Source organism: Hetaerina americana, unplaced genomic scaffold (genome assembly GCF_022747635.1).
Source record: "Hetaerina americana unplaced genomic scaffold, ioHetAmer1.1.p SCAF_111, whole genome shotgun sequence".
NCBI lineage: Eukaryota > Metazoa > Arthropoda > Insecta > Odonata > Calopterygidae > Hetaerina > Hetaerina americana.
In genome coordinates, this window is record NW_027286193.1 from 962,173 (window position 1) to 1,021,764 (window position 59,592).

The following is a 59,592-nucleotide window of genomic DNA, read 5'->3' on the forward strand; positions in this document are numbered from 1 at the left end:
TGTAATTTATGGCCTGCCAAGTACATCAGTCAATGAAACACCACCCTTTCCCTCTTCATCATAACCAATACTATTCTACCAAAACCATCATGATCCTTGATTATCCCATCCTTAACCATCCTGCTTCCCACAACCAATTTTTGATGACCACCTCTCTGTTAAGTTGATTGAAAACCTTTCAATACCTGCAAGTATAAGAACAGTAAGAACTGAGAGATGATGCATATCCGAGTGCAATTCTCATTTAAGGCATCATAGCCTAACCAAGCTTACTGAATGCATCAAATACCTGGCTACAAATAATAAATTTATTCTGTCAGGGAGAGAACAATTAGATTTGTACTTAGAGGTGCTAAAAAGAATAAAGAGAAGGAACAACTAAGTCATCCCGGGAAAACACCAAGAATATAAAATTGTATCAGAACATTGCATCCAGCCCTATCAGCTACAGAGTAACAGAATACCTAAACAGCATCTTCACAATTCTGATTCACCGTTACAGTCTTTACCTGGCACAAACTATTTCCTGTTCATAAAATCAAATCCTGCCTTAAAGGACACATTCACAGGACCCTAAGTTTCATCAAAGTAATTTTCCTTCACTCTCTTAAAGACCTCTCCAAATCCACTTATCAGGGCAACTTTATAGTATAGAACATCTGCTTAGAAGTTTTCATCACCCAAAATGGATGTCCATTTATTTTAAGGCATTTCATCATACACCACAAAAATTTAACTTTACAAAATTTTTCCCAACAATTTTATCACAAACCTTGTACATGGCATTCTACACAATAGCCAATTCCTATCCTAGCAGTTCACTTTGCTTTTTAATCCTGGGCACAACTTATGTCACCCTAAGAAAAGCAAATGACAACATTCACTTTTTTGAATACATGACTTATATCAAGAGCAATGGTGCAAAGTTTGGCCTTCATCATAGGAAAGGTATTACATAAAACCCTGTATAGCAAAAAATCTAAGTCTTGCTCATAAAGACCTATACCATTAACTTGGGCAAATAGCATTACATTTAAGGCATGTTCTTCTCATGGTAATCATGATTTCAAAAATTAAGCATCAGTCATTATGGCACAAAAGCTCTTCTTTTTCCCTTACCTCAACAGAAGTCCCTTCCTGAATTTGAATATTGTGGTCCACTTCCTCCTTGCTAGCTGGAATTTCAATAACCTCTGACTCTTCAACATCCATCTTCTCCCTTTTCACTGTGATCTGCACATGTTTGTTAAAAATGATGAACAATAATAAAAAAATTATGACTAGACTGTTGCCAGTTTCAACATTTATGTACGAGAATTTTGGAAAAATATTGGGTAGTAAAAATGATGTATATTAGGTTATCATTGGACATATTTGAAGTAAAATGCAAATCTTAGACATTCCACAGAGACTAAATGCACGTTCTTCTGCTATCAGGAATCATTCAAAATATTATGTTTTGAACAAATGACCCTATAACTTTAACTATATAAGGATTAGATGCTAGACAGTTTCTTGGCAAATTGTATGTATCCAAGATTAAATGAAAAACTACCATTGAATCAATGTTTCCATGAATGAAATATTTCCATATATAAGTATATCTTTTAAAAACTAATACATTAATGACTCTGGCAGAGGGGTAATCATGTCAAAACACAGAGGAATTACTTTGGCAAAGCTTAAGAAATTATTGTAATTTTTTCCTAAGTACATATCTAATGTATACAATATAAACGCAATTTTTAAGTCAATGCCAGTATTTGTCATTTGGTCATTAGACATTTAGGCAATTGTATACTAGGGAGGAAATCACTGCATACACCTATTAGAATACACCACCTATACTTTGTGCTGTAATTCAATGCTTTGCTTTTCCATTGCCAAGAAATTACATGTTAAGACCATCGCTATTAGGCTATATAGCCAAAAATATATCTTTTTCATTAATACTCATACCACTAAATTGGGTAAATAGCATTACATTTGTGGCAGTAGTAGTAGTTTTAAGGCAAAGTGACTGACAGCTGAGGTCATTTGCGCCCTAGGGGATGGACATGAAAGGATGAAGGGTGGAGAGAAACTCGGTGTCAGGCATTAGCCTGCTCTTTATGAAAGGCGCCAAGGGCTCTGCAGCTGAACTTCCCGTCTGACGGACGGCGTACTCAATCAAAGTGCCCTCCACAAAGCACCTCAAGTAGGGATCAAGATACCTTCACTGAAAAATATTCAACAACACTTGGATTTGAACCCGCTCTCTCAGGGTGAGAAGCCAGTACCTTAGCCCCGGCACCATCTTGGTCCCTCATTTGTGGCATGACAAATTTGGAATTTCAATATCCTCTGGCTCTCTAACATCCATCATCTCTATTTCATTGCGATATGCACATAATTGTTCAAAATGTTGAAAATAATAAAAAATATGACTAGAAACATCAAAATTAAAGTAGAGTGAAAAATCAACAATTTATATTGAATGAAAATGATTGTCATAATTGCAATTTGAAATTAAACAGCAGGGCTTTTGTCCTAATATCTTATGCTTATGGCATAAAATATTTTCATTTTAATCCGAGGGATTATCATTTGTATTTACGTATAGTGGGGCTAGGTATCACAGCAAAACCAATTAATAATCTAAAAAATCTAAAATACAGAAAGACATTATGTTTGCTAATTTCAACATTTAAGGATAAGAAATTTTGAACAGATACTATCTTAAAAAATGAATTGTATTAGGTTATCATTTGATATATGCGTGGTGAAAATATAAATCTCAGACGTTCTCCAATGACTGAATGAGAATTATTCAAAATTGTTGAATCATACAAAATTATAAGTGTTGAATTGAAACCAAATATTTATATAAATAAGAAAAGATGCTAGTCATTCTCTGGAAAAATTTGTTTCCAAAATGAACTGAAAAACTACAGGATGGAAAATTTAAGGAAGGAATTAAAGAACACCAAACATGTGTAAAAAATAAGAGCTTAACATTTCCCTTTGCAAAGAAACTCATCAAAAGTGCCCACTGAAATTACTTTGACCTTAATTATTTATTTTTACTATAAATGTCAATGGCTTCATTATTTGAGAAGTTGGAGATTTTGAAATTAATCTGTTGCAAAGATGTAATTGCCAATGAAATTTTGTATCCCTCCAACTCCTTACTCCTAGGCCTACGACTCCTGCAAGTCAATGGTCGACAGAAGTATGTGGAATTGTAAACTCAATTATTTAATTTAATAATAAAACAAGATGGATTGGTAAGATATAAGCTCACCTTAATGCACAAATACCACATGTGATGAATAAATTATAAGCAGCATCCTCATAAATTGCTTGTTTTGTTATATGAAATGTCTAGCCTATATATTGGCATGGGTAGATAACATTCAAATCTGTGGAAAATTATTATAAAATGTAAGAAGAAGCTTTAGTTGTAATGTAACAAAAATATTAATAAGCGTTTAAAAAATAACCTTTATATCCGAACCCATCCAGAACCCGAAGTTTTAAATCTCTAGATAAGTAAATCTTCTAGGTAGTCCCCCCTATTTTCCCTTTGTCTATCAAGAGATTGTACTCATGACAGAAATATTACCATGCCACTTTACCCTGAAGGCGATTTCCACAGAAGGTAAGTGTTCCAATACCTATTTTTGTGCAGAGCCAGATCCTTCAAACTCCTAACATCCCAACCCACTTTCTTTAAGATGAAGTCAGTAATACAACCCCCAGAGTTGTACAGAGAACTGGGAAATGCAATAGCAGTATTCTATTCTTAAACATACAATATAACTTATGTAGATACCCCTTAAGTTCTTTGAAACTAAATGCGGTGTGTTTAAAGATGAATGCCATCTAAGTGCAAAACATTTTTGTAGCAATATTTCAACTGATTCCAGAGGAAGCAAATCTATTTTATGGTACAATTTAACACCATTAATAAGATATTGGTCCACCACAAAATGCATCAAAAAAGCAGATAAAACAGGTTAACCACTGAAATTACTTTGACCTTAATTATTTATTTTGACTATAAATGTCAAAGGCTTGATGATTTTAGAAGTTGGAGATTATGAAATTCATCTGTTGCAAAAATGTAATTGCCAATGAAATTTTGTATCCCTCCAACTGCCCACTCCTAGGCCTACCACTCTTGCAATTCAATGGTCGACAGAAGTATGTGGAATTGCAAACTCAATTATTTCATTTCATAATAAAACAAGATGGATTGGTAAGATATAAGCTCTCCTTGATGCACCAATGCCACATTTGATGAATAAATTATAAGCATAAACCTCATAAATTGCCTGTTTTGTAATATAATATGTCTAGCTATTATATTAGCATGGCTACATGACATTCATATATTTGGAAAATTATTATAAAATGTAAGAAGAAGCTTCAGTTGTGTTGTAACAAAAATATTAAAAACCTTTTAAAAATTAAAAACAAGTGCTTTCCGACTTTGCCATTAATTATTAGAGAAGATCACAATGGAAAAGTACTAATCAATATGAATAAATAAAACATAAAAAAAGGATTTATCAATTTTCCAAAGTCCACTTTACACCTTTTTGGCACCTGCATTAATTTTTAATCCTTGCGCAACTATGATGCCTAGGTACAATTAAGCTGCACAATTGCTAAAAAGTAATTATAGATGTAACTCCAATTCAAATTACGAATTCTGTTGATAGCACTGATTAAAAACTACACACTTGCACATTTTACTTAATAATTCTTGGAGTTTCTTCATAAGGAGGAAATTTCTTCAAGAAAATACGGTTCTACTGGCTTTTGCACAGGAAGTAATTACTACAATGTATTATTTATACACGAGATAATATTTCAGACAGTTCCATACGTAAATTCATAATTTTTTCCGCTTTTTTACAATTGATGAAGAGTAATTGCATTTTTTATGAACTATTTTCACTAATTTTTTAAAAAAAGGCAGTATAAGTACTCTCACACATGCTTTTCTAATTAACATACAAGTATTCAATTTTTTCTCGCGAACATCGTTAATGCAAACAATATTCACAACTTTTAAGTCGATGCCCGTATTTGCCATTCGGTTATTAGCCATTTACGCATTTGCACACTTTGGAGGACATTTATTTAATATAAACACGTTTATTGAAAAATATGACTAAATTCAAAACGAATATTGTTACCACGGACATTATAAAATAAAAACACAACTTGAAGACAACTCACCTTTTCGGGGTTAATATTTCCCTCTTCCAGTTTGTATTCCGTTTGCCTCTCCAACGTAAGATTGTTTTCGTAGCATTGCTGCTTGAACATATAGAAATCGGTCAGTATTTTAAAGCACTGATAGCAAATAAACCACGGGTTGATTCTATCCATCACTACCTATGAAAACAAGATTATTACGGTATTATACCACGAAGATCATCTCTCAACGGAACTCTACTTATTGACATAGTAATGCAAAGCCTTTTTATTGACCCAAAACAGGGAAATACCGAAAACTTTGCGTTAAAATTACGATATGGTGAAAACGTAAACATGTAATTGATTGGCCTACTTTCAATTCCAATAACTCTTCTATTGCTTCCCGTACCAACTGCTCAGCATCATCGTTTTCACTAAAAATATTTGTCAACCGACCACCACTGCCAAGACATAATCTACACTTTAAACTCTCTTGCCGAGACATCTTCGTAGCAATTACAACCGTCAACATTAAAAACACGTAAGCAATAGATTCCAGAATGGCCGACTACGTATCAATGAGTCGTTCGTTCTGAATCGATTCCGAAGTGTGAGAATCGATCTTTTTTTGTTTTGTACTAAGTGATCAGAATATTCAAATAAATATCCACTTGTTAAAATTATTTCATCTCTCACTTAATTGAGTGTAATGATTCTTATCAACAAATAAAACTGTCGAAATAGCAAGAGTGTAGAATAGTATTTGGTTACCTAAAAATGACACATTAAAAATAATATTACATTGTCCGAAGTATTAGAGTATACTTTATTTATTATTTATACGTTGACCAAGAAGTTTAATCCTTTTAAAGTGATGTTGTGATTACACAGCTGAGTTTTCGGATAAAACATTACCTAAAAGCGTCACTATTCAGAGTGAAAAAAATATTCATGAAGTCATTAATGGCAAATATTACCTTTTAATGTGTAGATGAACTAAGCGAAAATTACTTAATACGGCATATTTAATTGCAGTCAATGAATTTTAATAAATAAAGTTGAAACAAAACCATGCCATGGATTCTTAAAAATATAACTACTGTTAGCCAAAAGTCAAAGGATTTGAAATAATTATAAAAAGCGAAGTTTCAATTGCTCTGTTTTTTATGATTTTAATCAGACCATTTAAATTTCCAGTTCTTTTCCTGAAAACAAAGTATTTGGTATTATCCTTGTGCCCAGTAGTATGCAAAATATATGACTTTAGTAATGTGAACTAATTAAATCCGGGTTTTCGTTAACTTAAAGAGGCAAATCCAAAGTCATGCGTGAATTACTAGTCATACCTTTTTAGTAAAAGCTAAGAAATAAATATTAAGATTTTTCTTAACTTGTTTACTTCAGCAAAAACTTGCTATAAATCCATGTTTTAATGGCAGCTCTGTATTAGTTAAATAATGAATAATAAATTCATATATATGTATTTTCATGGAATAAAAAGTGAATTAACGATTTCATCCCTTGGATTTCTTTCAAACAATCCTTAAACTCCTCCCTTATTTGCCCATTTCTACCCGTTTTCATTCCTGTGTGCTTATTCTCTTGCATTTTTCTTCAAACTCATATTACAAAAGGCTCCAATGAACACCTTGCCGGCAATTTTACGTTTCCCAGGACAGGTGACAATAGAATAGACGGAAAGCCATAGTCATTCTTCTAAAACTGCTCATACTGACTCTTCCTTCTCTATGCGCACCTGATAGCAGTCTCAGACATGGAAAGTATGTGGATTAGCTTCCTTTCCCATCTGTGATATAATCCTTAATTACTATTCCTACCCACATTCGTATAATCAAAGCTATTTGTTAGTTATTATGGCAGTTCAAATGATCAGATTTTTCCATCGGCTCAAGCTAATAATAGTATGATGGCTCTAAGTTATAATCCTAAGATACTCCACCTCCAAGATTTTTTTATGCCCATTACTAGTTTATAACTATTAAGGCAGTTCCTCAAGTGAGACTGATTTCATGAATATGAAAAAGTGATTGCCACCTAAAAACGTACACAATTAACATAAGTATGATTAATCATTACCGAATGAATTTAGAAAAGTTCACTTATGGTTATCGAAAGGACTACGATTAACAGGACTTAATTAATTAAGTCATTCATATATATTGGAATATAATTCTATCATGTTTGAAACAGAGATGTCAACTATCGAGTAATTATTTTGACGTGTATTCTGAAAAGAACCGAATGAAAAATACGGGACAGTAGAACTTATAATATATTTGCATTACTCTAGGAATCCGACGGCTGATAGATGCCTATATTATTGGTTAATCCATGAATGTTAGCAGGGTAAACAATGCTTATTGTAACTCTGTTGACACGGATCTTTGAAATGAAAGAACGGAACAGCAATGTTTTCATTCAATTATTTTAATGCCTATTCAAATGATTTCATTGATACTACAAAAGGCCATAAATATCTTAAGAAAGGCGGATTCCGATTTTCCATGACTCAGCCTTGAATTAAATATGAGTAATCGCGGGAAAGGTTTTCATATGTGTGATCTGGAATAAGATCCTCTCTTTTTACACCAACTCATTCCTTTCCAATTCGAAATAACTTTGAAACAAATGAAGAGATAAATGCAAGTGGCATGGCAGGCGAGATACGTATTTTATGTGTTATTGCTATATTTAAATCTTTAAATGCTGCGTGAAGTAATGTGTGACAAAAGGCTGTGTACTTCTATAGTTGGATTTTAGTTCAATTCTTCTGTAGACTTGAAAACGATCAGAATTTCCGATAAAGCCGTATTTTAACTCTGCAGATGGTGTTTAAACAGTCGTGAAGTTTTTATCGATGTTTCGGCGAGAAGACTAATTAACACTTCATGCTGGAAAAGAAAATAGAGAATTTAATAGAGGTTAAAGTAAGTTCAGAAGACTATTTTGCTAGCTCTTTAAATTATGTGTTTAGGATATTTCCCAGATCTGTCGAAAGAATGAACAGAACATTTATCAAGTAATTAGTTTTTTTTGTTTTCCACTTTATATCAAAGAATGCCTGTCATATTTCATCGCCTAATAAACATGTATTAAATTTTGATTCGGTTGATTTTTTAAATTTACCTAGTTAGTAGATTACATTGAAAAAGCCCCAAATATTTGGAATTGGATTAAGATCATTTATTTCCATTTCAATCCATAGCATCACAAATCAATTAAGTGTAAAAAATGAAAAACGAAATGCAAAAGCCCTGCTATAACGTTGTTTACTTAATTCTTTCGGCTGTGTTAATAACTTTTAATACACGTTCAATACATTTTGACAAATGGCATTATTTCTCTGACGTTAGATTGTCCAGTAAATCATTCGGCGTATCATTGATCAACAGTCGCGGTCTGTTGATCAATGTTTCGGCTAGAATACTAAATTCCAAATAAATTTGGAAAATACGATAGAGGATTTAATATATGCCAAAGTAAGTTCAGTTGTCTTGCTAAGTGTTTTAAAAATTTTGTTCGTTAGATATCTTAAATGCATTGGTATTTGGTTTATATATTCCGTACACTGTTGTCTAAATGTATATATAAGTATAGGCGAGAGGAGTTGCGCATTCTGGTGTTAATAACTGTTAATGGCATAGTCTAATAGGTTGTGTCCATATCCTCACACCCTATCTCCACAATGGTTCCTTTTTTTCTAAAAATGATTAACCTCTGTTTATTATTTAACTAATTACATAGTCTGCTGTTGTATTTCTTTGGCAAGATTAATAAAATGCATCAGATTTCTATTTTGGTGTCCTTACAAAAACTTACATTTAAATTATAGTCCACCATGCAGTTATATGTAATCTCTTTTATGAATAGTTGATGTCAGCAATTTAATTGCCTTTGGGTAAAATTGTTAGTTTTTTCCTAAATGAGTGAGTCTCACATGATTCTCATTAGAAATATATGAAAGAGTTTTGCCATACAGATTTATTGAACTGATAGTCTAATTTATAAATTTTGACTGTAGGATGTTAATGAATTATGGCATTTTAATGCTTTGCAATACATTCCTGGTGAATTCGAGAAAGATTATTCTGACAACTTGATTGACAGTGATGCTATTGACAAGAGGGCTGTGGCATCCCAGATGACATGATCATTGTCAAAGAAGAGGTTGACATTGCCATTGGATGACCTAATTCTCCAGTAGTGGATATTCATTCATCAATTGTTGCATCAACACAGGAAGGTAGCAGTCATTGGTCAGACAATGAAGAGGCAGATAATATGGTAACTGATCATACATATTCCAGCATAAAAAAATGCACACTCTTGTGGAAAATAAATTTATTATTAAATGCACTTGCACAAATTGATTCAATTATTCACCCCCTCTCCCTTCCAAGTACTCTTTCCCTGAAACATAATTGGAGCAGCACGCCAATGACATTAGACAAATGACTATCAGTCTGCATTACTGTACAGTGTACCAATTTCTCACTTACTTTTTAGACTTTTAATAGCCTCTGACAGCCTTTTTACAATTCTTTTTACACTATTTTCATTTGTGTTAATTTATTATTTAATTCTTAATGCTTAGCTCTACTTAAATCTCAGTATTAATTATCAAACTAATGCCTATCTGAGTCACCTGGTATTTTTCATGCAAACCTATTTCTTTTAGTGTCAAAACATGGAGAAAGTAATGGCTAATCCTCATCTTTAACCTGCAGAACTCAATTCCTTTCTTCATACAGGGATTCTCCGAACTAATCACCATCTATTCTTTTCCTTACATCTTATTCCAATCTTAAATCACTATCATATGTTACAAATGCTGCCCTATTTTCCGGCATGAATTCATTATTTATTTTGTTCTGTAAAGGTGGTAAATCATATTAATTACTTTCTGCTTACAGGTATATTAATTGAAATTCCTAAACTAGGATATACCATAATAACTCTAAACCAGAGTCATCTATTCAATGTAACTTTAAATAATAATGCCTTGCCTAATGACTGGAAAAAGGCAAACATAACAACAATTTTTAAAAAAATCCTGTATGATTGCTTTGTATGTAGACCAGAATGATGACCAAGGGTGTCAATCATATGTGCACTTCTAACAATAATAATTTATCAGTTGATAGGTCTATGATAACTATGCTTTTATTAACATTTTCATTCACCATTTTAATCATCCTTTAATATTATATCATGAATATCACGAATATCAGGCTCATTATTTTGTAATGCCCGGGTCCATCTAAGACATAGCCACACAGGTTTTGAAATAAATGATTACAAGTTTGATGACATGTTATTTATATGGAATATTTATTGACCTTATGCATGTGATTCAAAGGAAGAAAATGTAGCAAATATTGACCTAGAAAATAAGATTAATTATTGGAAAGCCTCAGTTTGAGGAAGGTAGAGGCAGGGATGTGAGAAGATGCTGGGATATACTCTAGGGAGGAAAATTACCCCGTCCATCTACCTCCCCCCCTTCACCCCCAAACAAAATTTTGAAATACAACTTCTTCGAATGGATCATATTTCATTTGTTCTTTTCTTTGATTTGAACCCTATTGTTTTAAGAATCCACTCCACCTGCAAATGCCAGGGCACACTTCTGCCTGTCTATATCACACCTCTGACTCTTAAGACATGAGTTCATGCTCCTCAGACCAGCTGAGTTCCATTACGGAGGAGTCCGTGTGGACCAAGTGGCTAGAGTCCAGTGTAGAAGAAGACAGGAGCTGCTCCTGACCCAACTTGAGCAAGTTGGTGCCAGGGATCAGTTCTTCCTGGGGTGCCATCTCAATATTCCCATTGCACCTTGGCTCCTCAACATGAATAACCTCCTACCTGACTGCTGCCTCAGCATATGATGCTGTTTCACTGCTGGGGATCCTGCCAGCACTACTGGTATGGAGTTGATGAAACAACTCCCATCACCTCCAAACTATCCTCACTGACCTCCAGCAATTTCCCATTTCCCCTCTTTTCCTCCTCCTCTTCCTCTGACTTGCCCTGTGTGTCATCAGAGATCTCCTCGGAGATCAATGCCTTTTCGGCTGACTCCTTGATGGAGAGGTGCGGGTGGGTATACAGGGAGGAGAGCACATGCCTCAGCTTGTAGTGATGCATCTCAGCGGTGCTGGCCATTCCATCCCCTGGCCCACCCTTGGATAAGCCCTGGCTGATTGAGGGCGGGGACCCTGGGGTCTTTTTCAGTACCTCCAGCAAGATCTCCATGCTAGAGCAGTTGAGACTCATGCTGTTCATCTGGAACTGGCCGTAGAAGGCAATAGTCGGAAAAGTCATCACTGAACTCACAGAAGGGCAAACCGCTCCTGTTCTTCAAGGGCATGGGTGGCATGGACAGCAGAGCCGGTGGATCCTCCTCAGAGAGGTGAGAGCAGCCCGTGTCCCTATCCTGAGCTTCCTCCATCTCTCCCACTTGACCCCTGTCGGCCATCTTCCTTGGCCGGGGCACTCCCTCCTGGGCATGCACCTTGGGGGGAACCAGCACCCTGGTACTTCTCAAGGGCTTAAGCCTGGCAAGACAGGCACCAGCTGTCTCTTCCGCATCAAGTGACTCAGTCTGTGGACATGGAGCATGTACCTGGCAGAGCAGATGTGTAAGTCAGATGGGCAAGTCATATACCTCAGCTGGTGCTTATGGAAGTGTAGATGCAACCCCCTTGATGAGGCCACCAGGTGACAGCGTCCGGTGAAAGGGGTCAAGGTGTAGACTATCCCATGACCAGCCAGCTTACCCCTCTTGGGTCAAGTCTTCTGGCTGGAGGCCCATCAGGTGGTGGCTTCTGACAGGGATAAAGGCAGGATCCCTTTAGTGGAACATGCTGATGCTGGGGTTGGAGGATGTGGGCAAGGTAGGAGAGGGAGAGTTGGCTAGGGAAGTCAGCTCCGGGAGGAGATTGAGGGAGGTAGAGTGCGGGAGACGGCAGATGGCCCCAGCCTGCATTTGCGATAAGAGGTGGGGATGACCTCATCCACCTCCACTAGCCATGAAATAGACACATTCTTCTCCACCAGGTTACGGACCTTTGGAGTGATGGGTGTCAGTTTGATGCTCAGTTTGCTGTCATCTTCATCAACTTTGTCTTCCCTACCTCTCCTCACCTTTGTCTCTTCCTCCTCCTCTTCATCGTCCTTGATATCTTCCCCTTCCTTCTCTAGCTCAATTGTCTTGCTTATATCAGAAAATGAGGATTTTGGTGATAGTCATGGTGAAAACCTTAGAGACATGAAGTTAGATGGTTAATCAGGGCTTCCAAGCACAATTGCCATGGTGGGAATACCACGGCGTCCGCTGCTGGGACTGGAGGATGCCATCATAGAGCAAGTCATAGATGACGACTTGTCCAACTGCCCAGAGTAGGATGCCATTAGCTTACTGTTCTCATTAATTTTCCACTTCAACACTTTGTTCTCCAGGGCAAGCTACTCATTCTGATGGCATTCCCTTTCTAAATTCTCAGACAAATACTTCACTCTCTCTTGTAGTTTTCTTTTTGTGGCAACCTTCCTCTGGAGTTGAGCCTCCAGGTCCTCTATTCAGGCTGGCAAAGCTGGATTGCGTGCAAGGGCATTGTTCAAAGCCTCCAATTTCTGTCAATATTTTTCCATTTTCTTCCAGTGGTTATGCAATTTCACCCTCCATTTTTAATAAATGATGCCATCTAAAAACAGGAGAAAGGAAAAGGAAGGACATTTCCCTTTTTCAAAGAAATTCATTTATCGAAGAAAAAAAAAGAAATTGAAATAAGAATATTTAAAATAATCCGTAATGAAATCAAACTCAAATGACACATTTTTCTTACTGATCTTTTGGGTTCGAACAGTTCATCTCTAAAAACAAGCAAATGAGCCATCAACTAAAACTTTGGAAGCAAGTTGAAAACACTTGCTATGAAAGCAAACAGTAAAGTTTAATATACTAATCCTCACAAATCAATGTAACAGCACTTGTCCTATGATATATTAATAAAAATAGACCTATTCTCTATGAAATATTTATTCAATGAATATCCACGTATTAGTTTGCTGTTGTGTAAAATAATTACACGGTTAAGACATTATTTCACAAAATTACAGAGAATTTTTCATTAAAAATGACATGTAAATATAAATAAATGAATACGTTCTTAACATCAATTTAATGATTACATCAGTAAAAAAGGTAAAGTTGTTCAAACAGACATGAGCCCAGGTATCAGTCAATCATCTGCATTCTATTGTCTTCCATAAATATTCTGCCAAGGCACTGTTTGTCCCAGAAGGAAGTGATTGTTCAATGGTTGCTATACACTCATGAATTGATATTCACATAATATCTATTTACAATTACATATGCCTACCAAAGTTGCATTAATTCATTCTGCAGATAGAAGGTGAACATAAGTTAAGATTGAAGTAACTAGCATTAACACCTGGGTATTTGAAGAATCAATAAGTCAGCTCTATTATTTTATGTTTAAATTGAGGGTCTTAGGATGAGAAGGATACTAAAATGGAGATATTATAGTATTTATCAAAGTAACTATAGTAGTCTGGGGCTTTTTTTAGGATTGGAAGTATCCAATTGGAAGAATTCCAGAATGAGTCTTGAAGTAGTTATTGTATATAATATGAAGGGTTGTGGTATATTGTACAAAATAGATGGCAGGGGATTGTTGGCACTTCAGACAGTGAACCCCATCATATAACAAGCCTTTGATAATTTTAGTGACTGGATCATTTAGCTTTGATTTCATGTTGCTCAGATACATGATCATTGAAATACTTTTGAAATGTGGGTTTTGAGAAGGTAAAGTGGACAAAAAGGAAAACAAATGAGTAATTGATACTGGTGAATTATTTTTTAAAACTTATATTATTTATTAGATATTATATTTTAAAATAAAAAAACTGCGTATGGATATCTAAACAAATAACTTCATAAGGTTATTTTTCCTAAGGTGATACATTTTCTTAAATTACACTTCTCACTAGTACCCCTGAAATCCCCGCCACACTAAGAGGGTTAAGGAGGGAGAAATGATGAAGTCCAACTTTTGGTCAATCCGATGATCCGAAAACAAATGAGTAATGCTATTGGTAGATTGAGAGGGAACTGCTGAAAAACATCTTAAGGAGGGAGAAATGATGAAATCAGAGTTCTTGTCAATCCAATGCTTCCAGAGCACCTACAAAATGGCATGGTTTGTAGACTAAACCCTAACAAAGCCTAAATACAAAAATTAACACTAAAAAAAGTGAATAAAATGTTAGCCAAAGATATTGAAATGGCATTTACAAATTGCCAACTGAAAAAAGTTATTTGCATTTTGATTTTACATATACTAAATGCATCTCAACTGATGGTTCATAATAACTAAAAAGGAGACCTTGAAGGAAGTGAAAAGATTTTTCCTGATGAAAAAGTATACCCATAACAGTGGCGAGACCTTCTTATCTTGTTCCAGCAACTGAATCTTTTATCCATCCTAGGGCATCCTAGGAATCTTAATTACAAACTTATCCTTAATTTCCAATTCTTAAATTAAAGACAAGTAGAATCATCCATTATTTGAAGGATCTTGCAAGATCAAAGAAAAGCATTAGATGCAAAGGTGTTTTCATACTTCCATAGTTTTAATGACTCATAGAATTGTTTACATACTCCTAACCACTACTGCAAAAAGAGGTACATAAACTACAGTCATTGATGGTCACAATAACTTAAGTGAGGTGATATGATAACAAAATGGAAAGTGCAAATTCATGTAAAGAGGGAAGATAATTAAAATTCACATAGCAGTGAACAAAACTGATTTCAAAGCAAAGATTGCTAACTATGCAAACAACTTGAATATGAACACTCACCAAATTCTCTGCTTCATCATTGCTGGACCAGTCACCTTGCATTGATTTGAGCATTGGCAATTCTACATCCTTTACAGGAGCAACAGAGCAACCACTAGAAGTGTCAACCTCCTCTTTGACAGGGATCACATCATTCCGGACATTCACAGCCTTACTCTCTTCAGCATAAAATTTGCAGACAACATGCAATTTATGCAAAATGTCAATAAAGATATGACTTCATTGCAAATAATTTCTGGTGTTTTAGCATTGAGTAGCACTTCCTTTGCTAGGAGCACTGCTTCTTCTCTTGGGATACTTGTGAATAAGTTTACAACATCAAATGACACTAATATGGAATTCGTTGGTGGGGTTATATGTGTTAAGGAGTTTGTCAGTTCTATGGAGCTCTTTATGCTATATTTTCCATGAAATTGGGAATGTTCTACAAATTTGCACTTCACAACCCTAGAATTATTTCTTGTTTAATGGAAACCTATATCAACCATTGGATGGTCTAGCTATGAGCTCCCCCTTATCACCTCTACTGGCTGAAATATTTCTGAATAACCTAGAAATGGAACTTTTTAAAAGTGAAAATCCTCTTCTGAAAAATGTGCACTACTGGTTCCGTTACATAGATGATGTATTATGTTTGTGGACAGATACAAAGAGACAATTGGTAAATTTTTTAAAGCTCATCAAGTCTTTAACCTCAAGGATTTAATTCACCAAGGAGGTCCAAGAGGGTTTTAATTTGAAATCCCTGGATCTAGCTATTTCCATTAAAGAGGAAAAACAAAAATTTTCTATTTTACACAAGCTCACTTGTACAGACCAGGTCATCCATGCATCATCAAAACATGCATTTCACCAAAAACTTGCAGCCTTTCAAAGCATGATACACAGGGCATTAGGTATCCCTTTAGATCCCTCAGCCTTCACATAGGAAATAACCAATTTTAAAAAAATGGCTTTGGCCAATGGGCACACAGAAAAATTGATTGATGACTTGTTAGATAACAAAAGGAAAAAACTTTTATTCAGAGAAATTTACTGACCCCCACCCAGAGACCTAGCTTTGTGGCGACACATTAAATATGTAGGAAAACCCTCCTTTAAAAAAGACCGTGTACTCAGTGATGATGAACATAAAAACTACCTTCTAAAATAATAAAAACCTAAGGAGTTTGCTACTGGCAGTCAAAGACCCCATGAAACCAACTCTCCAGAGCAGGGTTTACCAATTGCAATGTGGCGACTTTGATGCTAAATACATTGGTCAGACAGGGAGGAGCATAATGGTTTGAGCGGAAGAACACCGGAGAGTTTTTATAAAGAACACTTGGATGTCCCAATTTGCAACTCATCTCTCGAAGGAAGGCCAACAAGCAGATTTCACCCCTGAATTACTGCATGGAGTGAAGAAAGGGATTCAGGTGGATATCCAAGAGCAGTTAGAAATTCTAAAAAATGGTTAAGAAGGAAAAGATAACTAATGACCACCTCTTCTCTTTTCACTCACCCTTCCTGGACATTCCTATTCTACACCCCAAAAAATCCCCATGATGCAAACCCACGCTCCCTTCTCAACCCTTCCCCCCCTCCCTCTTACACCTCTCCTTTCCTTAATTGCATTCCCCCATCTGTTACCTCTACCTAACCGAGTATGTAACTCAGATAAATCTATATTGTACCACTAGTCCTGAGGATGTTACAGTGTAACGAAACTAGTCGACCAATAGTTTATTTTGTAGAAAGCAAAGATTTTTCAAGCAAGTACTTTTCCTAAGTTAAAAGGCATATTTTATATCCCATTTAATCAATTGGGTATTGATGGGAATTACCTCCAGCACATGTGTGGCTGAGTGGAGGGTGAACTTTAGAGTTCAGATATACTTCAGATAGATGGTCACATGTCTTGAATGATCCTCTTGCCACCTCCCGCTTTCAAGATTGCTACAAAGGGAAAGGTGCACGTCGTCTTTTCCATTGTCTGGATCCCACTGTTTACCAGCATCGTCACATGCATTGATCACCAGTGTCAACCACGTGGGCAGGAAGATATGGGTTGCTCCTTTCTGGTCTTAGTTTGTTGGCACCCCAACCAATGGTTCAACTGGGGGATGCAAATCTATATGGGTATATGCCTGTGGTAAGGAAGAAGAGCCTCCCTCTTCTTTTGGTCCTGGTGACAGTGGCTTCTCCGTTGGCTCCTGTTCCGCATCTGGCTCCGAGTTTCAAATCTGGCCTTCGTCATTGTCATGCATTTCATGCATAGATAGTTGCAGTGGCAATGGCTACACATTCATCTCTTGGTATGGGTCCATATCAAGTCCACTATCTCTCACTATGTTTGATGTACTTGTCACCATTTCCTGTTTATCACTTTCATTTACCATTGATTCTCTTGGAGTCTGTCCTATAATATTTTCTACATGTCTTTTTAATTTTTTATAATGTTTAAATATTGTATTTTAATTGAAAAATGTTTTTAAAAAAACATTAGTTTTGTGTCTTAAAATCGAAATATAATTGCTAAAAAAATATTCTTCAAATTTATGATACTGTAGTAATTACATTAATTTTTCAGATGCTGTAAATATATTACATCATTATTTACTACAATATTATATTTTAAAATAAAAAACTGCATATGGATATCCAAACAAAAAACTTCATGTTTTTTTTTCTAAGGTGAAACATTTTCTTAAATTACCCTTTGCACTTCTCACTAGTACCCCTGAGATCCCCGCCGCACTGAGGGTTAAATATTGTTATCATGATATACATAATAATGCTGAGATTTTTCACTTTATCAATTTTTTTTATTTCAAGAAATTACATAAGACATGATAATAATGTCACTTTGTTACAATGTTGTAATTTTTAGTTTTACAATCGTTTCTTTAGAGTGAAATAAACTCCAGGATCTTACATTTTTATGATCATTTTGCAGAGTGTGTCTTCATGTGTGTGATAAGGTGAGTATGCTGAATGAATGCTTTTGAACAGACATTGCACTTGTGAGGCCTTTCACCGGTGTGTGTCATTATGTGACTCTTTAGATGATGAGTCATAGCAAAAGCTCTCAAACAAATGACACACTTGTGTGGCTTTTCACCACTGTGTGTCAGCATGTGTGACTTTAGTTCACTTCTCTGGATAAAAGCTTTTGAACAGATGATGCACTTGTGTGGCCTTTCACCAGTGTGTGTCATTATGTGTATCTTTAGATGACTTTTCATGGGAAACGCTTTTGAACAAATGTCACACTTGTGACGCCTTTCACCAGTGTGTGTCTTTATGTGTCTTTTTAGTTGATTACTCAAAGCAAAAGCTTTCAAACAAATGACACACTTGTGTGGCTTTTCACCAGAGTGTGTCAGCATGTGTGAATTTAGTTCACGGCTCCTGGTAAAAGCTTTTGAACAGATGTTACACTTATGTGACTTTTCACCAGTGTGTGTCAGCATGTGGCCCCTTAGAGAACCTTTTGCTGCAAATGGTTTAGAACAAATATGACACTTGTGAGGTGTTTCACCAGTGTGTGTAATCATGTGTGCCTTCAGATGACTTCTCTGAGTGAATGCTTTTGAACAGATGTTGCACTTGTGTGGCCTTTGATCAGTATGTTTCAATATGTGATCCTTTAGAAAACATTTATAAGCAAATGCTTTTAAACACACATCACATTTGTACCTCTTTCCATCAGTATGTGTCAACATGTGCCTCTTTAAGCTATTATTAAGAGCAAATCCTTTGCTACACATTTCACACCTGTGTGGCCTTTCTCCAGTGTGTGTTAACATGTGCGTCTGTAAATTTATATTTTTAGCAAAACCTTTTGAACATAATGCACATTGAAATGGCCTTTCCCAAGTATGTGTTGACATGTGCCTTTTGAGTTTACTTAAATTTAGAAAGTTTTTGAAGCAGAATTCACATTGGTGCTTTTTCTTAAGAGCATGCACCCATTTTATATGACTTGCAAGGTGTTCTTTTCTCTTAAATACCTCCAAACAAACATCACATTTGAATTGCATCACCTTGTTAAGGTGCACATGCATTACATGATCTTTTAGAAGGTCCCTTTGTTCAAATACCTTGTTGCAAATTTTATACACATTCAGTTGAGTGGCTGAAGCATTTCCTCCTGCATTATCTTGTTTTTGGTAATCATCTGAAACATTTGAAGGATAAGGTAAGGTTGATATTCATTTAATAATATATTCCTGCAATGAAAAAAATTGTTTTAACCAGTTTTGATAAACATATTATTGTAAATAAATTATTATAGGTATGCATGTACACATCTTTTCCTGTAAAAAGTCATTTGTCTATGTATGTATGTATGTTAGCAAGTTCAGCTGTGCTGAAATCCCAGGAACAAAGCATATGTCATTAACTAAAGCTGACCTGAATTATGGCTGGGGATAAGGGCTTCTCTGGTTTTGCACCAGGTCATGTTTTGGTAGCACCAATGTTTTGACAGCTAATTCTGCCATCGTCTTCAGGGTGAATTGACATTGCCGGGAATGTGCCCAGTATTTATGTTTGCTGTTGAGTCTGCTGTCTCGTGATTGGTTAAGATGCTTGTTCTCTCAAATCCGTGATCTTTTTGAGTACAGGTTTCCATGCATTGCTAATCTGGAATCCGTTGTCTCAATTTACCAGGTTCTTGTTCAATCTTATGTGGACTCCTTTGACAATCCGGTCCCAGTATCTATTGGCCGGATCCAGAAAAATATATCATTCTTTAAATGATATATTTCCTTTCCTGTGTGCTATGAAATACTTCAGAAATATTTTTCTTGATCTTTCTTGAAGTCCTTGTATAAAAAAAATGGTTTTGGTATCAGGGTAACACTAAGTAAATCAATGTAGAACAGTGATGTGAGACAATTATGACCCCTTTTATTAGCTATTTTCCTTTACTGGTTGTTTATTTGCAATAAAAAACCTGAGTTCATTTTACTTCAAGGCCATGCTATATTCCTTTTTTTGCTCAGCAATATCAGTTTAAATCTTATCAATAAAATATTACCAACCAAAATAACCTAGTTTGTATCTCTCATTTATTGGGAAGATATTGAAGATATTGTGAGTGACTTTTAGTACATACTTTATATACTTACAAAGGATAAGGTGCTTATTGATTAAGCATGATGGATGAAATAAGCAATTGACATAACAACAGAAAAGGTAAAATTTTGCAGATACACAAACGAGGACCCAAAGGTATCAGAAAATTGGATGCAGTAGTAAATAAGAGCTGTTTCAGTGGAACAATTTTTTTTTCAATTTTGCAGAAAACATGGTGGACTATTCAGAGTAAAATACTGCAGTATAATTTTATTTCCTGTTGGATGAATTACCAGTGCAACCATTAGTAATGCTCAAGACTTGTTATGCCAATCTCTTCTAACGAAACCCAGAGTCTATGAATGATTTATACTTTTGAGAATCAATTCAATTCAAAAGACCAATCACAGTCAGGCTACCCTTCAACATCAGCAACTGATCAAAATATTGACAAAATCAATGCACTCATTGGTGAAGATCATCACAGAACCATTAATCAACTCTGTGAGATTCTGGAATTTCCTTGCATTTCTTTTTGGTTGATTTTTTCTGAAGATTTGCATTTGAAAAGAAAGATTTTCATACCTTATTGCAGCCAAATTGGGCTCATACCCTTCTCTTTGTGATGCAATTTTTGAAAAAAAATAGCATGACATCATTTCTTCACTCCTCCTACCCTGAGAAAAACATATTAACTCTGACGAAGGTAAAACAAAATGTGCTAGAAAGCATAATTCAGAATGATCTGAGGCTTTCCTGGCAAATACTGTGGATGAAGGCTTCTCCGGTTTTGCACCACGTCAGGTAGGATAGCACCAACGTTTCGACAGCTAACTTTGCCATCGTCTTCAGGGTGAATTGGCATTGCCAGGAATGTGCCCGGGATTTATGTTTGCTCATGAGTCTGCCGACTCGCAATTGCTTAAGATGCTTGTTCTCTCGATTCCGTGATCTTTTTGAGTACAGGTTTCCATGCATTACTAATCTGGAATCCGTTGTCTCAATTTACCTGGTTCTTGTTCAATCTTATGTGGACTCCTTCATTGACAATCCGGTCCCAGTATCCATTGGCTGGACAAAGGACCTTTGTCTTTGAGAATTCTATTCTATGTTCTTTTTCGATGCAATGTTCTGCCACCGCCAATTTCTTGGGATAGCACAGTTGGATACATATCTTGTGTTCAATGAGTTGCTTTACCACTGTTCTCCCGGTTTCCCCAATGTATGATTTCCCACACTCTCAGGGGATTTTGTAAACTCCAGCTCACTTTAGATTCCGGTCATCCTTCACGGTGGATAAGAAGGATTTTAACTTCCTCTGAGGATTATGTATTGTCTTCACCTTATGTTTATAAGTATCCTGTCAATCTTTTTCAATATGGTGGACAAAAATGAGATGTAGGCTCTGGCAATCAGAAAACAGCAGACTCCACGCCAAACATATAAATACTGGGCACAATCGCGGCAATGTCACCTCACCCTGAAGATGATGGCGAAGTTAGCTGTCAAAACATTGGTGCTACCCTACCTGACCTGGTGCAAAACTCGGGAAGCCTTCATCCACAGTATTCACCAGGAAAGCCTCAGATCATTCTGAATTATGCCTTCTAGCACATTTTGTTTTACCTTCATCAGTGTCAATATGCTTTTCTCAGGGTAGGGGGAGTAGAAAAATGATGTCATGCTGTTATTTTTCAAAAACTTCATCACAAAGAGGGCAGTATGAGCCCAATTTTGCAGCAACCAGGTATGCAAATCTTTCTTTTCATATGCAAATCCTCAGAAAAAATCCTCTGAAAAGAAATGCAAGGACACTCCAGACATCTCACAGAGCTACTTGTTTCTGTGATGATATTCACCAATAAGTGCATTAATTTTGTCAACAGCTGTTGATGTTGAAGGGTGGCCTGAAAGGGGTTGGTCTTTAATTAAATTGGTTTTCAAAAGTATAAACCACTCATAGACTCTGGTTTTCCTTAAAACAGCTTTAGCATAACAGGTCTTGAGCATTATCAATGTTTCCGCTGCAAATTCACCCAACAGGAAATAAAATTTTACTGCAGTGTTTTTCTCTGGAGAATCCACCATCATTGTTTATTGCCAAAATGAAAAAATGTTCCATTGAAACAGCTTTTATTGACTACTGCAGCCCAATTTCTGTTACTTTTGTGTCCCCTTTTTATCTGCAAAATTTTACCTTTTTTGTTCTACCAATTGCTTATTTCTCTAAGCATGCTTAACCAATGAGCACCTTAACCTTTGTAAGCGCATAAAGTATGTACTAAAATTCACAGCATCTTCAATATCTGACTAATAAATGTGGAATACCAATTGTTATTTTACTTGGTAGTAGATTGAAACTGCTCTTGTGGACCAAAGAAAAAGGAATATAGCATAGACTTGAAGTAAAATGAACTGTTTTTTTATTGCAAATAAACAACCAATAAAGAAAATTATCTAATAGAATGGTTTATAATGGTCTCACATAACTGTTCCACATGGGTTTACTTAGTGTTACCCTAGCAAAATAAGTATTTTTTATACAATGACTTCAAGAAGGAACAAGAACATTTCCTAAGCATTTAAAATAAAATTAGCATACAGGGAAAGAAATATATCATTTAAAGAATGATATATTTTTTCCACAAAAAGATTGTTAATCATTAGGGAAATTTTATACTGCTGCTTTTAACATAATGCAGAAAATAAATCAATAGCAATGGATATGACATAACTAGGAAAACCTAGGATTGGGACTAGGAAAGTGAGAGTATACAGCAGTAACATTAAGTTGTGCAATTTATTTGTTATAATTTTTAGACATTTTTTTAAATTTCCATATGATTTTATTAATTCAATAATTGTGTTGGTAACATAAATTGTACATTTTTCCTGGCCAAATTATATGAATAACTGAATTTTTTTGTAGCAAATTATTTTTGCAGCTTATTTTTATGTATTATAATTTACTCTTTATGCATTTTGCAGAAGATATTTAATGAAAATTCTTTTTAGTTTCACTGAAAAAAGTAATCAATCAAATTTTAACACCAAATTTTTGCAGCATAAAATATATGTGCTGAATATGACTTAGCTTATCTTGATAACTTATTGACAAGATCAATTGTGAGGCAGTGCTGTGTAATGACCTACTTAAATTAAATTATTCCAAAAAATCCATTTTTATTACTTTTGATTTGGTCACATTAAATGACTTTTTTATACTTTTAACGACTGAAAATAAAAAATATCAAATTTCGGCAAAATTTTATCAAGTTGAACAAGCCAATTAGGTATTTTGCCCTACCAACATATCCCAGGAGGACCTTAGGGATAAATGTAAAATTAGAAGGCACTGAACTAACTCTCATCTTGGGACTAGGTTTTTGTGGCATTCAGATGGAAGACTTTCATTCTCAGGATGTCATCATGTATGTTATTTTTCAGACAACAGTTTAATCTGTGTCAACAAGGGTCTTCAGGTTGAAGTGAACCAGGTCTGGGTACTTCAACCTGAAGATGCTTGTTGAAACACAAGCAAAACATTTCTCAGAAAAACCACCTACATATGACATCCCCAGAATGAAGAGTGTAACTCTCATCTTAATCTTTCATTAAATCCATTGGGTAGATATCAAAATTAGAACATAATATTTGGCATGTTAATTTTTCAAAAAGTACATACATCTAACAAGTGCTTTGATAAGCAATTTGAGGTTTATTCCCATGGAAACTGAATGAATTAGTACAGCAGGAAACTAATATTAGGAACAAAAGTATGGGGCAATTAGGAAAAAAAACAAATAAATCCTATCCTGTTGCTTCAAACAAAAGCAGTATATACATAAATAAAGAATAATAGACATGGAAAATGAAAGAAAATAGTCTAACTGTAAATAATGGACATGTAAAAAATAAATGATGGCATTGATACCTTTCACATGATGTTTAGATCCTACTTAGGGTAAAACAAGATATAGAAAGGGAACATGGTTGTTTTTATCTATTTCATTTACAGTTCTTCACTGATATAGCCCAAAATCAGCATAATAGAGTAAAACAAAAGAAGAGACTTGAAAACACAGCATGATTAATATAAGATCTAGTCGGAGTAGCTAAATAAATAATATTAAATATATTAATAAATAATTGCAAAAAAGGATGATAATATTATCATATTTTTGGCAATAAATCATACTATTTTAAATGGCCATTCAGTTATTTTTAAAACAATTTTAAAAAGTTAACTTAGTTTTTCAACAAAACATTAGAAGTACTGCAAGGGTTAATCACCAATAGTTGTATTACACCAGAAAGTAGCAAAAGTGAAGTGTCAGCACAGCCATTAGCTGTCCTTACCTTGTTCCTGCAACACCTCCTCTTCCAGTCTTACTTGCATCTGAGGAATATCAGCATCACAATCTTCCTTAATGTTAACTTCTTCCTGACAGGGCATATTTATTTCTGCATCTTCCAAATTATCCTGCAAGATCAAAAAAAAAACAACAGATTTTTAGGATACCCATGAAAAATGCTTTTAAAACATGTTATTTTTAAATTAAGAAAAAAAAATTTTTAACGTGTACGCATTATATTAATATAATAAATAATATTTTAGCTGATAGCTCTTGAAAAAAATAATTTTTTTCTTCAAACAATTTACTTGCATTGGTTAGGATAAAAGGATTGATGTATGCAGAGAGTATGAAATACTTGTTGTGAAGTTGTCAGCCTGTTCAGTTGAGAAACACACTGCATATGACTACACAGTGAAAAACACTTCAAATCTCTTCCTTTAAAAAAATAAAATGTGATGAACAGAAATGTCTCTTGAGACTTGGCCTCAGCCATATTGAAGAGATATTAAGAACCCATCAACTAAGGCTGTACACTCTGCGAACTAGTGCTAACTTCATATGCATTATAATTATGTTTAGGTAATTACCAGTTAAGGTAGGTTATGGATGGACATAACTACCAAATAAATCTTTTGTGACTGCTAAGAAAAAAAAATCCACCGGCACACTTCACATTAAGTCCCCGTTCAGCTCTGAGTACTTCTTCTCATTTACCCAATCCAAAATTCTTTTCTTGTTTATGCCCTATCTTAATTTAACTAACATTCTCTCCTCTATTCGTTTTTAGCCTCTCACTGCCAGACAATATGGCTTTCCTCCAATTTTTCCTGCCTTCATAGGATTTCTTGGACAAACCCTTACCTTTGCCCAAAATGCCTAGCACTTCCTGATTTGTTTTCTTTCTGGTCAACTGCCTTTTCTCTATTCTTTTACATACCCTCATTTCAAAAGCCAACAATACCTTTCTGTTAATGTCCCCTATCAAATTTAATAAGTATTTTCTTTATATATTCACTCCATGTCCCTGTCATCAAATCCTACCTTTTTAATGCCTCATTTCTTAGTGCAGGTTTTCTTCTTACCTCACTGCTGCATTCACAGTATTGTTACTGAACACCTAGATATGTAAACGCTATAGTTTTTGCCCTCCTTTTCCAATGCCTTGCATTTACCTTTCTTGAAAATTGCACAATATATTTCATTATTATTGATTCTTATTCCATATCTATCACATAATGGACAACCCAGCCTTACATCTCTTCTGAGCACCGCCCACCAGACCATCTGTCCTTAACTTACACCTTATCAGTCTGAGATATGTACAGGTTAATGATTAGCCTCCTGTCCATCCTATCTATTCTTATATTTCACATTTAACTCACTAGTTCAACCCAATTCACTATATCAAATGAGCTTTTGAAACCATCAAAACTGATAGGTACATAGTGATTGTAATCTAAATTCCTCTCGATTAATGTTCTGATTACTTCAGAAGCATTATGCATGTCTCTCCCATTCCTGAACCCAGACTAAAAATACCCTAAGTAATTATTTGCTTGACTCTATTTTTTTATCGACAATACAAAGAACCACTTCAGATGTGCAGTATTTCACACTTATTGTTCTGTAGTTTTCACATGTGACCTTTACCTTATTTGGAAAGGAAATAAAACTTATCACATAACGTTTTCCTGGCAGATTCCTTCCGCAAAGCTTCTATGAATTAGTCCATATACTTTTCCTCCTATATTTTCCAAACCTTTTGGTAATTCTGCAAACATATTCTTTACCCATACTGCCTTATTTAACTTAATCTGCTTTAAAGCCCTTTCTATGTCATCATCGGATATACCTGGACCTAAACTATATTCCTCACTGTAAGCTTACTTTTTTATGTATAAACTTGTTTACCTAAGTTCTTAACTGTTCAGTTTTTTGATATTCTATCGATGTTTCTTTGATATTTTCTTTGTCCTAGCTTTCTTTATCTGAGTCAAGTTCTAACACTGTGTTACCATGTTGGCCTAAGTGCTTTAACAGACAGTTTTTCACATTATTTCTTTCAATTCTCTTGGATCTGTCCTATGTCAGCTATAAACTTACTCAACATATCTATAATTGTTACAATAGGTCTTTTCTACTTACTTTCTGATAATGATTTAACCTTGCTAAATCATACTCTAATTTTGCCCTTCTTCTACAGACTTACCATATCCTTAATCCTGAGAACCGTCATTTTATATGCTAACAAAAATTTAGAGAACCAATAACATCCAAATATAATGGAAAGAGTCAACCCCAGCCATACTCTTATTAATGGGCAAAGGATGGGTGAGGGAAATTGGGGAAGATATAAGCAAATATATCAATAAAAATTATAAAAATAAATAAATACCTGAAAATAAAACCAATCATAAAGATAATAAAAAAACTAAAATTAATTAAATACCACAAATGGTTAGAACAATGAAATGGAAGACTGCAAATAAATCATTTACTATCTAGCTTTGACAATAAAGCATTGACCTTTGCTAGTCTCAGGCACTCAAACATAAGTAATACAACTAAATTTAGTATAATAATAAATGAAAATTGTTCACGCACTCTTTAACTTGGATATACCATGCAGAATTGATCCTTGCTTCTCGCATGCAGTCAATTGCTATCAGGGCTTACGAGAGGTTTCCCTCTGTGCCAGGAGCTCACTAATCATACATAATGAAATAAAATTAAAAATTATAACAAATGAAAAATAATCATGCACCCTGTAGCTCAGATGTACTATATAGCAAGGATCCTTGCTCTTCTTAAGCAATCACATTCAATCAGGGCTTACAAGAGATTCCCTCTGCACCAGTGAGGCACACGTAATATAAAAACAAAATAATTATAAAATCTCCAGCTTGGATTACTTAAGCAGCTTTGATCCTTGCCTGTAACATGCAGGCACACTATAGCAGGGCTTACAAGAGGTTTCCCTCTGGGTCAGGGGCTCACTATTCACACAGAGTGAAATAAAATTGAAAATTATTACAAATGAAAAAAAATCACCCATCCTCTAGATTGGATATACTATATGGCATTGATTCTTGCTAGTCTCAACTTCTCCAACATCCATCATCTCTCTTTTCACTATGACCTGCATATGTTTGTTAAAAACGTTCAACAATAATAAAAAATATGACTAGAAAAGAAAAACATAGCACTACATTCACCTATTTCAATACAAGACTCATATCATAAGCAAGAATGCAAACATATTGAAATGTAATGAAATAATTGACTTAGTAATTCCACACACTTTATTTAAAAACACACGACCCAGGTTTCGACGTTGAACGTCATCATCAGGTGGTCCTCATAGAAGCACGCTGGCTATATATACCTTCTGATCATAGGAGGGGGGGGTTGGTCAGAGAGGGAGGTCGGAGGGGTAAAAAGGTTACAATGTAGCTGGGAAGAAAAGAGAATTACATTTTTGATTTAGAAGAGTGGTAGGTCTAGGAGTGGGGAGTGGGAGGGATACAAAATTTCGTTGGCAAGATCATCTTTCCAACGGACACATTTCAAAATTTCTAACTGCTCCAAAGCATCGAAGAAAAAGGTCAAAGGCTCGATGCTTTGGAGCAGTTAGAAATTTTGAAATGTGTCCGTTGGAAAGATGATCTTGCCAACGAAATTTTGTATCCCTCCCACTCCCCACTCCTAGACCTACCACTCTTCTAAATCAAAAATGTAATTCTCTTTTCTTCCCAGCTACATTGTAACCTTTTTACCCCTCCGACCTTCCTCTCTGACCAACCCCCCCCTCCTATGATCAGAAGGTATATATAGCCAGCGTGCTTCTATGAGGACCACCTGATGATGACGTTCAACGTCGAAACCTGGGTCGTGTGTTTTTAAATAAAGTGTGTGAAATTACTAAGTCAATTATTTCATTACATTTCAATATGTTATGCAAATTCCACAAAGTTACGCCTGAGACAACAAAAGAATGCAAAGCTTTTGCCTTTTTCATTGGAAAGGTATTACATATATGGATCATCGCAAAAACATTATATAGCCTAAAATATAAGTCTGGCTCATAAAGACCTATGCCTTTCACTTGAGTAAATAGTATTACATTTAAGGCATGAAACATAAAAATCTGTTCTTCTCATGGTAGTCATGATTTGAAAAATTAAGCATTAGTCATTATTGCATAGATAACTCTCTTCCTTAATTTGAATATTATGGTTCATTTCATCCTGGCTTGCTGGAAATTCATTATCCACCGGTTCTCCAACATCCATCTTCTCTCTTTTCACTATGACCTGCATATGTTTGTTAAAAATGTTGAACAATAGTAAAAATTGTGACTAGACTGTTGCCAGTTTCAACATTTATGTATGAGAATTTTTGAAAAATATTGGGTAGTAAAAATGATTTATAATAGGTTATTATTGGACATATTTGAAGTGAAAATGCAAATCTTAGACATTCAAAAATGACTAATTGCAAATTCTTCTTTTATCAAGAATCAGTCAACATTGTATGTTTTGAACATATGACCCTATAACTTTAACCTTATAAGAATAGATGCTAGTCATTTTCTTGGCACATTGTATGTTTCAAAGATCAAATGAAAAACTACCATTGAATCAATGTTTACATGAATGAAATATTTCCATATAAAAGTATATCTTTTAAAAACTAATACATTAATGGATCTGACAGATGGGTAAACATGTCAAAATACAGAGGAATTACTTTGGCAATGCTTTGGAAATAATTGTAATTTTTTCCTTTGTACATGTCTAATGCATACAATATAAACACAATTTTTAAGTCAATGCCAGTATTTGTCGTTTGGTCATTAGGCATTTGTACACTAGGGAGGAAATCACTGCATACACCTATTTCAATACACCACCTATATTTTGTGTAGTAATTCAATGCTTTTGTCTTTTCCATTGCCAAGGAATGACATATGAGGACCATCAGTATTATGATATAGGGCCAAAAATATGTCTTTTACATAAGCACTCATACCATTAAATTGGTAAATAGCATTCCATTTAAGGCATGAAACATAAAAATCTGTTCTTGTCATGGTTGTCATGATTTGAAAAATTAAGCATGTCATTATGCAACAATTGCTCTTATTTTTCCCTTACCTCTTCCTGAATTTGAATATTATGGTTCACTTCATCCTGGCTTGCTGGAATTTCAATATCCACCGGTTCTCCAACATCCATCTTCTCTCTTTTCACTCTGACCTGCATATGTTTGTTAAAAATGTTGAACAATAATAATAAATAAAGCATCAAAATCAACCAACATCAATCAACATCAAAATAAAAGTTGAGTGCTAAATCAACAATTTCTATTGAATGAAAACGGTTGTGATAATTGCAATTCGAAATTACACAGCAGGGCTTTTGTCCTAATATCTTATGCTTATAGAATAACATGTTTCCATTTAAATCTGTGGGAAGATCATTTATATCTACATATACTTGAGCTCCCTCCCCGGACTACAACCTTGATGTGGTGGAAGGGCTTGTGTGTTCCGATGACCCCTAGAGCTGTGCTGGCGGGAGTAATAATTATTGCTCCTGGTAGGGTCGCCCATGCCAGATAGGTCGAAGGTTAGGAGCCAGATGAAAGGTAGTCCACGCAGCATCTGTTCCTCAGTGAGGCGGCTGCAATGGCATCTGACCCCAGTAGGGCGGCCAGTAAGTGATGGTGTCACATTAAAAACACTATTGAGGAAGGCAACCGGAAACCACCTCAATTATCATTCCCAAGAAAAATATGATAGACAATAGAGATATTTTGTCCTGGCAACCACGGGGCTCAGCCACATTGGCAATGTGTTATGCCCAGCAGCGGGAGAGGCAAGGCTTCCGCGGTCATCATCCCACAAAACCCTTGCAAGGGAAAACCACCAGCAGGAGGACAGAAGATGCAGGAGAAGAAGACCAAATTAGTTGAAATAGGAAGGTGGAATGTTAGGACAATGATGAGGACAGGGAAATTGAAGAATGTTAAGCGAGAGATGGAAAGGGGAAAAATAGAAATTTTAGGTCTATGCGAGGTGAGATGGAAGGATAGCGGGGATTACTGGAGTGATAAGTATAGAATAATATACAGCGGTGGGGACGAGAGCCAACGAGGGGTTGCCATAGTATTAAATGAAGAGGTAGGAAGAAGCGTAGTCAACATTGAGCAGGTAATGGATAGAATACTACTAGTGGAGATAAAAGCAGAACCAATGAACTTAGTTATTATTCAGGTATACATGCCACTGAGCAACCATAAGGAAGAAGAGGTTGATAGGATATACAATCAGTTAGAGGACATGATCGCGTGTGTTCCTGCAGGGAAACATTTGATAGTGATGGGGGATGGAATGTGACTGTAGGCAAAGGAAGAGATGGTGATGAGGTGGGGGACTATGGTTTAGGCACGAGGAATGACCTCGGGGAGAGAGCAGTTGAGTTCTGCAGAAGACAGGGGTTAGTCATCACCAACACTTTGTTTAGACACCACAAAAGATGCAGGTATACATGGAAAATGCCAGGTGACTCAGAAATATATCAGCTAGATTATATCCTGGTTAGACACAGGTTTAGGAACAGTGTGGTAAATTCCCACAGCTTCCTGGGAGCGGATGCGGACTTAAACCACAATTTAGTTGTTATGAAATATAGCGTACATTTCAAAAAGATAAGGCAGGGGCGGCGAGTTAGAAAATGGAATGCATAAGCATTAAATGGGTTGAAAAGGAAGGAATACAAACAGACGGTAGAGAAAATCATGGAGGATGGTAAAGAGCTAAGTACTATCGAAGAAAAATGGGAAAGTTTCAAGAAAGGGTTGTCTAAAGCCGCAAAAGACACTATTGGAACCGTTAACACTAAAAGGACTAGGAAACCATGGATCACGGATGAGATGATTACAAAGATGGATGAGCGGCGAAAATGGAAGAATATAAATGCAGAATTAGGCAAAATGAAGTACAAAGAATTGAACAATAAATTGAGGCGGGCAAAAAATAAAGCAAAAGAAGCATGGTGGAAGACGCAGTGCAAGGATATGGAAAGTCTGAAGAGGAAGGGTGAAATCAATGCGCTATACAGCAAAGTTAAATTGTTATCGGGAAGTAAGAAAGGAAGAGCTATGCTAACAGTTAGAGATAAGGCGGGTAAGGTAATAGTTGACTCAGGAAAGATCCAAGAGAACTGTATAGTAAAGACCTCAGACCAACAAAGTTAGACATTGAAAAAGAAAATGACATAGAGGCAGACAGCTTATGTCCAAACATACTAGACAATGAGATAGAAAGGGCATTAAGGGAGATGAAACTAAATAAGGCCGTGGGGGTAGATAACATTCCCGTGGAACTTTTAAAATGCTTAGGAAAATGTGGGAGGAAGAGGCAAAAGGGGTGATTCGTAGTATTTATGAGCAGGGAATCTGGCCAGAAGACTTAGTGATATCAGTTTTAGTTCCTATTCCGAAAAAGGTAAAGGCCACGTCATGTGAGGACTATAGGACAATTAGTTTGATATCTCACGCAGCTAAAGTTATTCTCAGGAACATAAACAAAAGAATAAAGAGTAAGGCAAATGATTACTTAGGGGATGATCAGTTTGGGTTTAGGAAGGGGAGAGGTACTCGTGATGCCATTGCGGTAATGAGATTATTAATCGAGAGGAATATAGAACAAAACCAGGAGATTATTGCCTGTTTTGTAGATTTTGAAATAGCATTTGATAGAGTGAATTGGGGAAAACTAATGAGTATATTGCAGAAAAAAGGAATAGATTGGAGGGAAAGGAGGCTAATCCGCAATCTGTACATGTCTCAGACTGCTCAGGTGCGGGTGGGAAATAGGGAGTCAGGATAGGCAGTGTTAGGAAGGGGTGTAAGGCAGGGTTACCCATTATCACCATTGCTGTTCAACCTGTATGCAGAGGAAATAATCAAAGAGGCATGGGAAGAACTCGAGGTAGGAATGAACGTGGGCTGTGAGTTCGTAAAATCAGTTAGGTTTGCTGATGACCAAGCTTTAGTTTGTCAGTCAGCCAATAGAGGGGCTGCAAGCATTGCTGAGTAAATTGGAAATTCAGTGCGACAGGTATGGGATGATAATCAATATAAATAAAACAAAGGTTTTGCGATTTTCTAGAAAGAAAAAGGCCAAGCTTAACATTAAAATTGGAGGGCAAAAACTAGAGAAGGTAGTTTACGTATCTTGGTAGTGTTTTGGACCAACACGGTCAAAGTAGTAGGACGTAAGGAGAAGAATTGCGGTTAGCAAAGAGGCTTTCACAAGGAGGAGGGAGTTGATGACAGGGACTTTAAGTAAGGGTGTTAAGAAAAGACTCGTAAAAACTTTGATATGGAGCGTAGCTATGTACGGTGCGGAAACGTGGTCATTGAAGCAGGAGGATAGACGTAGATTGGAGGCTTTTGAAATGTGGGTCTGGAGAAGAATGGAGAAGGTGAAATGGACAGAGAAGAAAACAAATAAGGAAGAACTTGGTATGGTGGGCAAAGAGAGGGGTTTGTTGGGAGCAATCCTATGGAGGCAGGAAAAGTGGATGAAGGGGGTGTTGACTGGCAGTAGGATGTTGAAGACTGTGATAGAGGGTGAATGCTGGGCAAAAGAGGAAAGGGAAGGAACAGGATAGGGATGTTGGATGGGATGAAGGGAAGAAGAAAGTACTCAGAGATGAAGAGGGACCTGATATAGAGTAGGATGATGGATTTTATGTTTTGTTAGGAGTAATAAAATATTTGTTTGGTAGTTGTGTCCATATAGAAACCTACCTTAACCAGTAGATTACCTTAAAAAATATATATACTTAAGCTTGATATCACAGTAAAACTTATTAACAAGCTAAAAAATTCTAAAATTCAAAAATATATTACCTTTGCTAATTTCAACATTTAGGGTTAAGAAATTTTTAACAGATATAATCTTAAGAAATGAATTGTATTAGGTTACCATTTAATATATATATGAAGTGAAAATATAAATCTCAGACATTCCACAATGACAGAATGAGAATTCTTCTTTAATATGGAATAATTCAAAATTGTAAATGTTGAACCATTGAAACCAATAATTTAAATAAATAGGAAAAGATGCTAGTCATTCTATGGATAAATTTGTTTTTGCAAAATGAATGGAAAAAATCAATTTTAACATGAATGTCAGCATACAAGTACATCTTAAAAAACTAATACATTAGAAAATCTGACAGAGTGAAAAATATGCCAAAAAATAGCGGAATTACTTTGGCAAGGCATGGGAAATATTTGTGTCCTAACTATTTGTTTACAAGGCACAAAATTGAATGCTGAGAGATAATGATGGAAAGCACCATAATTATAATTTTGATTCTGGCCTCTAGTCATTTAAGAACACCTGTATGGATAACAATGCCACGTGATTGCTGAGGCTATGTGAAATCATGATCATTGAATCATGATCCCATTCAGCTTATGGAGGTTTCTCCATAATCTGAATGGGATCATGATTCAAAGATAAATGCGTCACTTCTGGCAATGAATGAGTGCTAACATTGTTTCAACCGGGAATGCTTCTTTCATGCAATTTGCTTGAAACTCTAGCATTGACCACTCCATGATTAGCCAAGTCATTATCGTTACTGAAGGCATGATTTGACTCCCTCCCTATATTTAACTTTCTATACCAAATATGAGCAAAGGACTGGAATTACAATAATAAAATATAACTAAAATTTGTTTTCTTTGGAGTAACTTTAAGGAATTTGCATTATATAATGAAATTAAAAGTAATTGTTCACTTTATTATTTAACACTTTATTTAAAGACACAATCCAGATTTCCAAAGTGAATGTCATCATCAGATGGACCTCATAGAAGCAAACTTGGTATTTATACATTCTGATCAATGGCGAGGGTTTGGTCAGAGATGGATGGTGGCGGGATAAAATGGTTTGAAGCTTTCATGCATTGATCCATTATTTAATAGCTATCCCAATGCCGAAATTCAATGCAAAGAAGGAACTTAATGTTATTAAAACATTAGCAGTACACAAAGGCTATTCAGAAGATTTAATTACTAAATTATAACAGAAGAAACTTACAGAAGTTGCCAAGTCCCATTACATTAAGCCCTAATAATTTAAAATATCTCATTGCCAAATGGGACCAGGACTATATCTAGGGACCGTGCCTCAAAATGTAATTAAAATAGAACCAAAAAGGAAAAATGAAATGTCATTTTACAGTGGTTTATGCCTTAAGAACCTGATCACTTATACTAAAGACAAAGTCCCCAAAAATGAGAGGAGAGAAATATGAGTGTTAAAGTGATTAGAATGTAACACAAAGTGTATTGCGTGAACAGGATGGAAAATTTAAGGAAAGAATTAAAGAACATGAAACGTGTTAAAAATAAGAGCTTAACATTCCTCTTTGCAAAGAAACTCATCAAAAGTGCCCACCGAAGTGATTTTTTCATCATAAAACAAGATAATTTGGGAAAATATAAGCTCTCCTCAATGCACCAATACCACATTTGATGAATAAATTGTGAGCAGAATCGTCATAAATTGCCTGTTATGTAATATAAAATGTCTAGCCTATATATTAGCATGGGTAGATAACATTCATATCTTTGGAAAATTATTATCCAATGTAATTAGAAGCTTATGTTTTGTTGTAACAAAAATATTAACAACCGTTTAAAAAATTAAAAACAAGTGCTTTCCGACTATGCCATTAATTATTAGAGAAGATCTCAATGGGAAAAACTAATCAATATGAATAAATAAAACATAAAAAAAGGATTTATCATTTTTCCAACATCCACTTTACACCTATTTGGCACCTGCATTAATTTTTAATCCTTGCGCAACTATGACTAGATACTATTAGGCTGCACAATTGGTTAAAATGATTATAGATGTAACCCAAATTCAAATTACAAATTCTGTTAATAGCACAGATTAAAAACTATACACTTGCAAATTTTACTTAATAATTCTTGGAGTTTCTTCATGAGGAGGAAATTTCTTCAAGAAAATGGCTTTGAACAAGAAGTCATTACTACAATATTGTATTTTCACACGAGATTATATTTCACATAGGTACATACGTAAATTCATAATCATTCCCACTTTTTTACAATTTATGAAGCGTAATTACCTTTTTTAATGAACTAATTTCACTAATTTTTTAAAAGAAGGCAGTCTAAGTACTCTCATGCATGCTCTTCTGAAAAAAACATACAAGTATTCAATTTTTTCTCACGAAAATCGTTAATGCAAACAATATTCGCAATGTTTAAGTAAGTGCCCGTATTTGCCATTTGGTTATTACCCATTTAGGCATTTTTACCCTTGGGAGGAAATCTATTTAATATAAACACGTTAATTAAACAATATGCCTAAATTCGTAACGAATATTGTAACCACGGACATTATGACATAAAAACATAACTTGAAGACAACTCACCTTTTCGGGGCTAATATTTCCCTCGTCCTGTTTGTATTCCGTTTGCCTCTCCAACATAAGATTGTTTTCGTAGCATTGCTGCTTGAACATATAGAAATCGGTCAGTATTTTAAAGCACTGATAGCAAATAAACCACGGGTTGATTCTATCCAATACTACCTACGAAACAAATATTATCAAGGTATTAAATCCCACACATCTTCTCTCAGTATGACTCTAATTATTGACATAGTAATGCAAAAGCTTTGTTTTGACATAAAACAGGGAACAAACAAAAACTTTGTGGTAAATTTACGATAACAGCGTCTTGATGAAAAAGAAACACGTAAATGATGGCCTACTTTCAATTCCAATAACTCTTCTATTGCTTCTCGCACCAACTGCTCAGCATCGTCGTTTTCACTAAAAATATTTGTCAACCGACCACCACTGCCAAGACATAATCTACACTTTAAACTTTCTTGCCGAGACATCTTCGTCGCAATAACAACCGTCAACATTAAAAACACGTAAGCAATGGATTCCAAAATGGCCGACTATGTATCGATGAGTCGTTCGTTCTGAATCGATCCCAAAGTGGGAGTTTGCTAATCGTTCTTCTTTTGTTTTGGACCTAGGTGATCAACAAATTCAAATAACTTTCCACTTTTTTAAATTATTTAAACTCTCACTTAATTAAGTGTATTCATTCTTTTGAACAAATAAAACTGTCGGAATAGCAAGATTTTAAAATATCACTTGGTTCTCTAAAAATGACACAATAAACATAATATTACATTGTTCGAGGCATAAGAGAATACTTTATTTATTATTTCTACGTTTACCAACAAGTTTAATCCTTTTAAAGTGATGTTGTAATAAGACAGCTGGGTTTCCGGATGAAACATTTCCTTAAAAGTGTCATTATTCAGAGAGAAAAAAATATTCATGAATTCATTAATGGCAAATATTACCTTTTAATGTGTTGATGCCTTAAGCACAAATTACTTAATACGGCATATTTAATTGCAGTCAATGAATTTTAATAAATAAAGTTGAAACAAAACCATGGCATGGATTCTTAAAAATACAACGACTGTTAGCCAAAGGTCAAATGATTTGAAATAATTATAAAAAGGGAAGTTTGAATTGCTCTGTTTTTTATGATTTTTGTAGCGACAGACGACGCGCTCGCGCCTCGACTCTCACTTGTCCAACGATGCGCTCGAGCCTCGATTCTCAATTGTCTGCAATTGCCCTAGAGGGCCGAGCGGCAATGACCAGAATGGCCTGGCGGCAATGACTCCGCATAAGTAGTGTGCGCGCATCCACCGTAGTGTCCAGATCGAGTCCGTCAGTCGCTTCATCGAGGACCTTCCATAATGTACTCGTACTAAGTCGCCGCAATAAACCTTACTATCCAATATCACCAGCATTATTCCTACCTAACCACGTGGAACCCTACATTTTGGTGACCCCGACGTGATCTTTTCCGGCGTTTTAGGGACCACGTGGTCAGGTGACCGGAAGCATTAGTGCCGTAGTAAATACTATTTTTTGTCTGACTCGTCGATAGCTTAACGCGGGTGAAAATGTCCAGCGAGGAAACCAACGCACAGTTCGCGAGAACAAGCATCCGAATTCCCCCGTTTTGGCCCGAAGATCCGGCAGTTTGGTTCGCACAGGTGGAGGGGTTATTCCGCCTAAACGGCATTACAGAGGACTCCACTAAGTATTATTTTGTGATGTCCCAACTGTCGCAGAAGCACGCGGCCGAGGTGAGCGACATCATTATTTCTCCTCCATCGGACGGGAAATACTCCCGTCTCAAAGAGGAACTGATTCGGAGGCTGACGGCGTCCGAGGAGCAACGCATCCGCCAGCTCCTCGAACACGAGGAAATAGGCGACCGCAAGCCGTCGCAGTTTTTACGGCACCTCCGTACCCTCGCCGGACCTACCGTTCCGGATACTTTTTTACGGACGCTGTGGCTGAATCGCCTGCCGGCCACCACGCGTGCCATTGTGACCGTCCAAGATGGCGGCGATTTGGACGGATTCGCCATTTTGGCGGATCGCGTCCACAAGGTAGCGCCCAAGCCTCAGGTATCCAGCGCGTCTATCAGCGACGCCATGCTGCAGAGGGTTGAAGAGTTGACCCGCCAGGTGGCGGCATTAGCGGCCCAGATGAGCCAGATGTCCGCGACGGTGGTTGCACAGGTCAGCAATCCCTCCCCGATTCGTGCACGCTCGCGGTCCCGCGGACACACACGAAGCAGTTCCCGCCATCGCTCTCACTCCCGGAACGCTGTGCGACAGGATGGAGTATGCTGGTACCATACCAGGTGGGGGGACGCAGCCCGCCGGTGCACTTCCCCCTGCACCTTCACCCCGGAAAACCAGCAGGGCAGTCGGTAGACGCGGCAGCCGATCACCGCCCTCCTGTAGGCCGCCTGTTCATAATCGACTCCACCAGCAAGAGACGGTTTCTCGTGGATACCGGTTCCGATCTGTGCGTATACCCTCGGGCCTTAGTTCACGGCCACCGCGAGAAGTCATCATACCAACTGTATGCAGCAAATGACAGCGTCATCGCAACGTACGGATGCAAGGAGTTGCTCCTCAATTTCGGCTTCAGGCGGGATTTTCGATGGCGTTTTGTGGTAGCTGATGTGACAAACCCCATCATTGGCGTTGATTTCCTTAGATTTTACGGCTTACTGGTCGACATGAAAAATCAGCGCCTCATAGATGGCATCACAACCTTGAAAGTGAGCGGAATCGCTGTGCGCGAACCTTTCCCACACATAAAAGCGCTAAAAAGTGACATGAGGTGTCATCACATCCTCGCGGATTTCCCGGAAATCACGCGGCCCGCCGGCTCACCCGAGGCCCCCCTCCACTCAACGGTCCATCACATTCGCACCACCCCAGGCCCACCGGTTTCCAGCAGACCCAGGAGATTGGCCCCCGATAAACTTCGTATAGCTAAAAACGAATTCAGTGCCATGCTACGCGCTGGGACTGCGCGCCCGTCCGAGAGTTGTTGGTCTTCTCCCCTGCACCTCGTACCAAAGAAGGGAGACGAGTGGCGCCCCTGTGGCGATTATCGGGCGCTTAATGCGAGGACCGTCCCGGATCAGTACCCGGTGCCGCACATCGAGGATTTTGCCCACAACCTCCTCGGTAAGACAGTGTTCTCCAAAGTGGACCTAGTGCGGGCATATAATCAAATTCCCATCAACCCGGAGGACATTGGGAAGACAGCCATAACGACACCGTTTGGCCTGTACGAATTTACATGTATGACGTTCGGATTGCGAAACGCGGCCCAGACATTTCAACGCTTCTTGGACGAGGTCCTACGGGGACTGGATTTTTGTTTCGCCTACATCGACGACATCCTGGTGGCATCCACTTCCGAGGAGGAGCACACGACCCATCTCACCCAGTTGTTCGAACGTTTGAAAAAATTTGGTGTGATTTTAAACCCCTCGAAGTGCTTGTTTTTCCAGCCGGAAGTAATTTTTTTAGGATATTCTGTGTCTGGGAAAGGCACTAGGCCGCTCCCAGAAAAAGTAGAGGCCGTTAAGAGTTTCCCTTTACCGCAAACGGTGAAAGGCCTCAGACATTTTTTGGGCCTTATAAATTTTTACCGTCGTTTCCTGCCCGGCGCCGCCACACTCCAGGCGCCATTGAGTGATCTTTTGAAGGGAAATGTTAAGGGCAAAGACCGCGTACCGTGGTGTGCTACTTCCAAGGAAGCGTTCGAGGCGTGCAAAGAGAGTATTGCACAGGCTGCACTCCTCGCTCATCCAAATGTCAACCTACCTCTGGCAGTGTTTTCCGACGCTTCGGACTTCGCCATTGGCGCGGCTCTCCAACAAAAGACGGCACAAGGATGGCAGCCTCTAGGATTTTTCTCGCGCAAGTTGAACGGTCCACAAAGGAACTACAGCCCTTATGATCGCGAGCTGTTGGCCGTGTATGACGCGGTGCGGCATTTTCGCCACATGGTCGAGGGAAGACAATTAACGATATTCACAGACCATAAACCCCTCGTTTTTGCCTTTCGCCAGAAACTTGATAAGTGCTCCCCAAGACAGTTCCGCTATTTAAATTATATTAGCCAGTACACGGTGGACATACAGTATGTCGCAGGAAAGGAGAACGTGGTCGCGGACACATTCTCGCGTGTTGAAGGAGTTTCCCCGGCGGTGCCCCACGATGTCCTCACGCAGGCACAGGAAGAGGACGAAGAACTTGCCGCACTCATCCGCACGGATTCATCCTCCCTCGCGCTCCGAAAGGTCAGCCTCCCCGACAGTGACGTGTCCCTGTACTGTGATTTTTCCACCCCAACGGCTCGACCTTTTGTCCCAACTGCATTACGGCGGAAAGTTTTCCATTCGCTCCACAGCCTATCCCACCCTGGCTGCAAGGCATCTGCGCGGCTCGTGTCGGAGCGTTTTGTTTGGCCATCAGTCAAAAAAGACTGTAGAGAGTGGGCACGAACATGTTTATCGTGCCAACGGTCAAAAGTTTCAAGACATGTTTCTGCTCCCATTGGTGTTTTCCCCACTCCCACCCGTAGGTTCGATCACGTACATTTAGACCTGATAGGTCCCCTACCCTTTTCCAGAGGTTTCCGGTACTGTGTGACGTTGATCGATCGTTCCACGAGATGGCCTGAGGCCATCCCGATCGAGGATACAACATCCGAGGCGGTGGCGCGAGTCTTTTTCCGCGAGTGGATCTCGCGATTTGGTACCCCCGAGCGCATCACTACAGACCAGGGCCGCCAATTCGAGTGTCAGCTTTTTAGAAAGTTGGCAGACCTCTCTGGTGCCACTCACCTAAGAACGACGGCCTATCACCCAGCCTCCAACGGTCTAGTTGAGCGCCTCCACCGCCAAATGAAGGCCGCAATTCGGTGTCACGAGACAGAGGATTGGGTGGACGTACTGCCTGCCATACTTCTGGGTCTCCGTTCAGCTTGGAAGGAGGACCTAAAGAGTACCGCAGCTGAGCTGGTGTACGGAGAACCGCTGCGACTCCCGGGTGAATTCCTTTCCCCACCGCAGGACTTCAGTATGGGTGACCAAACTAGTTACGTGGTGCAGCTGAAGAAACATATGGCAAGATTAAGCCCTCAAGCCGTTACACGACATGGCGTTCGGCCAACTTTCGTTTTTAAGTCATTGAAGTCCTCATCACATGTTTTCGTGAGGGTTGACAGAGCCCGCGGCGCCTTGCAGCCGCCATACGAAGGACCCTTTGAGGTACTTCAAAGGGAGAGCAAGTTTTATTTGCTTCGCATCCGAGGCCGAGAAAGGCGAGTATCCATAGATCGCCTGAAACCGGCCTTCATCATCGCCTGTGAGATTCCACACGGAGCAGAGGGATCACCATCCCCTACCCTGTTATCACCGACAACGGCTACACCCGTAGTGGCATGGAGAGCTCCTTTGGCGAACCAGGCAGCCCCTCAGACAGCACCGGCACCCCATGCAGCGCCGACACCCCAGGCTCCCATTCGCCCAGCTGAGGGGCGAGCAACCCGTTCCGGAAGGAGAGTCCGTTTCCCAGCGCATCTGAGAGACTTTTCAACGTAGAGCTGTCCCCACCGCTCCGGACCCAGTTTCCCATTGTTTTGTTTTCCCCCTTTTCGTTTCCTTCTCTTTCGTTCCAGGATAACCACTGTCACTGGTGAGGGGGTGCTGTAGCGACAGACGACGCGCTCGCGCCTCGACTCTCACTTGTCCGACGATGCGCTCGAGCCTCGATTCTCAATTGTCTGCAATTGCCCTAGAGGGCCGAGCGGCAATGACCAGAATGGCCTGGCGGCAATGACTCCGCACAAGTAGTGTGCGCGCATCCACCGTAGTGTCCAGATCGAGTCCGTCAGTCGCTTCATCGAGGACCTTCCATAATGTACTCGTACTAAGTCGCCGCAATAAACCTTACTATCCAATATCACCAGCATTATTCCTACCTAACCCTACAATTTTCATCAGACCATTTAAATTGATAGTTCTTTTCCTCAAAACAAAGTATTTGGTATTATCCTTTTGCCCAGTAGTATGCAAAATATATGGCGTTTGTAATGTGAATTAATTAAATCCGGGTTTTCGTTAACTATAAAGAGGCAAATCCAAAGTAATGTGTGAATTAATTGTCATTCCTTATTAGTAACAGCTAAAAATTAATATTTAGATTTTTCTTAACCTGTTTACTCCAGTAAGAACTTGCTATAAATCCAAGTTTTAATGGCAGTTCTCTGTTAGTATAACAATGAATAATAAGTTTTTATGCATGTATTTTCATTGAATTAACGATTTCATGCATCATAAAAACGCATTAATGATGCATCCTGTGGATTACTCCCAAAAATTCTTAAATCCCTCCCTTATTTGCGAATTTCTGTCCGTTTTCTATCCTGTCTCCTTAACCCGATTTTTTCTCCATACTCATATTAGAAAAGGCTCCAATTAGAAGGACAGGTGACAATAGAATAGACAACATGCCATAGTCATACTTTTCAATTTGCTCATTGTGACCCTTTTTCCCTACTCGCACCTGATAGCAGTCTCAGACATGGACTGTATGTTGAATAGCTTCCTTTCCCATCTGCGATATAATCCTTAGAAAATATTCTCACTCACATTCGTATAATTAAAGCTAGGTGTTAGTTATTATGGCAGCTCAAACGATCAGATTTTTTCATAATCTCAAGATGATAATTGTATAATGGCTCTATGATATAATCTTAAGATACTCTACCACCCAGATACTCCTATACCCATTACTAGTTTATAACTCTAACAAGAGTTCTTCAAGTTAGGCTGATTTCATGAATATGACAGTGTAATATTCACCTAAGAACGTACATACTTTACGTAAGTAAGTATGATCATATCGGAATGAATTTAAATAAATTTACCTAGGGTTTATGAAATAAATAATATTAGCATGAAGTCAATTATATATATTGGAATATAGTTCATAACATTTTTCGTATTTCAGAAAAGGGGACGTCAACTATCGAATACTTAATTTGGCGTGTATTCTTAAAGAAACCGAATGGGAAAACGGCACAGTAGGACTTATAATATACTTGCATTACTTTAGGATTACGTTGGCTGATAGATGCCTGTATTATTGGTTAATCTTGAATGTTTGCATCGTAAAAATCTTTGAAATGAAAGAACGCAACAGAATTGTTTTCATTTATTTATTTAAGTGATTTCATTTATACAACAAAAGCTCATCAATATCTTAAGAAAGGCGGATTCCCATTTTCCATTACTCAGCCTTGAATGAAATCTGAGTAATCGCGAAAAAGATTTTCATGTGTGTTATCTGGAATAAGATCCTCTCCTTCCAAAACAACCCATTCCTTTTCCATTCAAAACAACGTCGTAACAATTGAAGAACGAAATGCAAGTGGCCAGCAGACGAGTTACGTATTTTGTGTGTTACTCCTTTATTGAAAACTTAAAATGATTCGTGAAATAATGTGTGAAAAACGGCTTTGTACTTCTATAGTTGGTTTTTAGTCCAATTCTTCTGTACACTTGAAAACGATCAGCATTTCCGATAAAGCCGAATTTTAACTATGCAGAGAGTGTTTGAACAGTCGTGAAGTGTTCATTAATGTTTCGGCGAGAAGACTAATTTACAATTCATGCTGGAAAAGAAAATAGAGGATTTAATAAATGTTAAAGTGAGTTCAGAAGTCTATTTCGCTAGCTTCCGCTTTAAATTATGTGTTTAAGAAATTTCCCAGATCTAACGAATGATTGATCCTAACATTTACGAAGTAATTAATTTTTTTGTTTTCCACTCTATATCAAAGAATGCCTGTCATTCTTCATCGCCTAATAAACATGTATAAAAGGGTTGATTATTTCCATTTACCTAATTAATAGATTACAATTAAATAGCCCCAAATGTTTGGGATCGGATTAAGATTATTTATTTCAATCCTTAACTTTACTTCTCAAATGGGTGTAACAGACGAAATGCAAATGCCCTGCTATAAAGTTGTATACTTAGTTTTTCCAGCTGTTTTAATACATTTTAATACAAGTTCAATAAATGTTGACATATTGCATTATTTTTCTAACGTTAGATTGTCCAGTAAATCATTCGGCGTACTCTAAAACCTTCATAATGTGCGATAAACACGCATTTGAAGTCTGCAGATTATGTTTTAACACTCGCGGTCTGTTGATCAATGTTTTCGGCGAGAATAGTAAATTACAAATCATGCTGGAACACACTATAGAGGATATAATAGATGCCGAAGTAAGTTCAGTTGTCTGCTTTTGGTGTTTCAAAAATTTTGTTTTTGAGATATCTTAAATGAATTGGTATTTGGTTAATATAATATATTCCGTACATTGCTGTCTAAATGTATGTTGAAGTTTAGGCGAGAGGAGTTACGTGCATTTTATTGTTAATACATGGTTATGGGATATTCTATTAGGTTATGGAGGATGAAAATTATCCCTGGTTGGTATGTTTTGCCATCATGGAGAAGCTAACGGAATTCTATAATCACATCCAAGAGGGGAAGCTATCTTTCAAGGAAATACGTATTAACCAATCGAGAAGATGTCAGTTGCATCTAATAATATGAACAATATTAATAAGGAGGACAAATTTGGCTAAAAATTAATATTTCCTGACATGTTCCTTGATTAAAATGTGAAAATATCATTTTATTGTCTCTGTGATCAAACGCAGTCATTTGAATTTTAATGAAAATACCACTTTTTCAGGATAGAGTAATGTAAACATTGTAATTCGAATTTGATTTTATGTACAATTTATTAAGATAGATGGTTTTGATTTTCTCAAAAGTGTTGAAAATTCAGTTTCATTGACTTTGGAACTTGAATGACAAAAAAACACTCGCACATTGAGCAAAAATTGGCTTTTTGGGTGAAAAATATAGTCAGCCCTTCTTAGTCTTTGAAGAAGTTTGCATCATTTATTTATTTAGTCCCATAATAGTATCAAGCCGATGACTTTGGGCAATTAAAAAACAATGTGCCTTCCTGTATAGTGCACCAATGTCACCCCAACTCTTTAGACTTTCCATATCCTCACACCGTATCTTGTCAAAGGTTCCCTTTTCTAAAAGTGAATTACCTCTGTTTATTATTTAACTAATTACATATTCGGCTGTTGTATTTCTTTGGAAAGATTAATAAAATTGATATTTGAATAAATGAATTATGGCGTTTTAATGCTTTGTGATACATTCCTGGTGAAACTGAGGAGTATTATTCTGACAGCTTGATTGGCAGTGATTCTATTGACAAGAGGGCTGTGGCATCCCAGATGACATGATCATTGTCAAAGAGGAGGTTGACATTGCCATAACATGATCTACTTCTCCAGTAGGGGATATTCATTCATCAATTTTTGCATCAATGCATGAAGATAGAAGTCATTGGTCAGACATGGTAACATTGTAGCTGATCATACATATTCCAGCATTAAAATAATGTGCATTCTTGGGGAAAATAAATTTATAATTTAAATCACTTGTACAAATTCATTCAATTCTTCACCTCCTCTCCCTTCCTAGTACTCTCCCCCTGAAAGTATAATATGACCAGCAAGCCAATGACATTGGACAAATGACAATCAGTCTGCATTACTGTATAGTGCACCAATTCCTCCCTTACTTTTTAGACTTTCCAGAGCCTCAGACAGCATTTTTACAATTCTTTTTACACTAGTTTCATTTGTGTAAACTTATAATTTAATGCTTAATTCTACTTAAATCTCAGTATTAAATATCTAACTAATACCTATCTGAGTCACCTGGCAATTTTCATGCATACCTATGTCTCTTAGTGGCATACAAGGAGAAACTAATGGCTAATCTCCATCTTTAAACTGCAGAACTCAATTCCTTTCTCCATACAGTGAATTCATGTGCATAAACTAGTCTCCGAACTAATCACCATCTCTTCTTTGCCATTTATCTTATTACAATCTTAAATCACTATCATTTGTTACAAATGTTACTCTCCTATTTCCCTGCATGAACTCATTATTTATTATATCCTGTAATGGTGGTAAATCCTATCAATTTCTTTCTGCTTATTCTTGGTATGTAGACCAGAATGATGATCAACGGTGTCCTTTCCGTGTGCATTTCTACCAATAATAATTTATTAGTGGTTAGGTCTATGATAAATATGCTTTCATGAACATTTCATTCAACTATTTTGTCCATCCTTAATATAATATCATGACTATAATATCATAAATATCAAGGTTTCAGGGCTCATTTCTTTGTAATGCCAGGGTCCATCTAAGACAAAGCCACACAGGTTTTGAAATAAATGTTTAGAAGTTTAATGACATGTTATTTAGATGGAATATTTATTCACCTTATGCATGTGATTCAAAGGAAGAAAAAGTAGCAAAAATTGACCTAGAAAATAGGATTTCTTACTGGAAAGCCTGGGTTTGAGGAAGGTAGAGGCAGGGGTGTGGGAAGATGCTACTATATAGTTTGGGGAGGAAAATCACCCCCTCCATCTCTCCTTCCCCCTTCTCTCCCACACACACTTTTGAAAAACTTCTTTGAATGGACAATTTTTCATATTTTCTTCTCTTTGATTTCAGCCCTATTGTTTTAAGACTACACTTCACCTGCAAACGCCAGGGCACACTTCTGCCTGTCTCTGTCCCACCTCTGACTGAAGGCATGAGTTCAAGCTCCTCAGACCAAATAATATTTTAGCCAAATATCTCTTGAAATTGATTTTTTTTACAATTTACTTGTGTTCGTTAGGATGATGATTGAAATATGCAGAGATTTAAAATACTTGCTGTAAAGTTGTGTCAGCCTGTTCTGTTGTGAAATACAAGAGATGTAACTGCATATAACTCTACACAGTAAAAAACTTCAAACTTCTTCCTTTAAAAACATAAATTGTGATGAACAGAAATGCCTCTTGAGACTTGGCCTCCGCCCTATTGAACAGATATTTAGAACCCTTCGACTAAGGCTGTAAACTTTGTGAACTAGTACTAATTTTATACACATTATAATTTTGTTTAGGTAATTACCAGTTAAGGTAGATTATGGATGGACAACTGCCAAATAAATATTTTGGGACTGCTAACAAAACAAAATCCAGGGGCATACTTTAAACTAAGTAAGAAGTTTAATGACATGTTATTTAGATGGAGTATTTAATCACCTTATGCGTATGATTCAAAGGAAGAAAGAGTAGCAAAAATTGACCTAGAAAATAAGATTATTTACTGGAAAGCCTGTGTTTGAGGAAGGTAGAGGCAGGGGTGTGGGAAAATCACCCCCTCAATCTTTATCCCCCTCTTCTCTCCCACACACACTTTTGAAAAACTTCTTGGAATGGACCATTTTTCATTTCCTCTTCTCTTTGATTTCAGCCCTACTGTTCTAAGAATCCACTCCACCTGCAAACACCAGGGCACACTTCTGCCTGTCTCTGTCACACCTCTGACTCTGAAGGCATGAGTTCAAGCTCCTCAGACCAACTGAGTTCCATCACAAAGGAGTTTGGTGTTGACAAAGACAGGTTCTGCTGCTGATCCAACTTGAGTGAGTTTGTGCCGGGGGTCGGTTCGTCCCAGGGTGCCATCTCATTATTCCCATTGCACCTTGGCTCCTCTACACGAATGACCTCTGACCCAACTGCCACATTAGCAGATGGTGCATGGCACTGCTAGAGATCCTGCCGGCATCGATCCTGTGTGGAGTTAATGAGACCTTTCTTCTCCTCCTCTTTCTTCAACTCACCCTGCATGTCGTCTGGTTTGGGTGGGTGCACAGGGAGGACAGCACATGCCTCGGCTGGTAGTGGTGCATCTCAGCAGAGCTAGCTTTTCCATCTCCTGGCCCACCCTTGGATGGGCCCATTATGTGCCAACATGTTGATTCTGAGTTAACTTGGATTTTGAAGGTGTCATGAGCAGTTTCTGCATCGACACTCCCTCCTCACAGCGTGCTCTGATTTCACATGTTCATGGAGATCACTTTTGCAGTCAAATTCGTTAGAGGAAGCGTCACATCTGAGTTGCCTCCCCTTCCCAAAGTGCACACGCATGACGTGAGATCTGACAAGATCATACACTGTGAATATCTTGTTGCAAATCAACCACATGTGCCAGAGATTCCCTGCACCATCTAGCCTACTTGCCTTCCCTACATCTAGGCCACCTGAATTCCATGCACCATCTTTGTAACCTGCCTTCTTCTACATATATGCATGTGTGTGTATGCATATATATATATATATATATATATATATATATATATATATATATATATATATATATATATATATATATATATATATATATATATCTGTATATATACATATATATATATATATATATATAATGTAAGCATCTTATTTATGTGAATATTAATGTTGGTAAAGAAGGAACTAATTAAGTATAGATTGGGTAATTATCCCTTTTTTTAAAAGAAATTTATATAAAATGACAATTTTTGATTATGAAGCTTTTACATTATAATTCTTAACAATATATTTCACATATATATATTGTCTGTCATCATATATGTATGCATAAAAGAATGATTTTGAATACATGTTACATTATTATGTTATGTTATATGTTATCATTTTGAAGCGTTTCTTCATGTGTGACCTCAAATAACTACTCTTAGTAAACCTTTTGGAACATATGATGCACTTGAATGGCTTCTCACTAGTGTGTCAACATGTGAGTCTTTAAATGACACTTCTGGGTAAAAGTTTTATGACATATCCTGCACTTGTATGGTCTTTCACCAGTGTGTATTAACATGTGAGTCTTTAGACCACTACTCTGGGTAAAAGTTCTTTGACATATCCTGCACTCGTATGGCTTTTCGCCAGTGTGTGTTAAGATATGAGACTTTAGATTGCTCTTGACAGTAAATGTTTTTAGACACAATTGGCACTTGTGTGGCTTGTCACCAGTATGAGTCAACATGTGAGTCTTTAGAATACAATTCTTGGTAAAGGTAATGTGACATATCCTGCACTTGTATGGCCTTTCACCAGTGTGTATTAACATATGAGTCTTTAGACTACTACTCTGGGTAAAAGTTTTATGACATATCCTGCACTTGTAAGGCTTTTTGCCAGTGTGTGTTAACATGTGAGTCTTTAGACTACTACTATGGGTAAAAGTTTTTTCACATATCCTGCACTTGTAAGGCTTTTCGCCAGTGTGTGTCAAGATGTGTGACTTTAGATGGCTCTTGACAGTAAATGCTTTTTGACACAACTGGCACTTGTGAGGCTTGTCACCAGTGTGTGTCAACATGTGAGTCTTTAAGTTAAAATTTCTGGTAAAGGTATTGTGACATATCCTGCACTTGTAAGGCCTGTCACCAGTGTGTGTCAACACGTGCCTCTTTAAAGTACCAATACAAGTAAATACTTTAGAACAGATCTCACATATGTGTGCCCTTCTGTCAGTATGTGTCAACAAGTGCTTCTTTAAATGTATCTTTCCAGCGAAACCTTTTAGACACAATGCACATTGAAATGGTCTTTTCCGATTATGTGTCAACATGTGAATTTTGAGTTTACTTAAATATGGAAAGTTTTTGGAGCAGAATTCACATTGGTGCTTCTTAAGAGCATGCACCAATTTGATATGACTTGCAAGGTCAATTTTTCTCTTAAATGCCTCCAAACAAACATCACATCTGAATTGCATCATTTTCTTAAGGTGCTTATGCATTACATGATCTTTGAGAAGGTCCTTTTGTTCAAATACCTTGTAGCAACTTTCACACATATACCTTTGAGAGGCTGAAGCATCTTCCCCTGCATTAACTTGTTTTTGGTGTTTATCTGAAAGATTTGAAGGATAAGGTTAAGTATATACTCATTAAAAAATAAATACTTCTGATGAACAAATTGTTTTCACCAGTTTGAATATACTAATTAATGTAAAATTATAATTATAAATATGCATGTTCACATTGAATCACATATGTGTACATGAATTTGCATACAATCGTATGTCTAGTCTTTTCCTGTAGAAATTCATCACTCTATGTATACATTTTAGCAACATCAGCTGTGCTTCAATCCGAGGAACAAAGCATGTCATCAACTAATGCTGACCTGAATTAGGCTATCTAGCCATTTTGGTTTTACCTTCCTCAGTGGCAAGTGCTTTCCTTTCAAGGCTCTTTTGAGCCAGAGAAACCTAAAGAAGTTACAGGGAGCTAAATTCAGCCTTTCACACTAAGTTTAGATCTTACTTGGGGAAAAACATAAGATATTGAAAGTCAAAATGGTTGTTTTGGGTTATTTCATTTATAAGTCCTAAGCAATTAAATTTAAAATCAGAATAATCAAGCAAACAAAGAAATGGCTTGAAAACACAGCAAGATTATTAAAAGATCTAGTCTGAGTAGCTTCATAAATAATATTAAATATGTTCATAAATAATTGCAAAAAAGAGATGACAATATTATCATCCTTTTTGCAATTTATCATACTGTTTTAAATGGCCTTTCAGATATTTTAAATAAAATTCTATAAAGTTAACTCAGTCTTTCCAAAATACATTAATGGTACTGCAAGGGTTAATCAACAATAGTTGTATTACACTAGAAAGTAGCAAAGGTGAACTGATAGCACAGTGTTCAGCTCCCATTACCTTCTTCCTGCAACACCTCCCATTCCAGTCTTACTTCCATCTGAGGAATTTCAGTATCAAAATCTTCCTTATTGTTTACTTCCTCCTCAGAGGGCATACTTATTTCTGCATCCTCCAAATTATCCTGCAAGATCAAAGAAAAAAAATAACAGATTTTCAGGATATCCATGAAAAATGTTTGAATAACAGGTTATTTGTAAAATTAAGATGAAAAAATTGTTAACTGGCATACATTAAATTGTTATAATAAATAATATTTTAGCTAATACCTCTTGAAAAAATTTTTTTTCCAAATAATTTACTTGCATTGGTTAGGATGATAGGATTAATGAATACAGAGATAATCAGAGACTTGCTGTAAAGTTATCACCGTGTTCTGTTGAGAAACACAAGAGAAATAACTACATATGACTACAGGGTGAAAAACTCTTAAAACCCCTTGTTTTAAAAAAATGATGAACAGAAATGACCCTTGAGACATAATATTTCTATGGCCTCTGTCCAATGGAACGGATTATAAGAATCCATCAAACAAGGCTGTATAGTTTGCAAACATGTAATAACTTCATATGCATTGTAATTTTGTTTAGGTAATTACCAGTTAGGTAGATTATGGATGGACATAAGTACCAAATAAATATTTTGGGACTGCTAACAAAACAAAATCCAGTGACATACTTTACATTAAGTCCCCCTTCATCTCTGAGTACTTCTACCTCTACTTGGTAAATGATTAGCCTTCTGTTTATCCTATCCATTCTTATTTTCTGCATTTTACTCTAGTTCATCCCAATTCAACCTAACAAACGAGCTTTTGAAATCAACTAGTATTATTCAGGGAAGGCAACCAACAGCCAAGGTCATTTGCACCATAGGGGATGGATAGGAAAGGTTGAAGGGTGGAGAGAAACCCAGCATTGGCATTAGCCAACTCATTATGAAAGGTGCCAAGGGGTCTGCAGCTTAACGTCCCATCTGATGGATGCATACTCACTCAATTGCCCTCCACAAAGCACCTCAAGCTGGGATTGAGATACCTCTAAAAATATTCTACACTGCCAGGATTTGAACCCGCGCCCTCAGGGTGGGAAGCCAGTACATTAGCCCCTACACCATCTTGATCCCCACTGTACTATCATGTCTTTTTCTTCTTCTTCTTTTCCAGAATCTTTCAATTCATCTATATCTGACTCTAATATAACTTTCCAAGCTATCAACATTCACCCCTAGAAAAATAATTTTCACTCAGTCTGAATGAAACTTACCAACTATCAACAATAACTTTATCTCAACTGTGGCCTCTGTTCACATGCAAAGTCCTTCATCTCCTTCTGACTCAGTCTGTGGCTTCTGTTTTTACAGGAACACTCCCCTCCAATAAAAATACACCAACCAGCTACTTTACTGTCTCAGAAAAAGTGATTACCCTGAAAAACTGCTGAATAGTAAAATTCTCAAACCTTCAACCCAATTGAATCCTCTCTTTGAACCAAACTGCCTGAAAAGCCCTCACCTTATCATCACTTCTTTGTCCAAATACCATAAAATTTAACAATCTGCGAACTTAGCCTTTACTGTAAATTTGGCCCTGCCTAGTACATCAGTCAATTAAACACCGCCCTTTCCCTCTTCATCATAACCAATTCTATTTTATGAAAACCATCATGATCCTTACCTATCCCATCCTTAATCAACCTTCTTCCCACTACCAATTTTTGATGACCACTTCTCTGTTAAGGTGATTAAAAACCTTAAAAAACCATTAAGCAATAGACAGATAGATCTGAGAGATCGCACATATCTGAGTGCTCCTGTCATTAAAGGCCTTCCAGCCTAACCAAGCCCACTGAATACATTGAATACCTGGCTACAAATAATAAATTAATGTTACATAGAAAGAAAAAATAATATGATTTCTATGTAGAGATGCTAAAAAGAATAAAGAGAAGGAACAACTAAGTCATCCCAGCAAACACCTAGCATGTCCACAATTCTGGCTTACCTGAACAGTCATTACTTTGCACAAGCTGTCTATTTCCTGTTCTGAAATTTAAATCCTGCCATAACTTTCACACTAACCTAATACATATAATGCTACATAATAGCCATTATCTATCCTAACACTTTTATTTGCTATAGAATCCTGGGCATATCTTATCTCTTCTTAAAAAACTGACAAATCACTACATTTACCTATTTGAATACACCACCTTTATCATGAGCAGTAACTCAATGCTTTTGCCATTTTCATTTGAATAGAGTTGCATATGCAGACCATTGCAATCATCTTATACAACAAAAAGCAGTAGTCTTTTTTATATACACTAATACCATTAAGTAAATAGCATGATATTTACAGCAAATTTACAGTAGATACAGATTGCTGGTTGGCGCACAATAACTGATGTCCTGCTGTTTCCACAACTTGGAGAGCACTGAAACTGGTTTGAAGCATAGCTTAGAGTCCATCCTTCTTACCAACAGTGACTTAAATCCACTCTATTCAATAGGAGTGGCATTGGAAATGTGATTGCATTACTTTTGGAATAAACCCTGTATATATGGGAGAGCATTTAAAGAATTCTGACTCATTCTGCTTCTTATTGACCGAGGGTATTATGGTTATAAGTTTGACCCTATACACAAAATCTGGGAGACAAAATTTATATTACGTGATCTTTGCCCAATCAGTCCGAGGAAATTGAAGTGTTCATTACATCTGTCGATGATAACACCACTTTGAGCCGGAAGAGAAAATTTGATCTAAAGTGTAGATTGATAATTATGCTCCTGAAATGAATAGATGCACTCACCAAATGGCTAGAATCTTCATTGTCCAACCAATGACTGTCACCTTCCTGCATTGATGAGCCAGTATCAATTTTAAGAGGAACAGAGCATCCACTGGTAGTATCAATTTCTTCTTTGACAATGATCATGTCATCTTGGACATCTAACTCACTGCTGTCGACAGCATCACTGGCGATGGTCTCGTCTTCAATCTCTTCCTTTATCTCACAAGGAAACTAATTCAAAGCATATAAAAATCATGATTTAATAATGATATTTAATTAACATTTCAAAATAAGTGATTCAGGATAAAACCTCTTTTTGGCCAAACTTTGTCATATAATTCTTGCTCAAAAACAATTTTGGAATCCATTATTTCACCAAACAAATAACGATTATGACTTCAGGTGCTTAAATTGCATGCATCTACCATTCATTCAATGGAATAAACATTATCAAATGATGGTTCACCATTTCAGTGTAGGTTTTTGAAAGGACAGAGCCATTGAAACCTACTGCACTTCTTCCCCATGCTTAAGAAACAAAAACCTAAACTTTCAAGACACAACAATATTAATTGTGTAATAGAATTGGTTATGACTGCAATGGAAAACAGCTCAATTCACTCACCTGAATATTCACTTCATTGCAATCATTAATGGCCATAAAATTCATTCCATGGACTGGTGAATATGGGTTCTTCATCTCAACTGATGCTGTTCCCACAGAATGTACAGCAGATTCAATGGTACTACTCGATGCCCACACTTTGTCTGATTTACCATCAACCATATTCTCTCCAGGACTCTTATTGTCTTGCGTCAGGACATCACTCACCTCCTTATAAATAAAAACAGTGATCAACACAGAAGGTCAATTTGGTAGGTGATGGTAGCATTCACCCAATACTAAGTCCTTCATGGCATTATGTTAAATTCACCTATTACCGTGGACCCCATTAAGAAGTATAAGGGAATCGAACCCAGCCCCACTGTTCGGTAGTGTGAAAATGTCAAATTAGAATGAATCTTGAATGATTTGAATTATTTTATACATAGATATGACAGGGCGTAATGAAAGGATGTTCAAAAAAATGATCGCAAAATTGTACAGCATATAAATCAACACAGATGCAACAAAATATATTCTTTTGGGGCAAGAAATGATTTTGTTACATACATCGTTCAAATTAATGGATGCAACTGACCTCTTGTCGATTAGTTAACATGTCTTCCGTCCCAGGATGGCTCCCCTTTAGGACACGATTGTAGAAAACAAACAGACACTCTGCACATCGATTCTTAAATAGTCGGAATTCCGTAAGCTTCTTCATGCAGGTCGAACAAATCAACCAGGGATATTTTGCATCCTCCACAACCTGATAAAATACATCAAAAGAATATTTTGACATTATAATGCTGAAATCTACTCTTGTCTACAAATCACTATAGTTTTACCTTACGTATTCCATGAACTAATTGCTTTTAAGTACAACGAAGATCTTCAAAAAATATTTTAGAAAGGACATCACACATACAATTCACTTACTTTTACATTAATCAAATCCTCTATAGTGTTTTCCAACATTATTTCCGATTTATTATTCTTGTCGAAAATGTTTATCAGAACCCCACCACTGTTTAAACACAATCTGCATACCACAAAATCAATTTTATCACACATTATGAACGTTTAAGATTACGTCGGATGATTGACCGGAGAATATAACGTTAAATATACAGATGTCTGTCAACCATTACGTAAAATAGTACGATTATTCACACAATACAACATCACAAGTGCTACGACAACTTGCGATTGGCATTTCATTCTTCTTATTTTTTCTCCACCACAGCAGTTCATGTGCAAGAGCAAAAGGGTCGATAAAAATGACCGACTCTTTGCAGGAAGAGGATCACAATTCCGCACATTACACAAGTAGACGAATCCCACCCGGTGAATCACGTCTAATCCAGTAAGAGAGTGAATAAAAGGCGGAATAGGTGTTTTTCTTTCACAATTTACTTGAATTAGGGTTCAAAATCGATAAAACAAGCTTAGTAAATAAAACATCTTCCCAGCTGGGTACTTGCGTTTCGATCTTCATATGTTCATTTTATTTCTGCGGTATTTCTTGTAAATCAAAGGAATGATACGAGTAGAGTCGATCTGAATCTGGGTCAGAACATATGAACATATTTGGGAATTATTAGACGTATCACGAAACATTGACAGTTAAAATTACCTTAAGATTATTTTGAGATCTTAATTATCTGATTAACCATGGCAAACAACGTTGAATGTTAACTTGACATCGATTCAGATCGTCAGAAAAAGATTCAGTTCGTCAAAGTCCCGTTCCTACGGGTCGAAGATTTATTTTGATGTTTATTCAGGAAGGAACAGAATGAAGAGACGGGAACATGGAACTTGTAATATTTTTAATACACTATATATCTACAACGCACAATAACTTTCGCATGTATAAATACTGGGTCATTCTTACATTTAGCAATCATCAGCAAAACGTATTTGAATCTATTGATCCAGGTTTTTCAAATGAATGATCGGAACATATTAGACCTTTTTAGTTTTTTCGATTTGTATATAAAACCAAAGAATGCCCGTCATTCTTCACCAACTAATAAAATTATATAAAACGGAATTATTTTTCCTCCCCTTAATTAATAGATTACATTGAAATACCCAGACGTATATCTGATCGGATTAAGATTCTTTTTTCCATATCACTCAATTCTATTGAAGAGTGTGACAGATGAAGATCGGAATGCAAGTGTCCAGCTGTTGAGTAGTTTACTTTGAGTTATCGGCTGTTTTAATAAACTTTAGTTCTATTTCAAGTAAACTATGACATATTGCTGAATTATTTTGGGTAACATTCTAAAGTAAATCATTTGGAGTAGTCTAAAACTTTCATAATGTGCGATGAAGCCGAATTTGAAGTGTGCAGATTGTGTTTAAACAGTTGTGGACTGTTGATCAATGTTTTCGGCGAGAATAGTAAATTACAAATCATGCTGCAAAAGACTATAGAAGATTTAATAGATTTCAAAGTAAGTTTAGTTGTCTGTGTTCATTGCTTAGAATGTTATGTGTGTAAAAAATCTTATATGAGATAGAAATTCGTTTGTATATCGCGTATACTCTTTTGTAAAATAATGGTGATATTAAGACCAGAAGATTTAGTGCGTTATTTGGTGAATATCTGTTTATGAAATATTTAATTAGGTTGTGCAGGATGAAATTCATCCCTGGTTGGTGTTTTCTTCCTGCATGGAGTTACTGACTGAATACTGGCTATTTAAGAGTCGACGTCGCGAGTGTTTGTCTGTTTTCTATGATCGCATAAAAAAGGGGTGCAATTTTACGACGAAGACTTGATAAACAATCGAGAAGAGGTCAGTTGTATTTATTAAATTGAACTATATCAACAACGAATACTATATTCCTCCATGAAAACGAATCCGCGGGAAAAGAATTTTGTTATCACCAAGGGCATGATCAATGCCAGTTATTAATAAGTGTTGCGAAGATACCCAATCCTAGAAAGGGGTAAAATGAAAGTTTCTAAATTTTATATTCTAGGAAAATTTGTCACGGGAGATAACTTTCCTCGTTTTAAAAAGTTAAAAAAAAACGGAAATGTATTCTATAATATTAATGCATTTAATTAAATTATGTCAAAAACAAATACATCTTTGGGCTAGAAGGTATCTTTCGTTGCATCCTCTCTGAAATGGATTTTGAAGTGTTTTCTTGAACATAATAAGTAATCTTACTGATAATCTTCTGAGTCACCTGGAATAACTTTTCCTTGTATTCAAATACATTTTTTGGTTTTGGTTAGTCATTGCCAAGTTTGTTGATGACTATTCGCACGAATTTCACATAATGACATGTAGGGGTTAAAGTTGGGTGAACTATAACATTAACTGCCAAATGGAGGCTCCCATTGATGGCTGTGTTAATGGTTTATAATGAGGAAGGTGATGTCCTGAGCAATGACAACAAAGGTGCATAGAGGCTAGGAGAGGATATGGTTTGTGGTACGTCATGCAAATTATGGGCATTGAGTAGTGCTGTAGCATCTCATATCATTCGGCTTGAACAGAAATGATTGATAGAGATGTCAATTATTTCATGAGCACTTGGAAGAATTGGATTACCACTAATAAAGACAACAAGGTATTGATCAAGGTTAAAGAATTGAGCTATTATGCAATGCAGTGAAAATAAATGTTGTTTCACAAAGTTTATTTCCAAATTAGCTTAAAGTGATTACGTTTTTTACTTGTGTTCTAGTATTTGCTTAGCTGGAAAGATGTATTGTCCTGATGCTCTTATTTGTAAATGTTTATCATCTGCCATTATGATATTATAACCTGTTAATGCTTTCCATTTGTTGCCCACTGACAATCAGAAACACTTTCATCAGGAAGGATGTAGAACTGCCAATGGTTGCATCAATTCAGGAATGTGAAAGTAATTGGTGCAGTAATGTTGAAGCAAAGAATTTGGTGAGTGTGTATATAAATTATGCTATGTGAATGTATAATAATGTGTACACAAATAACCATCTGCACATTAAATCCAGTCTCTTTTAAAATAAAACTTTCCTGTTTATTTTGAGCAATGCCCCTTTTTATCAGGATGGTTGCATTTTTTTTGTTATCCTTTCATTCCACTTTGCTTCATTTCACCATTATTCAATACAGTAGCTATTCTTCTGCCTGCAGAAGTTGTTAGGAGAATATAACATTATACATTGACATTTGTGTAACTGTAATGTTTGTCTTTCAGGACCCATTGGAAGATGAGGGTTTTCCCTTATCCTTTAATGAGGAAGTGGATACTAAGGAAGACTGTCATTTTGACAATCCTCAGGAGGACAAATTCCCGGGAACAGATATGTTGCAGGAACAAGGCAAGGTCTCATGACTATTTATTTTTCACTTTGCATCAGGCAAAGCCCTTTCACTACCTCCGGTGTTTCCTATTAAGTGAGGTAGAAGGAATAAGCAACATTATCAAGGAACTTGTTAATGTTGCTTAATTATAAAAGCCATAAGAATGCCTTTGATAACTGTTTATTCACTTTTTTTAACATTTTTTGGGATATAAATGAAGTTTATTTTTCAAGATGTAGTCTGCATGCATGACAATTTGTAAGTGCTGTGGACTAATTCCATTGGATGAGGAGCACTTTGAATCCATCAATCCTGCTTCCTTTGGGTTTTTCCTAACCGTCCACTTTCTCTCCACAAATAGCACTTTCTATTATGTTTTTCTTTCTGTCTACTCCACCTTCTTTTCCAAACCTCCATTTCAAAAGTAATCAAATCTTGCATCTCCTCTTGTTTCAATGACTATGTTTCCAAGCCTCTCAGAGCCAGATCTGAATGATCCATTTAACAAAATTTAATAGATTTCAATTCCCTAATACATTCATTCCCTTCCACATACCCTAGGTTGGTACCAGGGGATTTCATGAATCAGGAAGACAGATCAATCCTTAAAGATCTCTAGCCTTTCCTCAAACATGATAGTTCCTTCTTCATTATTTTTCCTAAATGCTTCTTGTTAACTTTCAAATGCCCTACCAACTTATCAAACCTCAAATCAAACAATCCCATCCTTAACATCTCAACCTCTTATAATAATAACTCCCATTCCCTGCAATAAAATCAAATGTAAAATATTTGTTTTAAAAACCAGAATCTCACCCATATCCCATACAGTTTTTAACTCTCTCACCAATTACCTACTCATCATGACCTCCAATAATGTATTTTATCTTCTTAATCACCAACTTTACCATTCTCCTCAATTTTGGACAGTATGTCACATCCCTCAATCTTAGAATTAATAATCATGTCTGGCCTCATGCAAGGTATTTACAATGATTGGGATGTTCCTGAACCCATATTTTACACTTCTTTACATATAAAACTGAACAATAAAGAGCAATACTTACATTGTAACAGTTGCTATCCATATCAAACTAAATGGTCCATTCCTTATTAACACTCCATAAAAAAATAGAATCTGTAATTACCCTGACCATCGAGATATTT

The 59,592-nt window shown here is 36.7% G+C and overlaps 1 protein-coding gene across 1 annotated transcript; it reads right to left on the reverse strand.

Annotated features, from left to right (window-relative positions):
• Positions 1 to 17,958: 17,958 nt before the first annotated feature.
• Positions 17,959 to 49,354, reverse strand: LOC139701283 (zinc finger protein 665-like). Its single transcript, XM_071599760.1, has 2 exons — positions 49,118 to 49,354; positions 17,959 to 18,740 (listed from the first exon to the last, which is right to left on the reverse strand). Exons 1-2 carry the CDS (start codon positions 49,352 to 49,354, stop codon positions 18,030 to 18,032), a joined length of 948 nt encoding a protein of 315 aa, XP_071455861.1. The 3' UTR covers positions 17,959 to 18,029.
• Between the last annotated feature and the right edge of the window lie 10,238 nt (positions 49,355 to 59,592).

Coding starts and splice junctions, on each gene's coding strand:
- LOC139701283 (XM_071599760.1), bottom strand. CDS start 49,354: ATGTTGACACACACTGGTGACAAGCCTCACAAGTGCCAGTTGTGTCAA. Junction 18,741..49,117: donor AAACTTTTACCCAGAGTAGT/AGTCTAAAGACT, acceptor GCTTATAAATGT/TTTCTAAAGGATCACATATT.